At 39.9% G+C, this 72,089-nt stretch overlaps 1 protein-coding gene across 4 annotated transcripts; it reads right to left on the reverse strand.

Annotated features, from left to right (window-relative positions):
- Positions 1 to 26,880: 26,880 nt before the first annotated feature.
- GPAM (glycerol-3-phosphate acyltransferase, mitochondrial) lies at positions 26,881 to 56,759 on the reverse strand. Of its 4 annotated transcripts, none has more exons than XM_079313229.1 (22): positions 56,595 to 56,759; positions 55,708 to 55,861; positions 54,172 to 54,302; positions 52,115 to 52,237; positions 49,494 to 49,567; positions 46,576 to 46,689; positions 45,202 to 45,351; positions 44,393 to 44,489; positions 43,248 to 43,384; positions 41,894 to 41,993; positions 40,973 to 41,185; positions 40,538 to 40,651; positions 38,512 to 38,597; positions 37,466 to 37,581; positions 36,685 to 36,755; positions 35,318 to 35,582; positions 34,680 to 34,822; positions 33,295 to 33,372; positions 32,376 to 32,516; positions 31,487 to 31,676; positions 31,331 to 31,389; positions 26,881 to 30,174 (listed from the first exon to the last, which is right to left on the reverse strand). In XM_079313229.1, exons 3-22 carry the CDS (start codon positions 54,271 to 54,273, stop codon positions 30,058 to 30,060), a joined length of 2,490 nt encoding a protein of 829 aa, XP_079169355.1. In that variant the 5' UTR covers positions 54,274 to 54,302; positions 55,708 to 55,861; positions 56,595 to 56,759; the 3' UTR covers positions 26,881 to 30,057. The 4 variants fall into 4 exon arrangements, with proteins under 4 accessions (XP_079169355.1, XP_079169354.1, XP_079169357.1 ...); XM_079313228.1 differs by having other exon boundaries at positions 55,708 to 55,864; XM_079313231.1 differs by having other exon boundaries at positions 32,376 to 32,513; positions 55,708 to 55,864; positions 56,595 to 56,757.
- Positions 56,760 to 72,089: the final 15,330 nt, after the last annotated feature.

Below are 72,089 nucleotides of genomic sequence, written 5' to 3' on the forward strand. Positions count from 1 at the left end.
ACTAACTCAAGCATGTTCTGCTTATTCCTCCTGGAGAAGGCAAGTGTGCTTGCCCACCTTGTGAGGTGATGCTGAAGAACTTGGCAGACTTCTGCTGCTTTCACAGAAGGGAGAAAAAAAGCAGGGAGAGCTCAGTGGTGCAGGACACTCATGTGGCTCCCTCTGGGCTGGGGCAGGAGCCCAGCAGCACCTCAAGGGGCAGGAAACAGGGTGAACAACAGCATCAAAACAAGGGAGAAATAGATGGAGGTCTTGGAAGCTGCATACAAAATATGCAAAGTAGAAATCATGGACTCAGGACAGGAACAAGAATGCCTGCAGCAGCAGGGCCACATGCAGGTCCTTCAGTGTGCTGAGAGAGCAGTGCCAGTCATCACAGAAACAGGCAAAGAGCAAGATACAGATGTCACAGGAGTGTTATTGCACTGCACAGCACTGACTTGGCACAATAACTTTTTGTCAACTCACACAAGATAAACTTCTTGCTCTTGTTTTAAGAGAATCTGCTGTACCAGACCGTACTCAATTTCCCCCCAGACATTTTTCTTTACCTTCAAAACTGACATGTCTTAATCAAAAAACATCTTGTATCAGTTTTGGCTTTTGCAGTGCTCAGTGCAAACTTTTGTCAGTTCCCTTTGCCTCCTGCCTGGGCAATGGGGATGTGCCTTCCCAAGCCTGGCCCAAGGCCTGGCCACAACTTTATCTTTCTGCATCTGACAGTTCCAGTTAAATAGTATTTTATGTCAGAAAAAATGGAAGCACCTGGGCAGAAACTCAGCCTGTAATGACCTCTGCTCTACAGACTCCCAGGATATTCCACAATGAAAAGAAATACTCTTCTACCACAGTTTTACTCAATACCCAGGTTACTACCTTTGCAGAAATAATGGCCTCAGGACTTGGATGCTCTGTCTGGCTTTCAGCTCTGTAGTTTTTGTTGTAACAGGATAAGGATAAAAAAAAGAAAAGTTTGTATTTAATGAAAAACTAATTAATTTGACCTAACAAGCTAAAGACTGTTCAGGTTTAGAGTGCAAGGTATTCCTTCTTGGGAAAAGTATGTTGAAGTTACCAAATGTCCCTAGAAATTATGTCAAGAGGATTTTACTATTAATATAGATAGAATTCATTCCCAGCTCAAGAAATCCTCTGGGCTGAAAAACAGAGAGGACAGGGGAACACTAAAGGCAATTCTCTCCTAAGCATTCACTCAGACCTTTGCTAGAGCCAGGATGCAGAGCTGGAGGGACCCTTAAATTGCCATTATTGATCATGGCAGATCCAATGCAGCTCAGAGAAATTAACTTCAGTTTGTCCAACTGAGAACATGGACAAAATAGATGCCACCCTACCAGCTGATAAAAGACTTCTTTACCATGGCATTTTGTGTTAAAAGGTAAGGGGATTCATTAGGGGATTTAAGTGAAGCAAAAAAGGAGCAATGGAGCCAAAAAAAGCAACTGTCCTTTCTCTTCACTGGTCACCTGCAGAGCCCTACTGCCCAAACACTGAAAGGGAGGGATCTGCACAGAGTGGAATTTTACATGCAGACACCACCAGCCCTCCCTCCCTTCCATACATCAGCTCCTTTGGATCCAAGGCTGCCAGGCTGTGGAATTGCAGACCCAGAGTGAAGACAGACTGGCTGGCATCAGAAGCAGCCTGGTAACATCAGTGAGAGCCAGAGCACACCAAGAAGCCCACAGTTTTTCTCAAGATAAAGGAAAATCAGCAGCCCAGTGTTCTCATTTGAAACCCACAAGGATGAGCCGAACAACCCTCCCTAGAAAGTTCTGCAAACTGAAGTTTTTGCCTTAAAAAGGGCAGGAGACTTAACAGTGCACCTTAGGGTTGTAAAAAACTTGCTATGGAGCATTCAGGTGAAGGATTCCAAAATTAACCCAGAAGAAAGAGGATACAAGCAAGTGAGCTGTGAAAAACCTTCAGGAGGGAAGTTTATGTCTTATTTGATATCAGAGAGCCATAGACAAGAACCTCAGGATGCTCTGGGATCAGCAGAGCTTACCTTAGGTTCTATCAGTAGGAAAATTCTAGCAGAAAAATGTAGTCTAAAATTTTACCTGGAAAGTGGTCAAATTAGAGAGAGTATATAACAGCATCAAGAGTCACAGCCTGGCCTAAAACACTGCAGGTATGAAAATATTTGTTTTGTAGAACTATTACACACTGTTGCCAAGATTTTTCAGAGTTATTTACCTCAAATGTCTTCCTTACATGTAGACAAGTAATAATTAAATCTCAGTAATGGGTGAAAAAATGCAGGTGCCTTACAGTGTGATGTGTACATAATCACAATTATTTCTAGACAAAAATGGTAGCTGTGGATATGAATGCAATGTTTCAGCATTAAGTTTAATATCAGCAGGCAAGAGAATAATTAGTTAATGGGCATGCAGAGTTTTACTAAAAGGATGAAAGCATTAATTATTATTTCTTATATTTTAAATTGCTCTAATAGGCAGAGTCCTCCCAGAGTACATCTAAAGATTTATTATTCAGGTATTGTTTTATACATTGAAATTCAGGCTTGAAATTAGATGTTGCCCAGGGAATTGGTAATGACTATTATTCCTAATTTTTTTCTTTGAGAAGTAAATCCCATACTCTTAAGAAATAACTCACAAAAGGCATTAATGATTCTGCATTACAATTGTCAGCAAATGCACAAATTTGCCTAATTTAGCAGTGATTTCCAAGGCAAGTCTTTATTAAAATGTCCCTGACCACCACATAAGTATAAACATTGCATTTATTACAAACAACAGGAATTTTCTTTTGGTGCCAGCAATTTATAGGGTTGACCAAAATCAGAGGAAGGTTATTCAAAAACTCAGTTTCATGCAGGGTCAGAGCACACAGATTGGCAGCATGGATTCAGACACATCACAGAGTGGCGATAAGGGGTTGTGTCCTTCTCAGTGTCAGAAGGCATTTTCTGTTTGGGAAGCTTTCATTAGCACCACACAAGCAGCAGGAATTAAATGGTGACAATCCAGGGCCAGCAGGAAGTGGTCTTGCAGAGAAAAAGAGCAGGAAACTCTCCCATGACGGCTTCCCATCAGTTAAGGTGGAAGCAGAGCTGCTGGCACTCAGGTTTTGGAGTCATTCCAAATGTCATCATGTCCAGCCTGTTGGACATGTTGTTAGCAGCTTACAGCTCACAGACACAGCTCACCCCAAGCTCTGAAGCTTCCACACCCCCAGGCTGAGCCCAGCACCCAGCAGGAGCTCTGCTGCTGGCACAGCAGAGTTGGTGCCCAGAATAAACTGGAGCCCAAGCCAAAGCTCTGCCCTCACCAGAGCCACTGCTACCACCAGGCACTTCCCAGAGAGGAGCCTGAGCTGCACCACCCCCTGCCAGGCAAAGAGACCTTTCTGGGAACAGCCCAGGTGACCCCTGACAGGAAATTCAAGTTCCCACTCTGGCCCCAGCTGACCACCTTCAATGAAAACAATGCTGCTTTCCAGAACCATAGCTGCATTTGGAGGACAAGCTGTTTTCCATGGCATAGCTGCAGCATTCAACAGCAATGCTCATCATCCAGCTGCCAGAAAAAAGTATTCCCACCAGCAGAGCAAGAAAGAAGTTGTTCAAGACAAGGTAGTGCATCTATTATTTACATTTTACATTACAAACAGTCCTATCAGTACATGTATACAAACTGAAGGTTTTTGTAATCCTCTTTCAGAGATTATAAAGTATTTCCTACGCTATTTCCCATGTCAATCTAGTAAGGCATATAAACAGATACTGATTCACACATGCTGAAGACTTTACCATTGTCACCTAATTATTGTTTATACTAATTAAAATACTGTATGCAGATAACGTCAGCACTAAATGACAGTAGATTGAAAGCATCTAAGCAACTAATCATGTCACTAAAATATGCAGGCATGTTTCTCAGCACTAGAATGTATCCTTTCTAATTTAGAGGTGAATTAGGCATTGCTGCAAGTTTGTGACTCAAAGATAATTGCAAGACACTTTTCCTGGCTTCTTGTGTTTTCAATTTGTGATTACTGCAAGAAGTTTAATAGCAGCTGTAATTCTCTGTGCCGCCCCAGAAGTCCCCAAGGGGCAGGCCACAATGACAGTTTCTCAGAAGTAACCCATTACACTTGCTTGCTATAAAGATCAGAATGTAAAATAAATTTGAAATAGAATGTAATTAAGAACTCTTTTGCCAAGAACCATTTCCCTTCAGGACATTATTCAGAAAGTCTGAGTGTTTTGATGAAAACAAGTAGAGACCAATCCGCTGGCCAAGTAGCAAGGGCTACCTCTCATGACAATTACTTTCTTAAAAATTAAGAAGCCCCATCAATTGCCTACTCACTGTGGACTAGGCTGAAACACGATGTTTTCTAAGTTGCTTAGTGTTGAGTCACATTGCTTAGCTCACAAGAGACAAGTACCAAATTCCCCATGAGGTAGGTTAAAATAAGGAAAGACAAATAGGCTTTTCAGAACCCAGTCCATTGGCCAATTTCTCATATTGAAGGCTAGGAAAAAATAAAAGGGTTTGTTGTTCTGCAGGTTTGTTTTTTTCCCCAAGTTCTACCTGTAGTGCTAAGTAGACTTGAAAAAGTTTCCGTTTTTCAGGAGGAAAAATGGAAAAAAATCCTCTATTCAGTGATGTGATTGAGACCAATTGGAGAACAGCAGAAGCAAGACTGCAAACAAGATACTGGTTAAACATCTGTAACAAACCCATACAACAGGGATCAAAGCATAGATGACATCATGTCATTCTATTGCAATTAAATCCAACAAGCAACTTCATTAAAACCAAGACAGTCAGTGTGAGGAAATTCTAACAGGATTCCCTCAGCCCAGACTCAGAAGTTGCTATTGCAACTTTGTACTGAACATCCAGACCACGAGTCTTAATGTCAATTAAACGTGAGGAGCACACCCACACAACCCCTGAATATGCCCCATAGTGAATCCCTTCACTTGGAAGCAATCCAGCACAAAAAGTGTTGGAAGTACCTGGGAAGGAATCTATCCCCTCTGCCTGCACACCTACTGAGACCAGCTGGGCTCAGGGCTGCATCCAGACAATCCAGACTGTTCCATGGTGATCATCTCTCTCAGACACAGAGCTGCATTGTCAGGAAGAGTCCAAGAACTTTAAACACCATCCCTGACCTTAACAGCAGAACTCCATGCACCCAATGCTGCCAAGTATTAGGAGAGAATTCCTGATCATCTTCCAACAAGCACTTCAGCAACTCTTCATCTTATTCCTTCCCACAGAGACACAACACTAGCCTGAAATTCTTTAATTTCTTTAAAGTACATAACTCCTTTAAACACACAGTAAGGTTTTGTCATACATTAAAACCACATGCCCCAGGGCCCTGCCACCAGAGTATTTCAGTAACAACAGACCACTTGTGAATCAGATAAAAGAGACTAAAAAATGAACAAGTAAAAGCTGCTCTCGAAGTCAAGGCAAACACATTTTTAGGGCATGAAAACAAGAAAAAGAATAGAGTCCCCAGCAGAGGACTACAACAGAATTATGCATCAAACACCATCAGTGCAGGCAGACCATGAACATCACTGCCAGCACCACACACTGCCTCAGCTCTCATCAAACCCCCTAAAGCATACTTGTATTCAAGCAGATTTTGCATCTCCTCAAAACACAATCAGCTGCAAGAAAGCTTAAGGATTCCAAAGATACATAAATCTGAAGTGTGATGTTGTATAAGAGTAATTCCAGATGAGAAAGAGAATAACACAGACTCAAAAAACAAGGAAAGAAAATCTATGGAGGAGGCTGATTTAAAATAAAATAAAAAACATTATAGAGCACAATGATTTATTTTCATGTTTCTTCAGCCCAGCCATCCCATCAGCTCAGCAGGTCAGAGCAGAACTCTCATGAGTCACTTCATAGTCTTTGTTTGACAATGGTACATGATGCATCCTTAACACAGTACCTTTTACAAGGGGAAAAAATCCATAATAGTTCACTTGCAAAGGGCTCCAACAGCTTGCAGGCAACTGTCACATTTGCTTTCAGTATGGGCAGGACCATCTCCCACAATGAAAATGACTGTTCAAGATAAAAATATCCTATACAACAATGCTGCACCTTGGAGTGCACAGAGAACAGAGGGAACTGACATTTCTCATCACCAAAGCAATGAAGTCAATGTGGGTGTTTGTACTCTCCCAGTCAGACTTGTAAGGCTTTACTCATCCTTGGAATGGTCTGAATGCCTGCAGGAACACACATCACCCTAAGGAGATGTTTTTTGTGAGCACTAAGGACAATTTAGAAGTACTGGAGCTTAACAGTGGATATTGGGCATGCCTGAGCAGAATTTGTGCCCAGAATTCCACAGACACTTTGGGGGCACTCAGCTGAGCCTAGCAGCCACAAGAAGCACATGCTGGGTGGATACCAGCAAGTCATCATTATTTGGGGCTAGAGTTGCCTGAGTGCATTGGAACAGAGACTCACTGTTGAGCCAAGAGCCAACACTGCATTTGGAATTTGCAGATTATATCTTCTCCCTGTTCAGCCAGGCCTCATGGGTCACCACCACTAAGTTTTTCATAATCCAGTTGGTGCCTTACAATCCTTTAAGGAGAATCATTAAAATACTTCAGAATGCTTTAACCTATATTTTAACAGTAAAATATAGAGTATTCCACCAGAAAGAAAAGTCTTTAGTTCCTCCCTCTTGGTGAAAGAGCCTGAAGATGATCAGATGGAAGCAGCTACACAGATGTCATGTAGATAAACCAGAATAGGTACAGACCCCCAGCATGGGAGAAGTGGGGAGAGCTCCACTGTGATCTTTGCAGAGATCTGGGAGGACACATCCCCCAGCAGCTCTGCCAGACCCCTCCTGATCACATCTCAGTATCTGCCAAGCTTCCTGTGCAGGTCCAACACCCACTCACATTTACTTCATGCAGCACACTTGCTTATAGGTATTGCTGAGCATTTGCCTGTTTGCTCAACTTTCCAAAGCCGGGTTGCTGAATAAGGTCTTCATCCAGTGAAAGACCATTATTCACACAGCAGTGTTTGTTGGATACCAGAACAATACATTATTCATACAGTTATTCCATTCAGTCAACCTCACCCTTCCAATACCTCATTTTTCCTACTTAGTATAGCACAGCATTTTCCTGAAATTGGGTATAAGGCTGAGATTTTTGATTTATTTTTTGAGGCCACTTGATATGTACCAGAATAAAAGAAGCTGTACTACATACACACAAGAAAAGCTTTTTTTCCCTCCACTCTCACTGCATTATCCTTCAACTCGTTGAGAAAGACCCACTCCCTGCTGAGTAATGCACTCCATTTATCATCACCTGCAGAGAACCCTGCATCAGGATTTGGCTCTGTGCTGCAGCAACCCATTGTCTGCTCAGAAGGTTACAGGGGAGTGCAAACACGTGTTGTACCCACTGTTTAACATATCACCTTTCATCTGCAAATTGTCTGAAAATTCAAACTGAACTGATATGAAAGATGTCTATTACATTTCCCTAAACTAAAATGTGGGCACAAATCTTGGCTCCTCATATTTCATTTAAACAAAAACTTCAGGATGCTACTATAACCAGCTTGCCAACAAAACAAACTGTTTAGTTGCTTATGAATTCTTGATTCACAAACAAATTGACAGGAAAGCAAAGTGTCATTTAACATGCAAGAGGGAAAAACAATTAGTAGCACAAAATACAAAATTTGTACCTCTATTACACGACAGACTTTCTATCACTAATTAAGCAATCTGCAAATGAATTCTACCTTCTCTTTTTGAAAAGAAGTTTGATGCATCATTTGTTCACCATGTCTTATAAAGCTTAACTTCATCTGTTTTACAGTCCTTGCTCTGAAACTAGAATAAATTTCAGCCAAGGTCAGGGGACAGCATACGATGCAAGGAACTGTGTTAATCTCCAGGTCAGAACTCATCCTGTATCTTCCAGCATCTTTTGTCTTCCAAGCAAAGGTTTCAATCAAAAGTGAAGTACAAATCCAGGTATAGCAAAAGTAAGGCTTACATCTCTGGATAGAGCAACTTCTGCAGTTTTTGTCACCAACCCCAGGCAGAGACAATAAAAGAATGTGAGAGAGCAAGAAGTTCCTTTGGCATTCCTGCCATGTGCTTTGCAGATAAACAATTTTGTTAATTTTAATTAACAATCCAAGATTTTATTCCAGAAATGATGCACCCTCCTCAGAGGAGGAGTCAAAACATCTAGTCCTGGATGCCAACCCACATAGTTTTGGGTGAAGCTCATGATCTTCTCCATAGTTGTACTTTACTAGGACTCAGGACTATTTCAGCAAACCTTGGTATAAACAGTCATATTAGAATTAGATGGTTTTTCTTCCAGAGAAAAGCCTTGAATCACTGCAGGTTTTAATCACTATTTTGGAACTGAGAGCAGAGAGGCAGGCAGTAATGTAAAAAGAAAATGCTGACATTAAATAGACCATGAAGAGCACCTGGAGACAAATATATTTTAGTTACAGAATCTCTTCTACATTAAGAAACAAACAAAATGCAATTCTCTAAATCTCTGCCACATTTGCCTAGAGCCCTGTTGCAGGCATCAACATCTCCTGCAAGAGGATTAGCTTCCAGTAAATGTGATCTAAAGTACCACACCTGCTGCAGAAGTTACTGTCTAGGGAAAGAAGAAGTGAACTACATCTCCTCTCTTCAGAAGGGTAGGAAGCCAAAATCCCTGTCTGGAGTATCCCTGGTCACTATTTTGACACTGTTTTGATTAATTAGCTGCAGTTCACCACTGTCATCTAGCAATGCACAGTATTTATATGTATACCATTCAACCAAACAGCTCCAGAATTTTCAGAAATCAATAGGTGGGGCTCTTTCCTGGTGGGCGTGGCTTCTACCTAAGGGGACGGGCCTTTCTTTTCCTGGTAGGCGTGGCTTCTTCACAAGGGGCGTGGCTCTTTTAGCGGTGGGCGTGGGCTCCTTCCCTGTGGGCGTGGTCACATCCCTGGGGCGGAGCCTCCTTCCCAGTGGGCGGGGTGTTACCCTGAGTGAACTGGCTAATTAATCCAGCACTGCAGCTTCACTTGAGGAAATGCAGCAGGTCTCATATGTCAGGTGTGAGCAGTGAGTCACACAATTCATGTAACATTGGTAAAATGTGAATCTTTTTGCAGAACTAAGGATAAAGGGCATTGGAAGGCAATCACAGTGTTAAAGGACTGGGTCAGCCATTGTCAATATCTGTAGCACTGAGGATGCATGAGCTGGGTATGGATGTGCCCTTACTAAGAGGTATAGGATTAACTGAGTTTTACTAAAGGGAAAAAATGTTCCCAGAGCAGATGATCACTCAAAAACTGGTATAAGAAATCTTTTTATGCTTTTTTGTCTGCAGGGAAGATGTTCTTTTAATGAAGTTAGCAGCTAAAACAGACCAATGTGACAAAACTGATTGATCAGATGGAATTTACAATCTCAATAAGAATAGCTGGATGACGGAGCTCAGGTTAGGCGGTCTGATGATATTTTTGATATTGAGGCCCAAGCATAAAAGACAGGAGACTGGCAGTGGGTAGGCTGTGATTCACCCCTGTAAGTCCTTATTATCCAGGTTGACTTCCAACAACTGTCTGTTCACAGTTAGCTGCTTGTTTTCTTTTTATGTGCCATGAACAGAAAAATATTTTGGATATTCTTCTGAATCCACTACAGAAAACTCAAACATTTTCATACACTTTCCTAGTCTTTAGTCCAGAATAAACCAGGAGGATTTCTGAGCTAACTGTCCTTGAAACCCTTTGAAAACAATCCAGTTTTTCTGGGACCCTGCAAGCTCCCTAAACTCACGCCCTGTCTGCTGCATGTGGGATCTCAGGGCAAGGCTCAGGTTCTCCACCTGTGAAAGTGGCAGTGGGTCTTTTCCTCTCATCTCCTATCAAGATATTTTCTTTCTTCATTGCAAGTTTATTTATACAGTCAAGAGCAGCTCATGAATTCTCATGTCAGACTGAACTTGGTTTTGGTTAGGGCTGTCCCCACTCTTCCCAAACTATAGTTACCAATTTTGCTCCTCTACAGTCAGCCCACACAACTTTTACAGCTAACTTCCACTTTAAGTTTTTCCTGTGCTTACAGAGAAGCTTTCCCCAGCTTCTTTCACTCAGCTTCAAGTGCCTTTTGGTTGAGGTTATCTGATGGGATAATTAAATGTTTCATCTTTGTACCTTAGCCAGAATTAGTTCTGTTCCACCCAGAGTCTTCTTTGATTAATTAAAAAGAAATAGGAAGCTAAACAGTAACTTTATTGCTGTTTTCTACTGAATAGCATTATGTGTTCTGGACATTATCTGACAAATGTACAGAATAAAAAAAATTGAATTGATAATAAATATAAGCTTGTTAGTATTGTAGCAGTACTAACACCAGTGCTATTAGTTAGGAAAATCATGACACACTATGCATTATTCAAATAATTTTTCTTTTTTGTTGTTTTGTTGTTACTGCTGCTGAATTAAAACAGAGTGCACTGTTTTGATGACATAGCAGAAATGAATAAGGCTGTTCACATGATGCTTTAATATCATGGACAAATCTCCACTCACCATTCCTGCCCACACTATTTTCTAAAGGTAACTAAAAAAAATTTCTTTTTATTTTCCCAGTAAAGTGTGAAACTATTTTCAAAACTAATTAGCACATTGTAAAGCAAGTAGGAATTAGTACAACAATTGACATCACAAAACCCCTACAAGTCCACAAGAGGATGGATTTTGGAACAAATCACCTAAATCTTTATAACATCTCAAGCCCAAAGAGACAAAGAAAATTACCACAAGATTTAGTGTGAGCTCCCATTAAAGTATTGTCATAAGTGGGAATATCCTGTAATTAAATTGAAAGTAAACACTATCTTTCTTTGCTTTGCAATGATAATAAATAGCCTGTGGTCACAAAGCTGCACAGTCTAAATCTCCTGCACCTGTAGTTTTCTCCTTCTTAGAAAATAAGAGAAGCTCAGAGATGCTTCCAACAGCTGCAGGCAAGCAACAAAAACTTGTATTTCTCCACCCTGCTAACACAGATATTGTCTGAGTTTGGACCAAAGTGAAGCTCTCCAACTTCCCAAGAAATCTATGGAAACAGCTGGGCAGGGAGATTCATTGTTAAATGTACTTTGCCATAGAAGAAAAAGCTGTGTTTTTTATGTGTGATCTTTCACTAAATATTAAATTGATTTTTAGTGTGAAAACAAATAAACAAAAATCCCAAATACATTTCCCTTCCTCTCAGTCTCTTGCCCAGATTTTTGTTTGCAATGTGTGGAACTGTCACTTTATAATTAGCTTGCTATTCTTCTGGTTCATTAGTTAAATGCTTATTTAATTATTTCCTTTTCCTTTCCTAAGATACTTTAGAAACTTTGTATTTCTCCCAGGTGCTGGAGGTATCTCCAGTAAAGAAGCATATGCTTGACTGTCCAGCCACTGTAAATGAAGAGTGCTCCACTGACAAACCAGCTTCCCAGAGCCCAGCTAAAAATTCAAATGCTGTCAAACATTTGGTAAGGTCCCATCCAGAAGTGGCTTCATCAAATCATTTCACCTCAAAGGAAGAACAGGAAAACACAAACTACTTGGTCAAGGCAGCTCCCTGCATTGGGGTATCAGGATTTCCTCTGAGGAGTGCAGGATCAGGTGGGTGCTTCTTTGGCTAAGAACTGTTCAGCAGTTCTGATTTATTTCCCCAGAGTTTGGAAAACTGTAGAATGTCTCTTTCTTTAATCCTGATTCCCAGCTGATCCCACTGCTAGGATTAGGCTTTTCTGGGTTTGTTTTTTTTAAAAAATATTGCTAGGCAATTATCTTTGGTACCAGATCAGGTGTTCCAGCTATCAGTTCTCAAATGCTGCAAGTCTTCCTTGCTCATCATTAGCACTCAGTTCACCAGCTGACCGAATTATTGCTTATTAGTGCTTTTGGATGAATTACCTCTTGTGGGGGATTTTGAGCTGTTTGAATCATTGTACATTAATTTCTTGATCTTAAATTGTAAAACACGAGAATTGGACCCACAGAAATGCTTTATTCACCCTATTTTATAGTATTTACATGGCTTCCTACGACCCCTACATTGCCTGAAATGCATATTCCAAAGTAACTGTGTCCCATTATACAGTAATCAAGTCACAATTAGATCCCTGACACCTTTAAAGTTTTCTCTCAAAACTGGAAGGTCAATCCAAACTGTGCTGACTTTCTTTTTCCCTCTTCTGCATCAGGGTTCTTAGTCAAAAACTTCTTTAAGATTTACAGAGATTTCCTGAGAGCTGGCAGACCTGTATGAGCCAGGGGTTAGAAGCTGGGTTTCATTCTTTCCCTCTGACTTTCCAGGCATCCTCAGACCTCTCTCAATCACTGACTTCATTTACCAGTCACTCAGGGTGCCATTTCCCATTCATCTCCCATCACATGGGAAAAATATATTCAACATTTTGCAAGGATATGACAATTCTGTAGAACATTTTTCAAACGTAACATGAGATATAGAAATGAAAGGGAAAATATTTTTATTCAGTTCTAATTGTCCTATTCTTCTGCAGAGCACAAAGTTGTCACCTACAGGGATAATTTTGTACAGTTCATCATGGTCTGTTTGCTTTTTTCAAACTGTTCATCAGTGGATGGAGAAAATTCCTGTCTATCACTGTGATATTAATACTGTAAGATTTCCTAAAAGAGAGCTGCACCAAAGAAAATGCTCTCTGGTATGGGCAAATCAATTTAATGCATCTAAACAACTCACTTTTTAAAATGTCCTATTTTGAGACATTGGTGGCATGATACATTCTAGGGCTGTTGAATTTTTCTGCTCCTGGATTTTCTGGAAGTACAAAATCTTTATTTTTTAGAACTAACAAAAAGAAACAATTCTATTTTTAAACCCTCAAATGACAGAAGATCAATATGAAATCTGCAGAAGTACAATCTTTCACGATTTTAAAACAAGCTTTTTTTAAAAAGGAGTTCAAAGTGCACCTCCTGGACCAGCTATTAAAACAAACACGTTTCAGCTTGGAGATTAAACTCCATGATTTTTGCCAAGTTTTCCCAGGATTTATTCTGCAGTTTGCATTGTGTAACGAGTGATTCTGAGCATCACATTTCTCATTGCAGCAGCCTCCAGCAGTGGGAACCAGACAAGACACAATCTGTTCAGTCACATCTTCAAATAGGAGTCACAACAAACACTCAATATTCCCACTGCACGTGGAATGAGCTGGAACATTTCTATTAACCATTATTGCAGGCATTTAAAAGCTGTGAGAGAGTTGCCAATAGATACCTAAATGCCCCCAATATGAGTTCTCATTCCAGAGCTTACATGAAATGTGACCCCAATAATTGCCCCACTGCTTGCCCTGCCCACTGATTCCCCCAGCTGGGGCCAGACCTTGCAGATCACAGTTACTACCACCAACACCACTTTTTGCTGTGTGTAGACACAGCCAGCAGTGCAAGGTGGTCTTGTGCTGGAGGAGATCTCTGAGCACTGCTGAAGTTAGGAATAGAATGTTTGGTCCTTGGATAAAATCACGTAGCAGCCATCAAAGGAATGTGTGTAGTCAGAGCAGCAGAAAAGAGCTATTAAAAGATAATTGCCTCGTTAATTAATTGAAGACTTCTGGAACATATGAAGACATGAAATTGAAGACTTGAAGGTGGCATTGAAGATCTGTAACTGCTGTGGCTTCTCAGCTATGAAAGCAGAGCCTTTCATACCCACATGAAGGAGCTCATCTCCTCCCTGCTGGAATTCTCTGCTCCCGGGAGGCTCTGCCAGGGCTCCCCCCCGGGAGCTTTATTCAGCTCTGGCAGCTTCAATATTAGTCAAGCAGGATGTTCAAAGCCACATTTACAGGCCCAAATTCCACTAACTGTAGAAGGAACTGAATGCTCCAAAACCTTAGGGACCATCAAGTATTTTACTCTCATTTTCATGTCTAAGATTTCCTTTAAAGGAAAGTTTTTGGTATGAGATGCTGTGGGGAAAGCACTGGTTTGCAGCTCTTGCTGAGCTGATTGCAATGAGTTGAGTTTTCTCTGTGGCTTCTCAGTATAGCCCTGTTTGTAGAGGTGATTTTTTATCACTTCTAAACTCTCTGTTGGACATGACAGCTGCAAGGTGGGGTGAAGAAAGACGATCTGTGCGAAATGTGCTGGCAGTAGCCAACCAGAGAAGTTTTAAATCACTTGCTTATGACAAGCAGAAGGACTCTGTGGCTAAGGTTTGCTGACTCTCTGACACAGCAGTTTATCACTCCTGGCCATTCTGACTCTCTGCTTGCTTCTACCAGGTAAAGTACTACTAGAAATGAAACAAATGACAGCACAAGCTCACACACATATTTTATTAGTGATGGACCCAAGGCACTACCACAACCTTCAGATGTTTATCCTGGTGATTCAAACAACACAAGCATTCAAGCCTCAGATTTTATTTCAGTTTGTTCTAAAGGTGAGGATTAGCCAGGTAAGCATCATTTGCCAGGTCAGTCATAGCAGATTTCACAGGACTTTACTCAGACTGTGAAATTTTTGTCAGTCCCTCTGCAGATGCAGAGAGATGGCTCCTACATAAAGTAGATCTTTCTGAATTGCTGTGTAGCCTGGCAAACTACAGAGACTCTCTGGAGTGCTCCTGCACTAGAGCTCTGCACAAATAAGTCTGCAGTACAAAGCCCTGCTCAGCAGTGCTGTGCCTCCTCTCCAGCCCTGTGGTCCCTCTCCAGGGCAATCTTCCCTCTGCCTGCAGGGAGAGAGCACATTTTTGGTGCCAGCAATCACAGGAGCTTGCTAAAGAACACAGCTTCCACAGGATTTAGTTAAGTGATTTTTAATATTCTGCATGAGACCAAACTTGGGATGTGGTTTGAAGCATTTGTTAACCTTAGCAGACAGGTATGGAACCTCCTCCTGTCACCTTCCTTATTCAGGTAACAAGAAATCTGCTCCCAGGGTCATTTCCCTTGCTGCTTTCAGACAGTTTCATACATAAGCAATATTGAAAAAAGTGTATAACTCCTTTCTTAAAACATCCAAACAGGGATTTACCACAGAACAAAGTAACAAGGGAACTCCATCTTTCTGCCACAAAAGCTCTTTCTCAGGAAAAAGAGTTCAAGGTACCTTCAGTGTCCTGGATGCTTTTCAGAGTTCTCTACATGAAAAATTACAGTCATTGAACATGCCAGTTCAGTGGTCAAGACATGAAGTAACCCAAGAGCCTAATTCCTGAATGAGCAGAGAGAAAAATCTCTTCTAGGCTTTTAGGACAGTATTAAGATCAGCAGGAGGGATGCACTCATAGATCTGGCCTGGCACCAGGCAGAGATGGGACCCTGCAACACTGACAATCCTCCTTAGGAAGGAGGAGAGGCTCTTCTGCAGCCTGTTAGGACAGAGGGGAATAAAAGGATGAAGCAACAACCTGTTTCTGAATTTTAACTTTAATGTTTGAAAGAAAATCCTAATGTTGAAAGTCCTAATTTCTTCCCCGAATCTGGCAGCAGCTTTATGAAAGCAAAAGTGTAACATAGCCCAAGTTCATTCATGAGGTCAGAGCACAGCCTGCCAAGGAAGGATTAGGAGGGACTCTCTGTTCCTGCACACACACAGATCCCACACACAGGGCACCCACACTACCCAAATCTCACCATGGAGCAGGAGCTGGTTCCTGTCATGTTTTCTGAGTCTCACTGCCTACCACTACTTATATCCTTCTCTGCTGTAGAAGTGAGAAATAATACTGGCATTTGCTTAAAAATTATCCCACAGCAGGAAAACTTCTTCTGACACAGAGTGTGATGCAGTGCCCCTCAACTAAAAGGCAGCCTATGAGCAGAACTGACCATCAGAAAAAATAAACTGCAATGTTTTGTATCAGAAACAATAAACAGTAAATTTCACATCCATACAGATTACCAAAAGGCATGTTCCATACTAAATATCTCTTTCATATACACTGATGGACACCCCACATCTAATCCAAATGATCAGCTGCAGAGCAGGAATAGCAGTTAAAAGAGAAGAGGGGGAGATACACTTGTAAAATATCAAGTGGGATATAGAAATAGAACTCTCCTGCACGTATCCTTATGAAAGGAAAGAGAGAATCTAGTTAATGTGAATTGGAAACCTTTGCAAGCTGGTCAGAGGAAATGCCTCTCCCTGTGCAGGAGCAATTAATGCAAGCACTAATGAGCCTTTGAAACTCATTGATGCTGCACCACTGAGGGATACAGGAGATCACACAATAAAAGCTATCCTGCATTTCAGCCTGAAATTTCCAAGTTCATGAGGCATGAACTTGGAAATCTTTAAATAAATTTTTAAGATAAGTTATTTAACTGTGAGAGGTTTTTTTTATTTACATCTTATCCCATGCCCCAAGCTGCTGTCAGGGGCAGGATGATACAGACATGGTTTCCTCACAGCAAGACAAATCCTGCATTTTGACACTCCACAGAAGCTAAAGAGTCATGCTAGGGGTTGTGTTTATTAACTCTACAATATCATGGATAATTCGCTTTATTTCAGCTCTGCAGAGCAAATGAAAATCCTTGGTTCTTCCCTTCTGGAAACCTAATTCCCTCAACCACTTTGGAGAGGTACTCAGCTGAAATAAACTCCTCCCCAGGGAGATTTTGTAAGTACAGTAACACTGTTTAAAGATCACTGCCAGGCTGCCCATTCCATCCAAAATCCTTCTGGAACTATTTAAAACAAGCAGAGTGGAGAGGCTGAAGTGAGGGAAATGTGAGAGCTGTGCAAGTGCAAGTATGTGATAACTCTTCTGAGACAAAAAAAATCTGGTGATTACCTGAGTCAAGAATCAATTTCTAACAGGAAACTCTGATCACAATTTTATAATAGGTTCTATAAGAAATTCACTAATATAAGTGTATTGAAAACACGTTATTTAGGTTTTGTGGTAGAGATTCAAGAGACTGAATCCAAAAGCTGGAGCAAAATCTAACACATTTTTATGAATTCATAAAATGTTTTACAGGATCTCATGAGCAAGACCCTGCAAATTTGGAGCCTGAGGCAAATTTTTTTACAGTTCACATATATAAAAACAGAACCAGAAGTTTTTAATAGCAGAGTTGACACATTGTTAACTATACATGATGCTCAAAATATGAAAAAAACAAAAAGGGGAGAGAAATTATAGAATTTTATATAGGGGTACTCTGAGTATGTCTATGCTTTCTGTTATTTTACTTGGGAGCCAAACCATTAATTGAAACAAAGACAAATGGTAACTCATTGCTGAAATCCTCTTTCATGCCACTGGAAATTTATAGTGCTTTTCACAATCTCCTTTGGATGAGGAAAAGTTATAACCTGACTGAGCTGCTCCCAGCACTCTGTTGTTACCATTTGTTTCTTTGCAATGTACTGACACATTCCTTTTTTTCCTGAATGGAATGGCAAGAGATTGGTGTTTATTAGATGTTATTTATGTAGCATTTCTTTAAAATGTAAAAGTTAAAAAAAAAAATTAAAAAAAAAAAAAAAGGCATACAGATTGTGTAGAAGAGGAAGATATAGCAATCTACTTAGTAATTAACTTTATTTTCATTTACTTAGTCAAGTTTTGTTAGTTTTCCTTTATAAATATTATGTGTAGGATAACAACTGCTGTAAAATGAAATAAATTGAAGTGGTGGCAATCCTTTTGTTTCACAGAGACAATCATGACTGGGTTATTGTGCAGAGAAGACTGAGAATTGGGACCATTTAAATTTTTAAAAATCCACTTTCACCTCCTCTCTCCTGCATCAGTCTTCATGTATTGTACCTTGCATGATCTAATGACAGATTCATTGCAGCCATGCTGTAACTGATTGCTGAAACTTTGCATATTTTCCTGATGTGTATGAAGAAGCAGCACTGGGGCTCTCAGGATTAACAGATCTATGCCTTGAATTACTTCTCATTTCCATTCACAGTCCGTGCAATTCTTTACAAGGGCTCTTCTAAAGAAGTTCTGCAGGAAACAAAGCCAGAAAATTCACAATAGATTAAAACTCAGCAGGGGTGAATTCATGTGCGCTGAAGAAAGGAAATACAATAAGAAAACTGGTTCCACTTTTACATTTTTAAAAACACAGAGCAATCATGACCTTACAGTGATCATAATTCTCACAGCAACACAAAATTAAGTCTCAAAGGCTGCCTGTGTCTCTTAATTTGTCTAAGGATGGCCTGGGGATCTAAAACAGAGATTCCACAGGTCTGTTCCAGTATAATGGAATCATTTAGGTTGAGAGGGACCACTGGAAGTCAGGGGGTCCAGGCTGCTCAGACCTTGTCCAGTCTGGAGTTTGACCCCTCCACAGGCAGAGATCCATCAGCCTCTCTGTGACCTTGCTGCAGGATTTCATTGCCCTCACTGGAGATGTTTCCCCTGGTATCTGATAGGAATTTCCCTTGTTGCAGCTTGTGTCTGTTGTCTCTGTACTCACTGAAATTTTAGAACATTTCAAAATTGCCTTGGTGTATCTGGTATACTACAAAAAAAAAAAAAAAAAAAAAAAAAGAAAATCCCTGGATTTTCCAGTACAATATTTTACTCTGTACTTTATTTTTATCCTGGTCTGTTGTCTTCTGAGAAACCATTTATCCAGAGTGGATTTAGAAGACAAAGCTGGAAAAGTACAGCTGAGGAAATAATCCAGTACCTTTCTCAAGCATTTGAGAAAGAAAGTGAGAATAATTGCAGTAGGATATGAGAAATTTGAGTAAATATCTGATGGCTCTCTGAATGCATTAAAAGCCAGTCTGTACTATGAGTTAACTGTTTTAATTACCCAGAGTTCAAGCCCAAGTTCTTCAGCTGGCTGTGGTAAGTGATTTATCTAACTCATGGAATGTAATTGGCCTGCAGTTTGCTCTTAGCTCATCTCTTTGGTGAGCCTCTGTGATTCTGAGGAATAATCTCGAAATTCCTCCCCAAAGAAGCAGCATGCCCTGCATACTGATATCACAATGCTGGCAGTGCTTTAAGCCCCTCTGTTCTGCTGTCTGAGGAGGTTCACATTTCATGCCTGGCTCACCATCCTGCCCCAGCTCTGCACTGCCCCATGGAGCTCCCTGAACTCCTGCACTGCCCCAGCATCTCCACCCTCCTGGACCAGCCCTCTCTTCCTGCAGCTCCTGGTGTCAGCCATCAATAAATCTTAGGAGAGAGAGAAGGGATGAGGATTTTACAAGCATTTTCCCTTTGGTTTCCTTCCTTTCTGAAACCCTACTCTTACAAGAAGTTTACCCAGGGAGATGAGGTTTTCCCACAAAACAAGAGGAGAAACAGAAGTGGAGAAAGAGAGGTCTTTATGTAGCCCTTCATGACCCAACACTACTTTTTTGCAAGAGTGGAAAAATATAGTCCAGTTGCCTCATTTTTTCTCCTAGTCAGAAATCTCAAGTGCATGTTAGGTTCTTATTCACCGAACTGGTGTCATTTAATAGTGTCTCAAGTTGTTAAGTTGTTTGAATCCTCTCTTCTGATGGATGAGGCAATTCTGTCTTTACGTAATTCAGAGGAGCCACATGAGACTTAATTAATATTTATAAAGCATTCAGGATGCTCAGTTGAAAAGGGTGATGATATAAAAGCTCTGTAAAAACACTCACAATTTTTCGAATTCTCTGATGTTGCAGGTCAAATTAAAGACTCGTTTTTTCCCCTTCATTTTCCAGCAGCAATTGTGTCCCCTATGGGTTGTGTGGAAACAGTCAATGCCCAGAAGCCTGTAACACAGGGAATTTAAAAAGAGTGGATAACCTATTTATACTTGTAAGGATGGCAGGGCACCAACAGCAAACCCAGTGAAATGTTGTTTCCTGTGAATCTGTGTGCTGTCTCCTCTAAACACCACCTCACCAGGCATCTCCCCACAGCCTCTGACATCTGCCAGAGGCACAGGGGGGCTGGGGCAGGAGCTGATCCAAGGGCACTGGGACTGGTCAGCGTGGGCAGCTCTGCCCTGGCTGCTCATCCAGAGCTGAACTGTGTTGGGATGGCAGGAGAGCTCCTTGGAACATCTGCAATCACCCTGCCTTCTGCAAGCTGGATGGAAATTGTTTGGAAAAGAAGACAGACATTCCAGCTGTCTGAAGAACCTCATTTCTTAAAATTGCCAAGCACAGCCACAACCAGATCAGACCAGACTGAGGCTCTTGAGGCCTCTCAATGATGTCAAGCTTCTACCTCTGCCTCACTTGCAAACAGCTCCTGGTGCCAGCAGAGAAATAAAGCACTGTTCAACTGAGGCTGGAGCAGAGTGGAAACAGTCCCACCCTGCTGCAGGGCACTACCAAAGAGATGCAGTGGGGATCACAGTGACAACAGCAAAGGCACTGGACTGGAAGGGATTTGTTACAGCTGCCAAACACAAGCACCAGTCAGAGAAACATCACAGCCCACAGGGAAACGTGTTTGTTTTCCAGGTCACATCTACCATGCAGAGGAAAATTATAGAGAAAGAGAGAGTGTTGTGTGTGTTTGCATCTCCACTCAGCTGTGCTGGAAAAGGGAAATCATCAAGCCCATGGATTTGTCTAATGTGGGATGATTCAGTGGCATGTGGCATAATTCAAAAAGTAACCTGAGGCTATTTGCCCCCTTAGGCAGCTGTGCTGACATCCTCCAGCCCCTCAGGAAAGGCTCCTCAGGGCTCCTTGGGATGTGGCTGCCTGTCCCCACAGGCACCTGCCTGCTTGATCCAAGTGCTGCTCCCACCCCTCGTGAGGAGAGGAGGGGTGGCATGAGCTGCTTCTAAGACAGAAAGGTGGAAGTTGTTGATTTATTTCTTGATGCCTACAGCTGCTTCTTGCAGACATTTGGATGATCTTGTCTCTGCTCTGTATCAAGTCAAGGGATCACTGGACCAAGCTCCCAAACCACAGTGCCTTGGCAACACACTCTGAAGTGTGGGACACAGGTGGGCCCTTCTTGCCTTCACTTTCCTGCCCTGGTGCCAGCTCCAGCATGTTTCTTGTCCAGAAAAATGCTGACAGTGACCAGTGGTGCTTTGCAGGAAGCTGAGCTGGGACTTTGAGGTGTCTGGAAAATAATCCATAAGAAAAAAGGGTGGAGTGAGTGAAGGTGCAGAATTTCATTCAGCTGTGCTCCCATCAAAGCCTCAAGCCTAGGAAGAGGGGACACAGGACTGGGGAGGAGCTAAGGAGGGAGAGGATAGTGGAAAGAGCAGGATTTGTTGGGATGAACAGTCTTGTCAAGACTCATGCACACGAGTCACATTTCCTGAGATGCACAAAGCCACCTGGACACTGGGACACAGATGCTCAGCAGGGCCCCAGCCATCTCCCTGTGCAGCCCCACACCCATGAGCTGTGCATCAGTGAACAGCACTGTCCCCCCCAGCTGAAAGACTTCTTAAACTCAGCAGATTCCTCACTTTCTATTGAGGGCAGGTTCAAATCTGCTTTGCACTGCAGAGACCATCAGGAGGTTTTTAAGTAAAAAACCTCTGTGTGCTGATGAATTAGCATGCTCACTGGTGTTTTAATGACTTCTTTCTGGGACACTTGAGATCAAGAAGGTTATCTTCACAAGGAAAAGCCTGCAGAATACTTTAAAATTAAATTAGGACTTGTAATGCTTTGCAGAATATTTATGAAGATGATGTGATAGTGTGATAACACCTTATACCCATGCTCAGACAAAGTCTTGGAGTTGCCCTGCTGCACCAGAGGAAGGTTTATATCTAAAGAGGGATAAGCTGAGCTGGCAGCACTTTCCAGTCCCTCTCCTTTCCACCCACCTTGCAGAAGACCCAGTTCTCTGCCTCCCACAGCTGTTGGTTTACACAGTGATAGTGGCAAGGGTCTTATATAGATCTTTAACCCATTTGGCATCCTTCCAAACTTGAGCCATGCTCAGCTCTGGTCTTGGAGTGATGGTTTAATTTCTTTAAAATGCCTGCCTGCACCAGAGAGTGCAGGAAGATGGATGAAGAGCTTCTGTCCTAATGCACATTTTCACTTAAAGAGCAGTAAAACTCCACATGGTCTTTCAAGGTGGTGTTTGTGTCAGGTGCTGAATACAGCCCAACTCCTGAAACTGCAAAAATCAGTCACAGCAAAGATCAAACCAACTCCAAATGAAGTGCTTCCTATGTCTAGCAAATTCTGCAGCTGGCTGCCAAGGAAACGAGGGTTTTTTTTTCTAAGGGACAGTCCGGGGAGTGGGGCTGGGCAATGTGGTGCCCGGTCTGAGAGGGAACTGCAGCTTGGATGGAACTCCACCACCATCTGCTGGACACACCGGGGAGGGAGCTGGGCTCCTGGGTTTTGCTGGGAGCAAAATTACAATATTTCTCTAAAGGAAAAAAAAAAAAAAAAAGTTTAAAATGCAAAGTCCTTAATCCAGTTTTACAGCTATCAGGAATTTTTTCTACCCATGGACATAAGTGGTAACTACATATCTCCTTTGGAAAGTGTGGCTTTATTTAATTGTATGGTGGCTGTGATAGATCTGAGACACAATTTGCAAAACTATAGCCTGAATGTTAAAGCAGTCAAACAGTGGGGAAGGAGTGTTTTCTTCATCAATTTAAAGAGAATCCCCTTATGTTTAGACAGCAGTGAGCAACCAGACTCTGGGTTAACCCCTTGTGTGAGAATGAGTTGGGAGAAAAACATCAGTGTCCCAGGGAGGACAGAGGACATTGCTGTAGTCACACAGCAACCACAGGGAGAACTGAAGAAACAGAGACTGTATTGAGGAAAATCACCCTGAGCTAGTTGGACCAGGAGCCTCACTGTGTGCCAGCTGGCCCCAGGAGGTCCTGCATGCCCAAAATTTCCTGGACAAACCCACCTTCCAGTTCAGCTGAATCTGCAGCCTGGCACCACGCACCAGGCTAAAGCAGCAGCAATGTCTCAGGCCTGCTGCATCATTTAGATCTGATTCTTTAATAGGTGAAGGATTGAGGCTTTAATAAGAGATAAGGGAGCTTTGGATTGCAGCGCTCAGACTAATCTTTTAATGGTTGAAAGTGATACAAAAGCGGTTCCAATTTCTTATCTAGCATTTTCCTTTGAATTATTAATAACCAATTTGTGCTTAATTTACTTAGTTCAGAGAATTAACTACATGTGTCACTGATTCCAACATTTTTCATTTTTACTGCCTTCAGCATCGACAAAGGGATAATTTCATATATACCAATTAAAAGACAAAAACACATCCACCCAGCCTTCTGCCCTGGTTTGCTCTCCCAGCTCTTGGGAGCATATCCAGAAATACCAGCTTCTAATATTTCTATGCTTCTTTGCTTCAGACTTCTGTAAACTACAACTTGGGTTAATGATTACAGCTGGTAAAGGGATGGAATTCTCCAAATATCTAAACCAGTTTTTCTAGATTCTTGGACAAGCAGAAATATTTTGGGGTAAAAGGGACAGAATCTGCAGATTTGCTGGAAGAATGCAGGAGGTTTTAAAGCCCAGTACCAGAATTAACTCACATTATATCTAACTACTACAAAATTGTAAACACAAAATATGTTTAAACTTCCTCATCTCCTAGACAAGGGAACATTCATTTTATTACATGCAATGATTTTTTGGGGGGAATTAAAAAACATTTTTTCAAGTATTAACTAAGGAAACTGGAGGCTATAAATGGCCAGCCAGGCAGTGAGACAAAGGGAGAGATTTGCAAGCAAAGGTGCTGAACTACGGTAATTAAGTTTAATGAAGGGGAAATACAAACACAAAAAAAGGCTTTTACTGCCTTCCGACAGGTAATAGTTTAATTGGCCTTCTCCATCCTGCAGAGACAAGAGGAAGTCTGATTTAAAAAGAGCTGAACACTATGGTTAAAATTAGGCTCAGCTAAATTTGAAAAAAAGTACATTAACAGGGCCATAAGGTGAAATGAAACTTTCCACACATATGCAAAATGTTTAACTGGGAAAAAAACCTCAGCCCTTCCTCAGCCTCATCTGAAGAGGGACACCAAATCAAATCAAAGTGTGACACTGGTTTTACAGACACACCACAGTGAACAGTTAACAAATCATCCCAGGTACCAGTTACACACAGCCCTCACAGCACAGAGCTCTGAAAGAGGCTGCTGAAGCACTTTGGGAGGGATCCTGGAAGCTCTTCCAGTGAAAATGCATTAAAAGAGTGCCACTGTCAATTCTCTGGCATTTATAAATGTTATTTTCTTTGTGTAGATATGATCACTGGAGCCTGAACTTCTGAGATAATGCAATAGTCAAGCCAGCAGTGAACCTAAAGCTCAGGAAATACCACTTGGCTTTCAGTATTTCCAAAGCAGTGCCAGAGTTAAACAGTAAGCTGTTAACAGATTACAGGGTTAATTTGTAATTTATTATTGTTATCTGCCAGGAACACTCTGGAAAATGAAATGCCAGGGGCAGGATTCCTCACCCCTTTTCCAATCACCAGGGATTTTACTGGCAGAGGTAGGAGACTCCTACACCTCTCTCTATGAAAAGGCCCACACAACACAGTAAGACAATGTGATATCTGATTTCTTCCCCAGTCCTTTCCTGCTCCCTGCTGGCACTCTATCTGTTTTTTGACCAGCAGAAACACTAAGAAAACATTTTCACAGAACAACCTGAATAACCCTCATATATTTTACTCCTCAATGATTACAGGGACAAGAAGCATAAATCATACTAGAGTTGCTCCTGATCTAAAACACAAAAAATCAACCAAACCTCCAGCCAAAGCAGCCAGACCATTCTGTTTCTGTATAAACCCATTTCTACTTTGCCCAGGAAAGATGCCCAGACCAGGAAGGCAGAGCTTCACCTGTCTGTTCTGCTCACCACCACACAGCAAGGTCCAACCAACAGGGACAGAGACCCAGTGTTTCCCAGGAAAAGGAAACATCAGCCCTCCCAGGCCATCTACCTCAGCACGTCTCTTTACTCACAGTAAAAATTTTGCATAATCTACCCTGGTTCTTTTCAGTGCAACTGAAGACTAAATTGACTACTTTTATCCAATCTGGGTACTCCCATAACCAGGGGATAATCCAGATTCTTCTCCACACAGGGGGCTGAGGGGAAGACTGTTTTTCCCCTTCCATCTTGCCTGCAGCATCCTTCAAACCAAACCTCAAACAGAACACAGTATCCCAGCTGAGACCTTATGGACTGCAAAGTTTTGCCCTGTGTTTGTCATTCATATGGAAAAAATCCACTTCATACCTGTACACATGCTGTTCCTCAAATTACTTCCTAATGAGAACAGAGAACAGCATCAGAAGTGACATGTCTAAGGCCATGCATGGGCTCAGTGAATCTTTGAGCCCAATTCACATCATCTGATCCCCATGTCTGGGTCTCCTCCTCACAGGGACTGCTCTGGAAAACACTCCAGACCAAGACATTGCAAATACTATCAGTTTAACAACCAACACTATTACTGTGCTGGAGACAAACCTTTTCACACAAATTACTAATAGCAATTATGCTATGCATCTTTTACTGAAATTCTGCACTGCATAATTAAATGCACATAGATCTGTATAACTAATAGTTACTCAGCAATTAATTAGTTTTTGTTTCTCTAACTGCTAATGCTTTATGACAGATGAAAGTCAAAAATCTTTTTGGGGTTTATGGTCTCTCAGGCCTGAACTCTGGCACAACACACAGTGATGAACAGTTCCTGCATATTTCTTCAGAAAGTCCTTTATTCTCAAGATAGCACAAATTATGATCATACCTTTTGGATAATTACATTAACAAGTTGGCCAACTTACAGGAGAATAAATAAGGCAAATAATTCTCACCCAGCACTGCAAATAACAAGGAACATCTATAAATAAAGAGTGAAAAGAAAATGTTTCAAGCAGCAACTCAAGATCAATGTGGATCTTACCTTGAAAATAAGGCTACTGAAAACATGATGTACCATAAGAGAACAAAGCAGAGAGCTCAAAGCAATCTTTCTAAATAAGCATGACAAGCTTTTATTGTAGAAAAAGTGAATTAAGAATAAACTAGAGATAAGTGTTTATCTGACATTTGGGATTTCAAAAGACTGAGAAATAGGAAGACATTTAAAATAACATATAAGGTCATCACCAACAAGAATTGGGTTTAATTCAAGCTACTGACAATAATTGAATTCTAAGCTTCCTGCTTCAGCCTAGAGTTGTCAATTAATTGAGCCTTGCTTGCATGTGAACATTGCTAGAGGCCTCTTACAGAATCAGCTGATTAGAACTTTTTTTTCCTGAAGAGTGAAGCAGCATCCCTCCTTCTCAATTTAGGTAATGATCATCTATGCAGGTTTTATTATATTAAAGTCCCATTCCAATTAATTCACATTTGCCAGATGCTGTCACAATTGCTGGCAGGTGTTTATTACGCTCCAGGTCAGCTTGAAATCACCTTAAGAAGACAAGTCTGCAGCATCAGAGCCATCCCAGGCTCCTGAATGACACACAAACATCCACAAGAGGAGAGAGGAACTGCAAAAGAACTCCATGTACAAGAACTTTGTGGGGATGTGGGAACAGAGAGGCAAAATGGCACCTCCACTTTGCAACAAAACTGGCTCAGGAGTTGGGATGTCACCTTGACCTGCTTTTAAAATGTCTCTGCTCCAGCTCACACACTGGTAGAGATACAAAGAAATATTTTAATGGTTTCATTTCAGAAACTACCTGCAGTGGGGCAAAACTATTGAATTAATTAGCTCAGCAAGTTATGAAAAATTAAAAAATAAATAAATAAAAAGAACACCAGAAGAACTTATTAAATGTCATATTAGCAAACAGTTTAATTTATTAAAATGACTCCAGTACACCTCTGTGCTTCTACAACAGACACACATTACAGGTAACAGGTAAAACACAGTAACATTCTCCAGTCAGCAGTTCCTGTCTCATCAGCACAGAAACACAAAAACAACAGTATCTTACATCACTTCCCAGCCCAACCTTCTTCCACGTGGTGCTTGGGGCACTTCTCTGAGGAGCAGGCAGGCAGCTGAATGAAAATGTGTGCCAATGCTTCCTGACCAGAGGTGTGAGTGCAGCCCTCTGCCCAGACTGCAGGCAGTGAACACAGGGAGCTGCAGCTGCACGGGGAGTGAAGCTTCCCTTCCATCACTCTAAACACAGGACATCTCCAGCATGTGTGTGGAGAGGTTTTCTCACAGCATGAAAGACACTGGCCCAAAAAGATTTGCACACCTGAGTATGATGCTCATAAGAATTACGAGACTCGTGTAAGTCTTTATAAAGTTTTAAAATACAGTTGTGGTAATTCAGGGCCAGTCCTTTTGCTTTTACTGGTTAACTTTACTGAAATCAACTCGACCTGGAATTCTAACAGCAAAGCAAACATAAGAAGTTAATAAAATCAGAAGACACTGAAGGTGTAAATACAGTGCAAGTGTTTGTTTTAGTCTTTTTGACTGTTACAGCCTGATAATTTTACATTCTGTGCTTTGATTTCAGGAAAAAGCATAGATGTTGTGTGTCAGAACATACACACTAGCATATATACATGTATACATACACACTTGCTGCAGAATGCAAGGGCTTCCAGTGGCATATGATTCATAGTACCAATCTATCACATGCAGGTCATTTTTTTCATACAAAACCAACGCAGTTTTAGAGGTGCCCCTCCCCCTGCATATATAAGTATCCATTAATGTGTATTCACATGCATTATTACCCACTCATTGATTTATGTTAACCAGATTTATTTTTTAAATTTCTTTTTCATGTAAGCCATAAATTATTTTAGTTGCAACACCTAGCCAGAACACTCCAGTGACCACAGTACTCCTGGGTTTTATGGTAACTAATACCTCCATTGGCAAAACATTCCTAATAAAATGACTCAAGTTTTGTTTGCTTCATATTGCTTCATTTTTAGATTTTTTTTTAATGTACAATCTTTGCTGTTAGTACACTTCAGATTTGCTGAAGTGCCGTAAACTATGACAGCTTGTTATTCAGAAGCACCTAGATTTTATTTATTTTTTAAATATTAAATGGAAGCCATCAGCAACAAACATTGTATGGAGAATTCATCAGGTGGATGAACAGTGCACATGAGTGAGTATGAGATGAAACTGTTTTCTACACAGCTGGTAGCCTTCACAAAACAAATTATGTGTGATGTAGTCAGTCCTGCTGAGACAGCAGAAGGACATAGGAACACAAGCGACTCAAGGGTCAGTGTTTATCCATATTAATGTAGCTTTGGTTCAGAAATTTTTTAAGTGTTGTAGAGCACCTGGTTTAGTGACAAAACACATGCATCTCACAGTGCTAACAGTATAATGCTAATGAACTATAAACTGAAGCTTTCCAATATTAATAGCATTTAATAAAAAAATTTACAGAAATATTCTTGTTGACAAATGTGCAGTACAAATGCAAGCTCCTTGGCCACAAGCTCGAATTGTGTGCATCAGTTTTGTGCTGGCATAACAGTGCAAGTGCTGGGATTCAAGTATGCTTTTCCATGTTTGTGTTAAGCAACAGAGATTACATGATGAAGTTTGGGGGATTTTCTGCTGACAAGGCGAGGATGTGAGAATCAAGCAAAGTAATGCAGCAAAGGAAATGTTTAATTTCCCTCATCTAGAAGGCAGAAAGGAGGGAAAACACATTTCACAAGCAAACCTGCTTCACATACCACCAAGTTATTGCTTCAGCTAAATCAGCTGTACTGAAATACAGGACTACAGGTTGCAATCTAATCTGCCCTCACATGAAGAAAAGATGAAATCTACAGTGCAAGTCCTCCATGAAAAAGGATCAAATTGCAACACCAGAGTCCTGTTCCATAGGACAGAATTTATTCATCGTTCAGTTTTGCCTATCAATTAATTTTTTTTGCAAGTCAGATCACAGTCAAAAGTACATTGCTTATATTTCTGTGTTTCTACAGGTACTACTTCACGCCAATTTAGGTCTGCTCAACATCAGAATACAATATGAACACTTGTTTCCAAAGAACTGATGAAATTATTGCTAAATTTTTAAGGGCCAAAATCAAAACTTAGTTCACCAAATCAAGTCTTTACTCCACTTAAAAAAAATCTGACATCCTATCAATTAAAAAAAAAATCCAAAACAATACCAAAAACACTCCCCCGAACTTATTAGGTTTTTTTTTTTCAATTAAATAATAATCTAAGATTTTACAAGATATTCACATTCAGGCAACTGTCTCCTGACTCATCTGGCTGCATGACAGATGCCATAATAAAAACAACACTACTCTCACATTCTTCCTGACAGCAGTGATTAGTGCAATTTACCACTGCACTACACAATTTTAATAGTGCAAGGTGTGCCTGCTGACATTTCTCATAATCACCTGCTACATAATCGTTATTCTCAGATGTCTGTACCTGTAATTTTCATTAGAATTTTGGCATTTATGTTAACACTTATGAAAAACTATGGCTTTATCCATGAAGTATATAGCCTACCTAAGCAAAATTTTTAAACCATTTATTTAAAACAATAAAACTGAATTGGAATGAAAGTTACTCGGTTAAGCCATAAGCTGTGTTGCCACTAAACTCAAGATCTCAGGGTTAGCTACAGAATACCAATATTGTACTTGTGCATCTGGTACAGTCTTTAAAAGTTCATTTAAAATGTAACACTGATAAAACTTTTTTTTTTTTAATCTAATTCTAATAATTTATCTTATTTTTTGCAACATGTTTAATTACGTGTATCGAAAGTGTCATCTGAGTTTCGCTGTATTACAACAGGACTGGGACTGTAAGAAACCCATAAATGCACACGTAAGAAGGCACTTGTCTTCCAGTAGTTCAAGTCAGAGAAGGCCTTACCCAGACAGTGGCACTTTATACTTTGAAGGATTAGCAAATGTCCCCAGGCTTTGCCACAGTCTCAAAACCTGTCCTCGTGTCCCTGGACAAAGGTGCTGTGTGTGGTCTATAACACCATGAAGCTCATGACGAATTCCAGTAGTTTCTGCCTGTTGCGCTGAGGTAGGAACGTAGTGCCAAGTTCCAAAATGACATCTTTCTTTTGCTGAGTCTGCTTGAAAACCTGAAGCACAGCATGAACACATGTAAGCATCACTATCTTAAAGGAATCTCCTTTCTTCTGAGATTAAAATGTTATGATCCATACTAAGTTTTCCCTCTTTTACAAGACATTTTTCTTTTTACTTCTTGAAGGCTTAGATGGCAATGGCTTAAGGTATTATTAGAATTTACTCAATGTTGAAGCCCTTCAGGGGTTATGGAAGAAAAGAAATTGAGAAATTACTACAGTGCAGGATATACAGCCAAATCTTAATAGTGAAGGACAAAACAGGCAATCAAAGGTACCCAATTGAAAGGGTATACACTTTAAAAACAAGAACTTAGATGCTATGCTGTAATAGATGCCCAGCAAACATTATCTAGTTCCACTTCTCACTCTAGTTTATCCTGCTGTTGGAAAATGGATTCAGCATGTACTTTCCTCACAGGTGTTTAGAGTTGATGAAGATACCTTTACTAGGCCAACTATTGTTGGATCATTCAATATATCAGAATTTAAAGGCAAACACTTCAAAATCCATACCCAGCAACATTTTGCCTAAATGTCAATACTTTCAGAATTATAACACTATATCCCATCTGGCATTCAGGAAGCCATGTCAGTCTGATGAAAGAAAAACACTTCACTTGGAAAATCTAGATGAGTGATTTATAATTTAAAATACTAATGGTAAAGTACAAAATTGAGTATTTATCTTAAAGAACACCTGTATCCTCATGGTGAACCCTGAAGGTGTATAAGGATGGTTCTTCTGGAGTATCAATCACCACTAAGCCAAAATTCAATACCTAATGCTTTTTCAAAGATTTAAGTAGACTTCAAAATTAAATTTAGCTGTTCCTGAGCACAGAACATGCTCTCAGCCTTTCAATATTCAATAGGGACACAGAGTATAACAGAGGAACTTCATTTGCTGTGAATAAAAATGTCTAGTCACCCAGCCATCCAGACAGGCCTTCCCAGGGGCAAGAAGTGCCCTGTTCTGCTACAGCCCTCAGCCTGAAGGAAACCAAAATGCTCCAAACTCACAAAACATTTCCACAGATATATTCACTGATTTCAAACTGACACTGAGCAGATTCCTTGAAATGCCCAAGTTGTGCTCATTATTGAAATGACACTAAACAGTCGCCAGCTCTGAGCACCAAACACTTACTCCAATTTCCTTGAAGACTTTCACTGCATTTTTCACGTGACTGTAGGTAGCACTCTCAGCTGCAAGAGAGAAAACCCAGAGATAAACAAACTGAAGTTCAATTTGGGCTGCCTTGTGGTAGAAAGAACAGAATGAATCAAAACCAGTTTAACATACCATACACAGCAACATTCTTCTCCGTCCTGCTTATTAAGTGCCTGTGTAGCTTCTGAATATATTCAGACTCTAAAACAGGACCACTAAAATTGTGCACAAAGATCACAGCAGAGCTGTATGCCTCCAGTAAAGGTCCCAGTAACCTCTGCAGGAAAGTGATGTACTGCTGGTGCTCTTGAGACTGGCTCACCTAAGAAAAGGCAACACAAGGTTCAGTGACAGAGACCAGTGGAAACCAGAAATGACCTGTAAGGTATAACATGGCAAACAAAATAAAAACAAAAGCACAAAAACAAGTGTGGGGTCACAGAACAATATGGGAGCATAGTAAAAAATGTGTTTTATTACAAAGGACAAAACAGGCATTGATCATCACAGACCAATGCTACCTTTTTCCTCCTCCAGAGTATTACTACTTTCCCAAGATAAAATTAAAGACATCACACTGCTCTGCAGCCAACAGAAGGGCTGCCCTACATTCACAGAGATGGACAGAAGTTTTCATGTGTTAATAAGATATCCTAAAGAGTGTTTGTGTCAGCTCTGAGAAAACTAGCAATATATCTAATATATCAATGTAAGGAATCTATGAAGTGATATATAGGCTGAACATAAATACCAGCTGGATATGCCCCTTTTAGACTGCATGCAAAAAATAAAACTCTAACCATGCTCTTCCACCTCCCTGTAAAGATGGTTTATGTTTCTCCAGCTGTCCTCCTCATGGGAAGGACATAAATGGACTGTACAAAAATACTGCAAAAATACTCCAAACCAACAATTCTCCCCCACCCTCCCAAAAAAATGATCAGTATTTTTCCTGAATAAGCAAAGTAATTTATATCTCTCACAAAAGGGTTCAACATTAGTAGCCTAAGGAAAATATTACCTTCAGATAGCAATCTCTCTGCTCCTCTCCAAAATCACTGTCTTCATCTTCCTCATCACTTCTCCAAGATATTGGCTCAGGGAGTTTTTTATTCCACTGCTGTTCTGTAAGAGTGGGGCTAACATCCTCCTGATCATCCTGCTTAAATTTTTAAAACAAGGTGGTAAAATAGGTAAAACTCCAAATCCAGGCAAGCAATAGGTTTATTATATAATCTCATCTGACTTAATCAATGCATTTATTAACTAGTATTTGATGGAAGCAGGTGAGACTCAATACAGCATTGAGAAAAGGAGAGAGAAGAGATATTTGGTGAAAAAGACTGAGTTTTGTTCTTGCTTTCTCCTGGGTGCCAAGGTTTATTTACTGTGCACAAAAAGAAGTTTATGAAGCAAAGACATGCTGAATCAGCTGCCTCTGCTCCTAAGGTTTTCTTTGCACTGTGCACCTCTGGCAAACCACACCACAGAGCAATTCCCCTACAGCCCTGAAATTGCAAGCTGAGGAGTTTTACAGTAATTCTGGGATCAATGCATAGGAAATTAAAGAATGACAAAAGGTCTGGACTCCTGACTCCAGTAGAGTAGAAAGTAAAAATCCAATAGCTATGGATGTAGCTATGCTACATTTGAAAGGGCTTCAATAATAAAATACATCACAAGTTTCAAGACAGTACAAAAAATATGTGTCTTCCTTAGTAGCCTTACTGGAAAAATGAAGTTACACACAGTCATGAAGCATCACAGGCTGAGTGTTCCCAGCTGTGTGACACTTATGAACAGGAATGAAGCAGTCTCAGTCCTGGGCACGTTGTTACAAGCTTTCAGTAACAACATATACTTAGAACAAGCCTCACAACCAAGCATAAACCACCTACAGAACAGTGTACACTACTCCTACAGTATCTCTGCCACTTTACCTCAGCCACCAGCAGAATGCCATACTGGATCAGCCTTTCCACAGACTCATGGCAAACTTGATAGATCACCTGGCAAGGCTGCACAACATAAAAGGAATGCAATGAAAAAGTCACATCCATTACACCCATTACAGCAACATCAGTCCCTGCTCAGTATGAGTGTTTTAGATACAGCAGTATTATTTCTTTTATGCAAGCTGTTAAACTTTTATCAGCATAATCCCAAAGCACCACTCTTGTGTTTATCCTGGCAGATATTTTAAAAAATTATAGTGAAATAGGATATTTAAAACATGTCCAAAATTTTTCCGAAATACATTACCAGTGGTAGAAAGCCACATTAAATGTTCTCTCTTTTTAATAGCCTCTAACCAAATTTTAGTTTGTTAACAATTCTAGAATAAAATCATCATAAAATTAGAATAATTGAAAGTCATAACAGTGATCTATTTGGAATTTAAAGGAAACTACATTTTCAAGAAATTCTTTTAAATGTTTTGAAACTGAATAAAAAAACCCCAACCTCTTTTACATAATTCATAATAATTTAGGAAATATTTTCTTAGTTAAAAAATAATAATCAAAAAGCAGAAGGATAATATTACTAAAGAACTTCAGTATGAGTTAACATTACCACGTAGACAATATACTAAATTTGACTTATGCTTCCATGCACAAGCACAAATCAAATATGAGTACAAATGTAAGAACTAATTCAAGAATGTCTAGAATTTTAAGTAACTTCTACATATAAGAAAAAAGAACACCTAGCACTTAAAATTGAAAGTATGCAGTGTCTGGAAAGTGAGATAACATTAGCTCTCATCAGTGTTTTGCAACCATTAAAATTGAAGTCAGGCCATGTTTAAAATTGCCACTAAGTACTAGGTGTGGCATGAGTACTGCACTCCTATGCAAATAAGGGATATCTTTAGAATATGGAGCCTTACTTCCCAACATATCACCTGTGCAAACTCCTAAGAGCTGAGTACTCACAAAGACTTTTGTTTCTTTAAGTAAAAATAAGTAAATAAATAGTTTGGGCAGAATGCAAATACAGCTGTGACGATCTAATGACAGGAATGACACAAAATATGTAGAGAATCTGCTCTTTCAGCTTCTCTCTCTCCCACAACTCCAGGTAGGCTTCTTAATGCTGCCTTTCTCAGGAAAGCCCTAAAGCACAGCAGAAATGCCCCAAGCCCAGCCCAGCATCACCCCTTCAGCACTGGCAGGAGCAGCAGGTGGCACTCAGTGTGTCACAGCCACCACCACCACACTGCACTGACAGTGAACAGATCAGAGCTGTGACACTTGTAGAAAGCATCCTGAAATTTTCAAGTAACAAGCAGAACAAAAACTGGACAGTTCATACCAGTACTTACCAAAGATACACTGAATTCATTAGAGAGCAAGTAGCACAAGCTGGCAGCTTTTCGGACCAGGTGTTCCTGACTGATCAAACTGGGAGCAGCTCCACTGGTACCATTCCTGCACCTCCTGCTCTGAATTGCATGAAGACTGCAGGCTGGAGCAGAAGCAAACACAGGCAAAATTTAATTTTCTGAGAGCTTCATGGCAAAGGAAGCATTAAACTTCTGGTTTTTCCACTTCTGGGGCTAAAAGCAGTCAAATATTACACATGCAATTCAAGAATACAGACAGATTCAACCACTATTTCGTGCCCAGTAACATCAGATCAAAACAAAATCTCATTAAATTACTGCTCACCAAAGCACAGGTTTTGCCATGTTGGCTCAGAACTCTGATAGTGCCTTGCCTATGGCACTGACCAATACACAAATACTTCCAAGAAAGATAAAGGAAGAGGGGAAATAAGAATGGAAACGTTGCTCAAACAAAATACAAGTTTTCTTTAAAACTCTTTGTTAAGGTAAACATGGGTTGAAACAGGAAGCAAAAAAATACATTAAATTATGAGAAACTGATGAGGACTTTTGTGCAGATACTTTGACTTCAAGGGTTACAAGAAAGTCTTTCTTTGATAAATCCCAAAACATACCAATAACAGCCTCTTTAATGAATACATGAAGTAGTCCATTGCTGTAGAAGTTGAGTTCAAAGACAGCAGGTATTGTGATGCTGGGAGTGACAAAGAACTCATTGTTTCTGCTCGTGTTTGTGATATTTACACAGTTCCCCAACAAGTGGATGGCATGCATGACAACATCATCAGAGTTCCCTGAAAATCCCAAGTCAAAGTCACGGGCTAGGACCTCCTCCTTCATGGAGAAGAAATCTTCTACCAGTCTGGAAAGATCAGTTCCCTGGAAATAAACAAAGAATCACACAGTTAAATAATTTTTCTGCACAGGAGTCTATCAGTAAACCACATAATATATCAAACACAATATATTAACTGTCAATAATCCAAAGCACAATAGTCATATCAGAAAAACTGATTTCCACTGAGGTTTTGATGAAATAGTTCCATGTTTTGCATTACATGCAATTATATTTTACAGCCATGGAACTATTTGGGAATGCAAGGTTGTTCTTTGCTTCTTGGTTTAGTTCACAGCCTGCAAAGACCTGAATTACCTCAAGACCATGCCAGAGGTATCATATTTCCATTACCTATGCTATAAAGTGAATGATCAATTAGTTGGGAATATTGCACTTAACAGAACTGAACAATTGATTTGGAACATGAGGAAAAGCCTTTCCTCAGGCACCTCCTTTTCTTGTTTTCTGTCAAGATGGAGTCAGATTACATTGTAAAATGCTTCTTTGATTCCACTGTTTTAGGGAAATTGGAAAGACTGGACTGATGAGAACAGTGACACTTCCTCCACAAACAGGATTATACAACTGACCAATGTTTTTCCATTTGTTCTCATTCACATGCAATAAAAGCTTTAGATTTAAAGGAATTTTAGAAAAAATGCAAAATAAACTTGTAGGAGGACAGAAAACTTCTTCCAACTCTCATGCACAAGACTTCAGGTAAACACTGGTATAATTCTGCCATTGTGATATAGTATTTTAGTATTGAGGAACAGAAAAATCTATTTGGCAGTTATTGGAACAGTTTCTAGAGTATTCAATAGTGATTTGAGATCTAAAAAACAACCCTACTACAATAAATGAAACCCATGTAATCTTTAGAAAAAAATATATTTTGAATTATAAAGATTTATTTCTACATGAGCATTTATTATCATCCCATCAATACTGGCTTCAAGCACCCACTGCTAACTGAAATATCAGCACTCAGATAATCTGAAATCCATTTTAATTTAAATGCATCTCCTTTTTTTTTATCAGTATCACACAATAGTAAAATCCATACTTTTTTTTTTTTTTTTTTTAGATAAGTTAACAAGGCCAAAGCAATGTCTGGCTATTTAAGTAGCATAGAAGCCTTACCTGCCTGTGTCTATACAGCAACAAACAGGCAACAATGTGAGTAGACATCACAGCACAGGACTTGTCAGCAGCTAGAGGTGAACAAGATAAACTTGTTAAGCACCTGAGACATTCACAACACTATTACAAGTGAAAGAGTATCCACTATTTAAAAAACAGTAACAGTGATGTGGGCACAGAAATGTACCCACCAAATGAAATACAAAGTGTACTATGTCTGTCTGGAAACAATATTAATCAAAATAACTCGGACTAAGAAGGCCAAATAAAACTTATATATTTACTAAGGTAAGCACTGTTTTCTGTGCATCTCTGGTACCACAAACCACAGATCTATTGATTGAAGCATACACCACATAACCTGTCAAACCTGGCAACACTGGTCCCTGCACTAGATGAGCTCATGTGATAATGCCATTAAGACACTCCAAGAGCTCATTACATGAAGGGAGAAGCAATGAATGTACCAATATGAGAATCAAACACTTCAGAATATAGAAAGTTTAGTCCAATATACAGAAAAAAAAAAAACCCATCTCCTTGATCAGAAAAAGAGTTTAATAAACTTTGAAGAGGAAGGAGGGAGACAACTAGGGAGTGTGACATTACCACACAGAAAATTCTGGCTGTCAGCAAAACCAAACAGGCAGCTGACAGCAACCTGTCCCAGTGGAAGGTGTCCCTGTCCATGGCAGGGGGGTTGAAATGAGATGATCTTTAAGGTCCCTTCCTATCCACACCACTCTATCACTCTGTGGCAGTGAAACTCTTCAGCACTTACTGAACAAAATGTGCTCAGCCAAGTTGGATATCAACTCTCTTCTGAAGGGTTCACTGGTGATATCCCTGGAGTTGGGCAGCGAGGCCTCTGCACTTTCATCCACAGTATCATTAGGTCTAAATACAGAATAACAATTAACATGGTGACATTCACATTCTGATCAAAATGTAAAGTAATATCAACTGATATTTTTTTTTCATATACAGTAACTGAACCTCAGCACAAACTACCATTTACAGTCTGGTAAGGGCAGAAAATGTTGCCAGCAAAAAGCCCTACCAACTTTTCCTGATTATTTCTTTGCACTGTACAACAATCCATGATAAGACTACCAAAAGAAAAATTGCAAGGTTTTTCTATGGCTACTCAGGACTTTGCTGTAACTTCAATTGCTCTTTTTTCTTCAAGGAATATGAACAATAGAAAAAGCTAATTTGCCTAAAAAACAGAGCCTTGTCTCTCTACATACTAGAAATGGTCTTTTGTAAGGACTTACAACTTTCTAAAGGTTCAGGACTGTCTTTGTCCCCACCAGGACCACACACCTTTGCATAACTCCTGGAAAAACCAACTAAAATGGGTATTTAAGTAACAAATGCAGAACTAACCCTTGAGCAGTTGTGACATCCACCTCCTTGAATACAAGGAGTACTCACTCACAGTTCCCATTTGCTTTGGAATTATTCCATAAACCTTGTGAAATGTTTGTGAGGTTTAAAACCAAATCCTTTAGTTTTCACTACCCAAGTAATTTCCCCCCCCCCTAAATTAATCCATAAAATTTATTATCAAACCAACAGAGGCTACTGAAAAAAAAAAAAAAGGAAAAAAGTCTTCTTGAATTTACTTGAACTGAACTCATCAGGAAGAATGTAACACTTATAATAAATTGCAGTTATAATTGCCTAAATTTTGCACTTTCCTATAAACAATTATATCCATGGGGAGTTCAAGCACTGCTTGGAATGCAATGCAGAACACTAAAAACATAAACAAACCACTCCCAATCTGTCCTGCCTTTCAATGACACCCCATAAAATCCCTACCTTGATGGAAGTATAGCTGGTAACAAAGCTTGTTCCAAAGAAAGAGGAGCAGGCACAGGTTTTTGGCTTTGGCTGTTTACATATTCCTGTTAAAAAAAGACTTGTTATTTCTTGTACTTTTTCCACCTTATTCTTGCATTCAACAAAAATGCTATTACAGGAAAAAGGCAATTATTCAAAAATGTAACTGATTAAAAATAGCTCACACTAAAAAAGCATAATAAGGTCAGAGATATTAAAAGTTTTCAACAGATTATTCACTTTTGGCTTTATTTTATGCAAAAAGACTTCCCACAGTAAGGAATCTGTACTTCATAAAAAACCTGCAATGAAAACAACACATAACCTCTGTCAGTGCCCTGCAGTGAACAACTCCTTTGAGATGAGTTCCAGGATTAAATTAATGAGAACTGCCTCATTAACATGAGTGAGAGCAAAGCCTAGCACCCATTCAGAACCAGCATGGAGACTGTAATTATTGCTTACTCCTGCCTTCCTCAAATGCCAAGAGAGAGAACTTCTCCAAGGGAAAACACTGTGTACAAAACTCCAGTTGCAAGACACAAACTAAAGCCCCCAGGAAGCAGGCAGGGTACTGCATGGTTGGAATTCCTGAATCCAAATTTCTCAAAAGCCAAACTCCTCTCCTTATAGGTTAAAATTTACACTATTCTTTTTTCAGGACACTGTGTTCCCTTAGTTTCAGTGCAGAATGGGAAACTAAAGAGCCACTTAACCTGCTGGTCAGGAAAACAGTTCCCTCCCAGGAAAGCTGCTTAAAACCACAGCCTCTTTCACACCCTCTTGTTTCCAAGCCTGTGCTCATAGAACTGCAGATGCCCAAAATTAACCCCAAAAGCTCATCTGCTTTAGAAAAAGCTGCAGTGACACAACTACAGTTACACTTCTGCAGATGTGAGCTAAGGCACAAGTTAATGATTTATGTCATTGATCATCTTCTAGAGCACAATAAGGAACACAGGTATAAATAAGACTTGACAGAAAGCTGCTGGAAAGGTACAGAGTGATTAGCATTTCACTAGATTAAGAGGGCAGATAACCCTCTTTTCCTTACACTGATCCAAGAAGAGTTGTTAATTCCCTACCAAGAATAGCCCAAGCCTTCCCCTATGGAAGTGAATTGGTATCTTTCCTACTACACTCATTATAATGCAGTGCAGCCGGTCACAATAATTTCATGCTGTGGTAACTGAACCCTCCAAAGCTCTCCAACCTCACTGCTTTTTCTGAGGGAAGTAGGGCAGAAAGAAGAACACCCAATTAATTTGAATAATGTTCTAGTAAGTTACTGTTGCAGTGCTTAATCTTATTAAAGTCACACTAAAAATAAGGTATACTGTGACAGAATACAGATTAGTGAAATGTAGATTAGTACCAGCAGATTCTGCAAAGAGATCTGAGAAAATTCAGAGTAAAGGCAGATACTGCCACACTACCCCATTCTCTGAGAAACTACAGAACAGCATATGGTGAAGTACTGTAGGTAACAGTTGGGAACTAATAATGAAAGATGACTTTCAAAGAATATACAGATTTTTATGATATATTACCCATGACACTTTTATAGCAACTAATTTGCTTAGCAATTTTAAAAATCCAATGAGATAAATGCCCTTCCTCAACCATTGCAGATGTCATTAAATCAAACTGGAAAACAGTATTCAGCTTCCTTCAACTTCAAATGTCTCTACAATGTAAAGAATTACTAAATAGTATAAGGATAATTTTAAAGACTGCTTGTTAAACAAAGAACCCCACCAGTAAGAATACTAAGACTGTTTCAAAACCAATGTATCAACTCTGAGACTATTTCAGCTTAAAACAAATGTGTCCAAAGACTCACACTCATCAAAAACAGGGATACTTTTGTCCTGCTAGAATGGACTGACACAGATAATGCTAGTGATGATAACCCACAAAGAGAAAATCAAAATAAATGTGCCCCACTATTGAAACACCAAAAATGCCAAACCTTCAAAAAAGACCTTCAAGATACCAAACTTACTTTTAAGGAAAATGGTTGTGCAAAATCTACTCTGACACATCCATAATTCTTCCGCAGCATTCTGAAGACTCCTCTAGCTATACTCCAGAGACTTTCATTCTTCTTAGGCTTGCCCTAGAAAACATAGGTGGTTATTTTGCTTTTCTTCCACTTTGCAATTAAAAGGTTACCTTCAAAATTAAAATGCATGCGACAGCAGACAAAGCAAGGCCAAAGCTTTTGACACACCTTGTAACTTCAAGTAAATCCAGAGAATTATTTTTCTCTGTAGATATCCCCTTGAACTTGTTACTTGTCATGTCATGAATTTGCATTTAGAAGTGTGTCACTTGTACCTCAGTACACCCCATTTTGTGATTCATGGCTACACAGCACGTTTTTCTGCACATTAGCAGAAAATCCTCTAGGCAAAACAAGCTGTTTGATTGCTCTTACCAGCTGTTCACTGTTATAGTGACCTTCAATGATACGGTCATAGGAGATTCCCACAGGTATAATTAGGACATCAGGAGTAGCATTTGAGAAGAGGGCATCCACCACCACAGACAGGAGACCTGCTCGAGCTCCAGATGTCTTTCCACTTCGAGACCGTGTGCCTTCCAAGAATATTTCCAGAAACTGCTGCTGTCTCAACAATTCTTCTATGTGCTGAATATAAAAAGATTGGAAAAGAGAAAAAATAGGTATCTAATCATAATGGCATATATATGTATAGCAACATACAATTATATTTCAAATATATTGTTGGCAACCGTTTCCTTTTAAAGGCATTGGAAGATCATGACTTGGCATGAGTACTTGTGGAAAAAGCCCACAGTAATTAATTAATGCCTGACACAAGCCCAGACCTATGTGCAACTGAATTTGCATTAATATACGAGGAATACAATGACATTTGTTCAAAAAGCATCTCTAGCAATGGTTGGTAGAGTTGATTCACATTCATCTTTCCTTCTGGTTCCCCAGCACATCCCATCTTCCAAGATGCAAATACAGCTATTACACTGAATAGCACAAAGCATTACATCAACCCATCCTGAACAGAGACTTCTATTGTGTTAAGTGAATCAGGGTAGAGATGCCTCACAACAAACCACATCAGTGAAACAAGCACAAGTTAACCCAGAGAGCATTAATTCCACATTCTTTCATAAGGATTATGCAAGGTGGATATCTGCTCATCCTCAAAGGGGCTGAGCATGCCGTTTTCTTTATACAATAAATTCAAACCTTCATACAAAAATGAATCCCCTTTTTGTAGCATGAAACTAAAGATAAATTCAAAGCAACAAATACATCTACACTTGCCACCCAAGTGAAAAGCTACCTACAGAAAGACAGACAAGAAATACACACCACGTAGAGCAAAGCTCTGTACAGGAAATCCTTACGGCCGTCAGGGCTCTGATCCAACTTGCGACGGATGAAAAATCCTCCCAGCTTGCGGATCAATGTGCTACACACCAAAGAAGGATCACACTCATTGATTTCTGTTTGTAGGAAACTACTACACCTCCAACAAGTAATTCCTTGCACACAACAGGTATTCAAATAACTTGAAATTTTTAAAACTAAACTGTATTACACTACTTGCACAAATATTTCTCTATTTCACTTATGAACAGGAGTCTTTACACCGTCTTGCTCCATTTCACTGCTCTGACAGGCCACCGACCAGGAGATTCTTGCACATTGAGATGCTAGAGACCCATGTAAGAGTTAACCTGAGCTGCCCCAGTCTCTGTTGTGCTGCACATGTGCTGTGCTGCATGCTCATGGTGTGCTGCACACTTCCCTCAGCTGCAGAATCAGCTCAGCCAGCTGATTTTAACAGAGCAATCTGCAGGCAGCTCCCACTTGGCACCAGCAATTACACAACCTGCATGGTCCTGCATTTATCTCATAGTGTAGCAGGAGGTTCTCACAAGGACATCCCTTCTGCTTGTCAGGGCTGTTTTCTTGCAAGAAAATTTTTTACTGGCTCAAAAGACCACCAGGAATAGTCCTTTCTGCAGACAGGGTGCTATGTGTGGATCTTGGGCCTGCTGAATGCTGCAGATCTCAGAGTGCCCAGTGCCTAAAGTAATGTTAGCATTTTCTATGCTAAACTTTCTTAATTCTGCTGGCCCTAAGAACTAGCTAACTAATTGATAATTTATATTAATGCCTTTTTCACTGGAATTATGACAGACCAGCACCTACTGGTGTAAAACACTCACAAAGTCAAGGTATTCCCCTTCTTTCCTCATAATTCCCTATAATATCCAGTGGATTTTTAGGTATCAAATATGCCCAAATTCTATCTCAATGGCAAAATATTATCTAAAATCCCTCAGGCTCTTCAGCCACCAGAAATATCATTTAAACACAGACTCAAGTGGAATACAAAGTATTATTCACCTAGTACTGCTGCTGCTCATTAGCCAGCTCACTGAATTGCATGAAGAGCTGTCCATCCACAACTCTTTCTCCCATTTCCTTTCCTTAATCACCTAACTACTCTGAGACTCAAAAAAAGGAATATCCTTTCTCCTTACCCTACTAAAGTGGTAACAGAGCTTCTCAGAAGGATGCTGTGATGCTCCTCCTCTCTGAACATGCCATAGGAACCAAAGAAGTTCTACATGATGGCCCAATAACAGTCAGATAATTCTACACTTAGACAGATCCCACCACCTCAGTCTTTTTTCAAGCAAGGAGAAGTTATTACCTGAAGATGGGGATGTTGAGATTGTTCCCTGCAGCTATGTAGGGTGCTTTGATGTTATGGCAGAAAAGAATGAATGTAAGAAGCAGGTAGTCAATGTGGGACTTGTGAACAGGCAAAAAGATAAGAGGCAAATTCATCTATGATGGGGAGAGAATGAAAAAAGAAACAAGTCAGTTGGTAAGAAACATGGAATATTACTTCTTTTCTAAAATCCACTGTTGAGATTGCTAGCATCATCTTATCTGAGCTGATGGTATTTTCCAGTTACCATAACTGAGTTTGTTAACTCCTGGTTTTCCGTCAGGTAGGACAATGAGAACACTTTAATCAACTTGTCCTCAGTCTTAGTTTTCAGTGACTGTGGTTTGCAATTGTATCCATTACATTAACAATGATCAATCTTCCAGTTTCTTTAGACTCACAGTGTTGAGATACTACTCAAAGAATTAAAGAAATGTGGAAAAATCCTCACTACACCAAAGTACTGGTATTTCTATTAGATAGCAGCAAAGATTTATTAACAGTAGGTTTCCGAAACACAGTATTAAAAAAAAAAACAAAACTCCAGAAATGAACAGGATCTTTTCTATTTGTTTCATTTCTCTAATCAATATTTCTAAGATAAATCCTGCAAGAAGAGTTAACTCATTTGAGTGTAAAGAAAATGGTGGCATTTTGGAGTTTGACCCATTTCAATAAATACTGAAAATCAGGAAATAGATTGCTAGTAAGAAATAGGAAAAGTTTTTTCTTAAAAGTTTTATGCCAAATCACAGCAAAAGTGAAAAGTCATGACTAGATCTACTTATTAATTTGCTGGCTGCCTCACCTCAGAAAACCGGAAATTGTGTTAGATGCAAGGTTATCTGAGATAAACATTCAGCCTGATAGTTAAAATTTGATCCTGAATCAAAGGTAAGCCCAGAGTTCACATAGTATTTTAGGTTGCACAATTCTAAGAGCATATATTTAATTAAGAACACTGTTTCATAGTGTTCTTATTGTATTTCAGATATGAAACAGTTCTACCTACAATCACACTTCATAGAGACTTAGCAGTACTCTTATAGAAAAAGAAGTACTGCAAACATTATTAGACATTACTTCAGAAATCCACCTTACTGGATTTTCCCACCCTCCCTTACCTCTGTTGCTGCTTTGACCATTTCTATTTGACCTCTATGGATCTGGATATTCCAGAAGAAGCTGTTAAACAACTTCAGTAACACCCAGCCAGTCAACCTAAAGGAAAACAAACACAACTCAAAAAGCTTCATTTATTTCTGCCTCTGTTTTATATTGCTTCTGTATGACTAAAGGCAAAGTCAGTTCATCTGATTACCTATATTCAAACAAAATTACTATAAAATGCAATTGCTAAACAAGTCATAGCCATATTTCAGCCTCCTGTAGTCATGACATTAATCTTTTATCAACCTTAGTGAAGGCAGTGAACTAGGAATATGACAGAGACAAAATCCTCCTTAGTAGTAAATGTGGACAACACAGAAGAAGATTTTATATAAAATAAGACTTTCCCTGAGATATTTATATTTACAAATAATAATATTGAATAGCCTAATGGAAAAATTGTCTTTCAGTCTAAGATGCTGCAGATAGCTGCTCTTGCTCATATGAGCCTGAAGTAAAAAATGATGCCAATACTGGTCTAATCATTAGCATCAAAACTAGTTTTGGGAAAAAAGGAAAAGTTTGTATTTAATACTAACTTAAAATGTATTCCTTGGAATGGCAAAGGATTTCTGCTGCATTTGGAAACAAAGAAGAACTATTATTTTATTAGCTGACATTGAAAAGGGGATTTTTATGACTAATGTATTTTTAGAATAATTGTTATTTCTGCATCATGTGTCACAAGCTCTGTTGGTACTATGCAGAAAGACCTTGTCCATCCTTCCACTCACTGACAATATTGATGACACATTTTTCTTACCTGATTAAAGCAGGTGACACATTTGCTACCATCTCCTGGAGAATTTTCCTAGCTTTTTTCTTCACTTTGTTGATCGCTTTAGGATCCGTCTGAACAAAACTACCTGGAGTACTTGCTTCAGAAGCTTCATCTACAATGGCCTTCTGGACTCTAACATCAAAAAATAAAGTTTATGAGACAGCCCCACAACAGAAGAGTCCAAGACACAGACAACAACAGCTCAGAATGAATTATGCATTACTAAAGGAGTAACTTGCAAACATAAAAAGCATCCACACCAAACTATTCTGTACTCCAAATGCACTAAATTTAATTCAGTTTTATAAGCTCTAATTTCAGAGGCAGGTGATGACTGAATGGGCTCAAAGGTGACTACTTCAAACAGTATGTACACAGTTCACAGGTACTTAAGTGACTGCCAATTTTCTGATGTGCTTAATGAAGTTAACAATTCAGGGGAATGGGTGCAATCTCTTTTTTGTTAACGTTTTCTTTTTTCTGCCACAGCAATTTCACTTACCGCTTTAGACACATTCATGCAGTTGCTATTTTGAACTTCTAGATTATTGTTGCCCTTGAATTTTCATATTTACTAGTCCAACACAATTTTGTAAGGGCTATTTTCCCCCTTTAAACATACCCAAGAGACACTAAGTGGCTTTAAAACACCATGACTGTAGCACAACACAGACTGCTTTACTTTTCAAAAGCAACACTATCAGCTTCACATGGGACTTGAGCTTTAAAAATTCAGGAGAATTAGGAATGTTAATGTAGGCAGTGTGTGCCCTCTGACAAAAGTAGCCTCAAGGAGCAGGCAGACAGCTGAATTTCTTTGTGTCCAAGGAAAACTGATACCTGAACAGGTGATCAGGGGCTCAAGATGCCATTTAAAATGAGGCATATGAAACACAAAACAAGCTCCACAAAGTTAAGGTTGGGTACTCCATTCTACAGCCTTTTTGCATTTTTTGCTGAACTCTCCAGGTGTATACTCAGGCTACTTCAAAATGCTTCTTTCCTATTATTTCTGAAACACTGACAATTTCTGGTGACAGCAGTATGACCTCAGTGGTAATGATTTACATGAATTAGATAAACAGGAGTTTGAAGAGCTCTCATGTAGCAATTTATTTTTCTGTGTACTGTCTGCTCTTCCTGTACTACACACTATTTAGAGACTTGTAATCCTTAAACTCCTCTCTTTTACTATTCCAACAGAAATTGCAAGCTACATTCCTGAAAGGCTGTGTTAAAGATACTGCATCTTCTAGTATTTTAAATAGTCTGACTTTCAAAACTTGCAGTTTCTAAATTAAGGCATATTTTAATGTGCTAGCAATTTAAAAAATAGTTAATTTTGTGTCATCTTACCTGCTGCTATTCAGCACATTTTCTGTCAGATTCTTGGCAAACATACCCTTATGAACATCCCTCTCTTGCACAAAAAGGACATAACAAAAGCGTCTCGCAAGCCACCCTCTGTACCTACAAAATACAAAGGGTATTTCAGTGTGATCCTCAAAGTATTTTGCTGCCAAAAAAATAGCACTAAAAACAACTAAAAATACAATTAAGAAGCAATAGTAAGGAAAATTTTATAAATGGCTGTCTAAAAGCTTCTGCGTCTTCTAGTAAATTGCCAATATCTTCATGTTATAGATCAAACAACTGAGGCATAGGACAAAACACCTGAGCCATAGGGTGACACTGGCCTTAAAACACCCTCAGAATCCCCAGAATGTAGCAAACAAACCAGCATATACATTTCATCTGTCCCATCCCCTGGAATCAACTTGCCAGCTCAGAGAGGCCAAAAGTGTTAATTTCCAATTTGGTGCCCCTTTCCACTGAGGAAAGTAAATGTCCAGCTAAGAGGTTTGTCCACTTCTTCAAGAACACCAAGCCCTCTTGGGAAAGCTCACATAAGCACAGGGTAAACTCTCATAAACACTTTTGAAAATATGTTTGCATTAGTCATCAAAACTAAACCCACTTTCATAGCTTTTCTTCCTTTACAGTATTTTCAAAAACCCAGTCCTATGTATCTTTTCCACACCTTCTCCTAGCAAAGTTTTAGCAAGACTATAACCACAAAGCAATCAGTAAATCTCACTACAAACTCAAGTGTTTAAGGTAAGTTATGAAGACAGTCTCTTCTTTTTAAATTAACCCTGTCATCTACTCTCTCAATCCTACAAGCAGAAATCACCTGAGAAAATGTTATTTGGAATATTAAACATCACAGAAAAATGCATGTGACACAGAAATAGCTTACACCCCATTCCCTATAGTGGATATTCATCACTATTCCTCTCCTCACCTCCCTCATTCACCAGGCCAGCAGTGGACAAGCCATCACCTACATAAGCCAAACACCTGGACCCCCAAACAGCAGAGCTGATGTGATGGAGCAGAATTAACAGCTGCATGAAAAATTAAATTCTGGCAATTCCTAAGCTCAGAGCAGTAAGTACTGTGCAAAACCCCTGTCCTGAGGTCTGCTGGTGCAATGCCTGGCTGCTGCTCCAGTGAGTGTCCCAAACTGACATGTGAGTGACAAAGCTCATGGTGGTTTCCAGGCGGGAATGCTGCCAACATCTCACCCGTTGTCATCACCCGAGCTACTGATCCTGGCTGTTACACCTCCCTACCACATTTCAGTAAACTAATACATGTGTTAAAAACAGCTAGGAAAGATGAGACAGAACTTTTACACTGCAAAAGGCCAAAGCCCTTGAGTGCACTGTAATTAAGATGGGTGCACATGCACGAGCCATGGGCACAGAGTGGCACGGAATGATTACACAAATATTCAGACCAGCTATTCGTGCTGTCAGAGAAGATGACTGGTGACTCTGTTTTAACTGCTTTTTTCCTTTATCCCCCTTTTCTTTGGAGTTTGAGAGCCTTGCTAATTTTTCTAGAAAGTGAAGATTAAGGATATGCTTCTTTCTGTATTTTTTGGTAACTATGAACGTATCAGAACAGCATACAGCTATTGCAGGGATCTGGCAAGGTAGGAAGGCTTCTACACTCATTTTACAGCTTAGACATAAAGTAGCTTAATTAGAAACATCTGTTTTCTGATCATGTAGCAATGAGAGAAGACAAAAACGACCAGTCAAGAGACATTTAAAGGCTGTCAATACAGTTACAGCATACTGGCAGTCAGAGAACCACTCTTGCTTTCTAAGGCCAGGAAACCGTGACTGTGTAGCCCCATGAGACCTCAGAACTTCATTAAAATTGTCCATTTTCACACTATAAAGACACCATATTTCTCACTATTCTGAGCTAGATGTGTTTATTTCAGAATAATTCAATTAATCCATATTTTTTCTCCTTATATTTCCAATTCAAATAACCATTCAAAACCATTCAAGCATTAGATTTTCAAAACTAATTTTAACAAGTTAAATAGTATTTCTGTTATTTTTCTGTGTTCCAAACTACAAGTTCAACTCTTAAAAAACCCATAATTGATTCAAATTTAATAAAGAACAGCCTCTAACATTAGCTTTCTCCCTCTCGAGCACACACAATGCTGCTTTTCTTTCACTAAGACACTTTGGCTCATTTCTTTCAGGCTGCTGGCCTCTCTTTGTTTGCTCTGACTCTACAACAAACACTGCAGGACTTGCTTATGCTAATGATTACTGTAAAAAAAAACCTAGCAAGCATTATTATCTTTCCAAAGAACAGAACATTTTTGCAACATTTCAGTATCCTCATCCCAGAACACAAGATATAACACAATAGCACAAAGACACATCTTCATTTTTTAGGTTTTTTTCATTTACACCAAACTGTTCAGAAGCTGCACTCTGCCACTAAGGCAGAGAAGAGATAGATTCATAAGACATATTCAGGTTTAATTGCCATAAGTAGTAATAGTCAACACCTAAATTGTGAGCCAGACCTGCTCAGTAAATTAAAGTGCAGCCTGAAGTCATTCTACATAAGGGAATAAATCAGGTCCCCTCAATATTATGCTACAGATGCTGCCATTTGCACAAAAGGAGAAAGAATTTATTTTGTAAAAAAATTCTTGGCTTTTTGTGAAACAGGTTTGACCCCTACACTCCTTGTCTATAACCCCAAAGGACTTTGCGCAGTTCCCAAATACACACAGCCAGATTTAACAAGCACATAACTGAAGTCACCATCAAATTTCTGCATTTTAGGACCACAATATATATATCAACTCAGTCCAGACCACAATAGATTGCTCTGTCATAAAATCAGAGCATGCTTCTGAACTTTAAAAGCAAAAGTTAATGCTACATTACCTTGTATGTGTTTCATTGATGTATATGACATTACGAAGACCCAAAGAAGGAATACTAGAATTGAAGAAGTTATCCTGTAAAACAAAAAAAAAAAAAAAAAGATTGATGGACTACTTTATTACATAAAAATAGTTTTGTCTGTTACATTCATCATAACATTTAAGACAATGCAATGTTTTTCATTTCTATTATAAGCAAAGCCAAAACCAGAGAAATGTTGAACCTGCCTATACAGTACACAAACTTCTAAAGTGAAAATGGAATTCAAATCACTATTCCCAAGTCCAATACTTTCAAAGCATTCTCTAGGCTTTACTTTGTGGTTGTACTGGTTACACTCTTCAAGCCACAACATTTCATCAGATCCTGTTGTAATATAAACCAGGAATTGTCTGTATATAATACAGAACTCATCTTTGAGACAGAACTTCATTAAGCCACACTGGGCAGTAGTGTAACCACGAGTATTTGACTGTAGCATCCAGTTTGCCAGCAGAACAAGCATCATGTAACAACAGCCCAAGGGTCAGGATATCAACAGCCCAAGGGTCAGGATATCCATCCATGGCTAGGTGGCAAATCTCCACATTCCTGCTTTGCCTGAACAATAAACTCAGTTCAGCCTTGTAGAGCCTTGTTACAGACTCCACATGCCAAGCTATTAAGTAGGATGAGTTTAGGAGCACTTCCACAACAAATATTCCTTAGCAGGAAGATCTAAATTCTATCATTCCACAGTCCAAGTGAATACCTTGACCAAGAGGCTGATTTATTTCTACCCAAATGATACATAATTATGAAACTGGTACCTTGCCAGCAGTGAACTGCAGCTGAAACTACTGGAACTGCACATGTCAAAGAAAACCAAAAAAAGGACAGCAAAGGAGAAAGATGGTTACCAGCAACAGCAGAGCTGCAAAACAGCCTCACCATCAATTCTGCAATGGGGGTTAGGTAGGAGTCATTTGTTTGTATTTTGTTTAGGACATACCATTTGCCACAAAATTAAAATATATGACTGTCCTACGTTATTTGCAAATCAGGTAGAAATTATGTGCTACAGTGAGAGCAAAGAGTCTTCTGCTCCCTGCTTATGTACAACTGTGCTGTACAATCAACTAATTGTTGTAAAGTCTTAAGAGGAAACTTCAGTGTTAAGTAAATTTCTTTGACTATATACTGCTGAATTTTTGTGGATCTTCTAAGCTGATGACATGTTCTGGCAAAGAGAAGCAGGACAGCACAAAGAAAACAGGAGGGAGAAGCAAGACTACCCACACTCAGCACTGGCAAGTTGTTAGTTTGCTCAGCACACTTAAAGAAATTTGCTTCATTAATTCCTTTTCTTTAAGAAAAATAATGAAAAAGGCAGCTCCAAAAAAACCATTTGGAATCTAATGAGAGGATTTTCTTTGTTACTGTCTGTGCAAGGATGGTATTTTTTTTCCTTACAGAAGTCAACAAATGGGTTAGTAAGTCATGCCCCTTTCCTAAGTGGGATCTCAAAATAGTTAATTAGTCTCTTATTAAAAGGACAAAATACAGAACAAGATTTTTATTTCTAAAGTGTAATTCCCATTTTGAGAGTAACAGCTAAATTACTAGCAAGCTAATTACTAAATGCATAAAGCCCTAAGCCGAGGATTCACAAACACCTTAAGCCAAAACACTTCACTTGTCTGTTTGAAGTAGTCTTAGTTTATCTAATTGCTTGTCTTGTTGCCCATATCACACACAGCCTTCATAGTACATTTGGATTTCTATGCCACGTTTGTATGTCACTGCTGCAATTTTCTGTTCTGGCAGAGGAACAGAGTGAAATAACAACTTCTCTTTGGTCAAAGAGAGAAGCAAATTTTCCCTCTAGCCCTGCCCATGAAGGTGTAACTGAGTGCAATCTAAAGCCTGGGGTGTACACATAGCCAAATTACATGATGAACTGGTTGCAAACTGTACTGTGCCATTTATCAGCATTTTGCATCTTGAGCTTACAGAAAGCCTGCCCAATGCTGTTCAATAAAGTTTACATTTTAAATCAGCTTGTGCAACCTCTCTAGAGCCACCGTCTTGACACTGCTCCCAGCAGACAAATATCCCCATCATCAAACTGGCAGTCCTGGTTTCCAGGCTGGGCAGAGAGGCAAGGAATCAGCCAGGTGTAGAAAATTAACTCGTTCTCTCAAGTACAGGACTGAGCAAGTTGGAAAGGAAGCACACTGCTTAACTTCCAAACTGTATTTATTCTGTGGACAGAGAATTAAAGTGTCCTAAAAGCAAACTTTCACACTTTTATATGCTCCAAATTCCCATTATTAGTCTAACACACAAGAAAACTTTGCTATCCCATTTCCTAGTAATAATTCTGAGGAGCTAGAGAGTTTTGTGCAAGGAATAAGTCCGCACTGAGAGGTGGAAAACTAAGCATCAAAGCAGGTGTGTGCCATCGTGGAATTCCACGACAAACTAAACATAAGCACAAACAACAGTGAAAAACCACAGCATGGTTTTTATGGAGTAAAAACACTGTGACCTTAATTCTGAAAGTAAGGAAACTACTGCAACTTCACTATGCTGCAACTATGCATTATTGTCAAACATAATCCACTCGGTAATCTTCTTACCCGGCTCTGGGGAGTGCATACATAGCAACATCGTCCCACAAACGGCCTTTTCCTGCTCAGCAGAGCCTCCTTCCATCTCAACGTGGCAGATCGGAACAGAGTGGGACGAGAGTTGCACTCTCCCTGCAGAACAAAAGACCACTGTGGAAATATGCAGAAATATGTGCTCTACTCTGTATGAGAAAGCTTTGAGGAAGAGGAGTTGCCAGACACACACAAAAAATTACCCCTCAATTATATAAAGCACAGTTTTTTCCAACGCTTTGCTAGAATTTAAAAATATAAAAGCAAAATCTCAGTGTTGTACTTATGTATGGACTGCTGCATGGGCTGATACACAAAATTTTAAAAATGATAACTGTAATTAAAGAAACTGCCAGCTGAGAAAACTGAAAGAAATTAACAGTACACTGCATTTTCAACCATGTCAAGGTGCTTGCAATATAAGCAATGTATTTTAAGGTTCAACTGAATAGCACCCTGTAAAACTGCAAGAAGACTCAGTGTATCCAAAATATTAACTCCATGGACTCTGTAGGCACTTGCAGCAGTTTCTTGCAGAGTGATATGAAAAAGGAACCCCTGTGCCTTCTCCAAAGTTACACTGTCTATCTAAAAATTACAGAACAAAAAAATCCAGAGTGACTGCATTCATAGAACTCATTCTCTGTGTTAGGACATAATGCAAAAATTGTAGTTAAGTATATTTTCAAAGACCTTGATTTTTTCCATTAAAGTCTACTGAATTATTGCTTGCCTGAGAATGAGAACTGGGTTGCCATTTTTAAACCACATATTTTATTGAGAGGAAAGTTACTTCCACTATTAAAAGAGAAGTTACGGCATCAAACCAAACCCAAAATGTTGTTTAAAATAGAACATTTAAGTGGCAGAGCAGCAGGGTAGAACCAAGATTGGAAGACACAAATACAGACCATCACATACTCAGCCCAGTGAGAAACTCCCAGAAAATCAAAAGCAATGCTGAATATGCTTAAAAACTGAATTGTGCATGTATCACATTTGGCAAGCAGCATGAACTGGCAGATATTCCAAGGCTTACTCTTCCATCTGAAATAAGTATCAAGATGCTAAGCCTGCCATAATCCCTTCTCTATCAGCTAATGCTAACTCCAAAACAAACCAACTTTGTAACAACGCCATCTTCCTTCTGCCTGCCTCTAACCCTTGATGCACAACTCCAGCATTTTCTTACAAAACCTCCTTTTTATCTCTTCTGACTTGCCTGCCCTTATTCCACTTTCTCACAGACCCCTTGGTCTGTGAGCTTGCTATTCCATGGAACTTAGATCTAGCTAGATAGAAATCCCAGCCGTCAAGACATCTGCCCTTTCCCTCAACTCTGACCATGTTTCCAATTCTTCCTCTGTATCAAGTTCAAACTCCTCCTCTCTAGATCCATGTTTAATTCCTCTTGACCTATGCTGTTAAACCAGCTGCCATCACCCCAGTCCCCATGTGGCTCTTTTGGCTCCACCCAGACCACTCTGCTCACTGCCTTCTTTGTCCCCTCCAAATCCCAAGACTCACTCAATGGAGGACACAGACTTTTAATAGGCTCCTTATTTATATGCACCAGTTTTTTTTCTGTCTCCTGGACTGCATGGAAAGCTCCATGGAAAGTTCAATGCCTATATGACTGTGCAACTTCAGCATCAAGCTCCTTCCACCTGCACACTTTAAATTACATCACCCAGAAGAGCAACGAGCTTCCTATACAACTTTCTGTTTGACTTTGGCTACTCCAGAATGGGATTCTGTACATTTACTTATTTACATATAAAATGATTAGCAACAACACACTAGAAGACTGTAAGACTATCAACAGAGTTTGACAGGACTTTTCTAGCAACATTACTATTTGGCACAGAATTGAGCTGTTGGTTCCTCCTTACAAGTTAAATTAAAACCAAACTATACCATGCATGAGAAACAATATTCCTTATCTTCATAACAATAAAAAGTCCACCTTCAACTTGAAGAAATAATAAGATAAATACAGCAAATAACATTCCCAATTTTTAATTTTTACTTACCCACTCTTCACTGGAATGCTTACATCTACTGATGCTGCAGTCTGCTGAGGTGGACAAATAGGAAACATCTATTGTTCCAAGGGACAAAGCAGTTTCATCCATGACACAGAAGTTGAACTGAAGATCACACACTGCATAATAATAACATGTGCATATATGTATAGATACAAGTATGTATTCTTTCAATCTGCATATTCATGTATTTATATGCATGCACAGAAACACACACCTAATTTCAGAGATGGGCATCTAGCAATAAATGAGCAAACTGGTATTTTTTCACCCTTCAGTAAAAATTCAGCTCCAAAGGTGCTTCCTTGCAGCTAGAAATCAGCATGATTTTAATATGCTAAAACCCCGTGCACATTTGACTTCCATAAACACAGCTTCCTGCATGCTTCTCTCCCTGCTCTTCTTTCCATAACAGGTCACTAGAGTGCCTTTGTAATTTTCCACTGTTCTTTACTGGATGGTTTAAAGCCTGCAGCCATAAGGATACGCATGTCAGACACTTTCATAAGTTTACTATTCTCTTGCACTGTGACCTTGCTCTTTCATAATTTGCTTCTCAAGGACACCTATGACCCATAAAAACTGTCATTAATGTTCTCACCTAATCCTATCTCACAGTATATTTTATGTGTCTGGTCTAGCTGTAGTCAAACCAGTTTGCGAATTCCTCAGGAAGAAGAAGTGCTCTGTAAAAAATGCACACCTCTAAACGTGAACACGGCACTGACAAGTGACATTTCAGTCTGGTGGGATTAAAGAGCAGCAAAGATATCTAAACTTCAATTATTATTTTGAAACTGAGGTTTTGTAGATCATATAATGAACACAGTAAATAATTCTCCCTTGGCCAAAGAAAAAAGGAAAGGCGCACACACCAAAACAACTTTGTGCTGTACAGTGTGTTTGCAAAAGACTGCAAATTAAACTGCTTTGCTGTTGAGAGCCACTGAAATAGGAATGCCAGCATTTTCACCAAGAGAAACTGTAAAGAGGCAATACCTCCTCTTCCATGTGTCACTGTAAGCAAACTTCTATCATGGCCCAGCTGGGGCCATCAGGAATGAGACCGTTCCCATCTAGCAATGCTAAGATAACATCTGCAACAGCAAAACCTAAAACTTTAGTCCAATGTTTTTGCCTTTCTCAGTGCCTTCCCCAAGTTGCCACAAGCTCATCCCGTGATACCTGCACGCAGAGAGCTCCCACTACAAACTGGAGTCTGAGCCAGTATAACCATGCAGACCATGCACGTCCTCGCACAGCCTAAGTACCGAAGCCATCCCTTTATCTTTGCTGCCTCTTACATACAATCCGCCTATTATTTAAATTAGTCCTCAGACAAATTACTATCTAACCCTCCCAATAACTACCAAAAAAAAAATGCCTTGAAACATCAAACGCTGGAACCGAAATGCGTCCTCCTCGTGCTCAAGGTGACCTTGGCTGCACCGGTATACACCAAAGATGAACTTTAAAAAATACGCAATTAAGAGCCCGTTGGAGCAGCAGCAGCCGCATACCTACCTGCGAGCCAACCCGCCCCCCGAGCGCCCGCTCCGCTGCGGCGCTGGCGCTGTTCACCTGCCGGCCACCGCCATCCCCAGCAGCGCTCCGGGCTCACACGGCTCACCGGGGCTCCCTCGGCAGCTCCGGGCTCCTGCCCCGCCGCTCACCACACCTGCTATAAATAAAATCGCGCCGCTGAGAGCGGTGGGGGGTGCGCAGCGCCCCGGGCACCGCCGCTGCCAAGGGGCCGCCCCGCGCCACCCCGGCCGCCGCGAGGGGCGGGCGCCGGCCGCGGGCAGGCACCGGCACCGGCCCCCGGAGCTCCGCGGGGGCGGCCGAGGCTCCCCTCGCTCACCTGGCCCCGCGCCCGCCGCCCGGCCCGCGCTGCCCCTCAGCCGGCCCGCGCCCCCGGCACCGCCGCTGCCCCGCGCCGCGCCGCCCCTCCCGCCACGCGGCAGCCGCTGCGCTGCCCCGCCCCGCCGCCGGGGGCAGCACCGCCCCGCCGGCCGCCCCGCTTTGTTCTGTTCCGCCCCGCCCGCACCGCCGGCCTCGCTCCGCGCTCAGCGCGGGCTCCGCTGCTGCCCCGGCCCTCCCGCCGGGGCCGCCGCCGCGGCGCGCCTGACGCGACTTCCTGAGCGCCCGGCCCTGCTCGGCTCGGGGCCCCTCCGCTGCCCTCACACCGCCGCGGTGTCCATGCCCGGCCCAGCCTTGCTCGGCTCCGGGCCCCTCCGCTGCCCTCACAGCCCTCACTCCGCCGCGGGGTCCATGCCCACCCTAGCCCTGCTCGGCTCCGAGCCCCTCGCTGTCCTCACTCGCCGGGGGCCCGCGCCCAGCGCTGCCCGGAGCCACCGCATGGTTCAGCACCGCTCCCACCGCCCCAGCCCAGACAGACAGCAGCGACTCACGGCTGGTAACTCTCAAATTAGAGCTGCCCAGCGGAAAAGGCTGGAAAAGTGATGTGAAATGGTGTTAAAATAGGTTTGCAGCGACTCGGAGTTGCCGCTGAGAACAATTGCAGAAATTTCGGGACAGGTATCGATCTGCCTGCCCGGCCTTGCAGCGGTACCAGTTTGCCTTTTACTGAGCGCAAAAGTAAATGTTGATTGAGATTGCTGCATGTAACCAAACAAGGACGAGAGTGTTTTTTGGCTTGGGCATTCTTGGGCTATTTAAAGACAGTTTCTCTGCGGCTTGAGTTACAACCCAGCAGGAAGGCTCGTGCCTACATTTCTTTTTTGAATGTCCGAATCACAGCAGTGCAATACAGTATTAAAGTGACAAAACAAAAGATACTGCTTATACTAATGCAAATACTCTGCTCAGAGATCTAAACAGCACGAGGAGTTAGTTTTCCCCTTAAGGTCTTCCTTCTAGATGTTGTTTTGAAATTACTGTAAATGAGAATTGTAAAGTAAGAATTACAATTGCCTTTCACACATAAAACAAAAAGGCGTGCGATGTGATAGACAGAAAGCTAACTGCTGCATGCATAGGGGAGCTGCCCTAGTTCCCACAGCTGAGTGCCTCCAGGGAATACCACTGGAGTATTAGTGCTGGTAGTTTACAAAGAGCAGTCTGCAGTCTGTGGGCTAGAAGGGATTCCGAGTACGAATTTTCCCCTTTTAGCAAGGAAAAATATTTTGTTGCAATGTGGATGTTGGAATGAAAGACACCTAATTTTCAAATTTCAAAATAAGCTAGGAGCTAGTAAAATTTACAACTTTTATAAAGTTTGTGTTTCTGTGCAATAGGCAGTGCAGTATTTTGTATATCAAATAGTTTTCTAAAACATCACTTTTTATATAAAGAAAGGACAATCTGTAATTGTATTTCTTAGAGCACATTTACATACTGAAGTTTTTACCCAGTTTTCTCATAATCTAGGCTAGGAATTTCAAATGTGTCAGTTCTGGTGAAGGAGAGCTGGTGGAAGTAGTGCCAAACACCCACTTTCTAGTTCTGGTCTCACCAAGGAACATACCCAGAATCTCTGGCCACTTCTAAAATACAAGCCCTTAGCTGTCCAGCTTTATAACAACGCTTTTAATTTGACATCAACTTTGTCTTGGAGTGATTTATTGAAGGTCAGTTGGGAAAGGGGGCAGATTCTGCTTTCTCTGCTGCAGCTAAGAGCAGATTTGTAGGGGCTTCTCTGATCAGAGCCGAGGCAGGAGTCTGTGTGTCACATCTGTGCTCCCTTTGCTTGCTCAGTGCACATCTCATTGCCTTAGTGGAGGCCAGAGAAGGAAACACCTGTCTTTGCTCTGGTGACCAGCAGCAGGGCCAAATCCCACACTCAGAGTTGTGTGGTGTTTGACCCAGGGGTGTTGAAAGGCTCGAAAGGAGAAGCTCAGAACTCCACTCAGAAAAGTGAAATCCAGTATTACATCCTGTGTTTTTGTAACTCTCTTTGTATAAGGAGCAGATCACAGAAGCAAAGTCCCAATAAAATGCTGCAGCCCACATCCTGGTCATTGCTTCCAGTGTGAGTCTATGTGCAAGGAGGGGAGTCAGAGCTTGAATCATCTCAGAAATCACAATGGAGATGATTCAAGAGCTGGATTACATGAAAACTGAATATAGCAGAGATGGCAATGAATGCTTATATGTAAAGTCTAAGAAAATACAGGAAATATAATGCCATTAGAATGTTTACAAATATCAAATAATTTGTTTCACTGCACTTGTGTTGTTATTTGAGAACTTTCTAGTAGGTTCTTATAAAAGACCCTCAATACTGCTTACACACAACTTAACCTTTTCTAAGTGTGGAATCACATTGATTTTTTCCCTCCTTCCACTCATGAAAATAGGGAATCAAAGACAGCACTTGCATTCAGTGTGCTATGGTGTAACTCAGCCACTGAGTGTAAAGCCAGCTTGTCTGGCTTTGCTTCCCTCTATAAAAGATGAACTGTAATACAATTAAAACCTAACATGGAACTTTTGGCATGTCTTTTCATTGAATGCTTTTACACTAGTATATTTTTATTGGTTGCAAAAGAGTTATTTCTGTGATATAAGTAACACAAAAATCAGAAGAAAAGCTTTTATGGCTTTATAATTTTGTGCAGTCTCTGGAGTCTTGATTTTAGTATAATTTATAAGAAAACTGCTTAGGCTATTCTTTAGACTGTTTTGAAAAGGAAACAGATACAGTGAAAAAGTAAACAGATACAGTGTTTTACTTAAACTGTGATTCTGTGTAATAATGAAAGAATGTTTCTTGTATGAATGTGGAGCAGTTTTCCCATTTTTCTAACTTTAAAAAATTCTTGGCCTATTGTAAAATAAATATAAAGATAATTTTGTCACTCGTTTGAAAAAGATCCTGAATTAGTCTAATGTGAATTGCAGCTTAGCAAGATCTTTTTACACTTGTATAAATCCTCAGGCTTAGTAGTAAAATCTCATTTCAGTATTGAAAGCTTGATGGTGATGTTATGTTGCCATGGAATCAAGCAAATGGGAAAAATTTTGGAATGCCCTGAAGGAACAGACTTTCAGAGCTGCATGTGCTCCAAAAAGCCCAAATACTGCTGGGTTTCCAGAAAAGGGAGATTCTATCCTGCTTCCATTGAAGCCAATGGGAGGCTTGCCACTGATCTCAGTAGGAGCAGGAGCATGCCTGAGTTTTGCAATCCGTCTTTTTAAAGTCCTTAAACTGAAGTGTTTGCCGTGCCAATGAGTGCAGGGAGGTGATTTGCATATATTGGCAAATGAGCAGAGCCCTGGCTTTGTGTGAATAAGCTGCTGACCACATTCGTGCATAGCAGCCTGCAGAGGAGAAAGAGCTGGCAGGACTCTTTTTTTCTAAAATAATGATTAGTCCTTCCTATGTTTAAATTCCTCATGAAGCTTCCAGTGGAGTTCAACAAAGTACCTGTTTGCTGGACAATTCTGTGCAGAGGAGGAGGGAACAGGGACAAGGGGACTTCTTTTTACATCGGCTCTACCCTGGGTCTGCTCTCTGAGCTCATTTCCAGCGATTCCCATGATGTCACTTTTAGTAATGGAGACATGTTTACAAAAGAGTACACAGCATCCTCTTTAAAAAGAAACTTTCAACTTGGGGAGCATTACAAAAGTTAGGAAACCAAAAACTGTGTGAGGAGGGAGTAAAGATCCAGACAAAGGTTCTTTGTTTGCAGTGACCGAACTTGACCTCACATGACTATGAACAATAATGAATATGCAGTTTGGCAGTGGCAGAACTCAGTGTCAGCACTATTGCCTTTGGTATACAATATATTAAGAGCATCTGAGAGTGGCAAGTGGCCACGAAATGGGCTGATAAGATTGTATGTAAAAATGGTTTGGGTATACTTTATATCTCCTTTCAAGACAAATGATTTTTTCTTTTCTATTTCATCTCCCTTATCTTGAGAACAAATACAAAATTCATTCAGAGTGCTGTGGCTCTCTCCTATGTAATATATTATGTTTCTGTAGTTTTGAAAAGATAAGGGCATTTTTTCCCAAGCTGCTCCTAGCTTTTCCCTTGAACTCGTTACTCACATTAGTACAAAAAACAAAAAAAACAAAAAAAACCCAAAAAAAAACCAAAAAAAAAAGCTTTTTTGTTCTAACAGAAAGATCCAGTATAACTAACTGGGTTAAAACCAGTAAAACTAACTTTTATACTTCCAAACTTATCACCATTTTTCTGTCAAGAAATTGCACACATACTTGTGTTTTGTCCAAGTCAGAATCCTAATTATCCAAAGGGATTTGCCACCATTTTAAATTTAGCAATGCAGAATGGCAGAATTTGGAACAAGATTTTCCCATGCTCGTGCCTTGAGCAATTAATTATCTGCTATAACAATGCAGGCTTCCCCCTGCTGCTGTGAGCAAGGGGGATGTATTAGGAGGGTGGTTACACCTTTGCACTTTTGTTTCTTGGGTGTATTTACAAAGCTGACATTCTCTCCAAGTGCTGATTTTATGTGAAAAACAACAGATGAAGCAACTAATTTACTGCATATAGACCCTAAATATTGTTGGGTATTCCAAATTATTATCTATTTATAAATCATTAAAAATTGGTATGTACAGGGGACTCTGGTGTTTAAAGAATACATTGCATTTGCAGGTATTTCAAGTTTCACTGTTAACTTCATTGTCAAGCCAAATAAACTTGTATTTGGTGTTAACTTCTCTGCAAAAAGTGAAGACTTCCTTCTAATCTAGTTCCTTCTCCAGGAATCCAGAACTGCTTTCTACTCTTCCAAAAAAATAAACCAAGGAATATAATAGAAAATGGAGAAATCTAAGAGCTAAGGACAGGATGGATCATTTGGAAAAAGATGGCCTCTCACAGAAAAATCACAAAATAATGATTTTACCGAATTTGCTGCGACTCATCCTTGAGTCACAGAACTGTGAATTGTTCTAGAATAACAAACCCCCTAATTATGATGAGGTTCTAGGTAAGTGTTTCATCAGTATCTCAAAAGGAGGCACTTTTCATGCTCAGGTTTGCTCTATTGTGCAGCTGCTGGCTTTAGAACAACTTGTCACTTCCTGTGAAGTACTGCAGATATTGGAAGTTGGGATCACAGACAGCTCTTTCAACAACAGTGCACAAGAAGCTTTGCAACAGGTAGTGTGACCCAGCCAGGTGTTTAATCCCACCCCTCCCCTCATTTTCAGGTATTTGGGACCATAATCAAGGCCCTGCTGGATGGGACACTGGAAGAGTCTTAATGCCTTTGCCGTGAAAGACAAGGACCTGATGGTTGGGAAATTTTCACAGAATTTTGGAGACATCTTCTGAAACAACTTGGGAGAGTTATGAAAGTTGTTTGGGCATCAGTTCTGCTCTGATGCAATGGTCCTGATGCAGTCTGCCATATATTCCAATGAAGGATTCACACTCCCAATATTATCCAATCCCTTATGTGATTATCTCTTATACAGATGAGCAGAGAGATGCCTCCAAAGGGCAACACTCCCTGCTCCCCCATTTATCCAAGCTAACAAAATGGATTTACTGATTTTTGGCTTTGCAAAAAGCACAAAGAAAATAAAAATCCCCATAGATGTCTTGATATATTTCTTTTTTGTAAGTCAGTCTCACTAAAAAATAGAAAGTCTCTAGGCTTTAGTTTACCATAGATTTTATTTTATGTAACTGAAATGTTATCTATGAGCACAATCAACAAAAAGTAAACTATAAATGATGTCTCAGCATGACAAAATTAACTGAGAACCCTGACAAAAAGCATTTTTTTTGCTTTTGGCCTTCTCTCTGCACTAATCTGGCTACACCAGTTTTTACATTCCAATTCTGACACTTGAATCATGTTGAGCAATTTTCCCACAGTGTATTTCCCAAACAAAGGCATTTTTCTCACTCCCACTTATGTGTCTCTTGCATCTGGGAACTGCAGAAAAATGTCCTGAAGTCCTAAAATCCAGCCAACCATTGAACTTGTATTGCAATGCTAGATTTCAAAAACTGTGGGTGATCATTTGACCAAAATGATACCAATTGACCCAGCAAAAGAATACTTTTTCAGTTACTAAATTACAGATATTCAATTCATATCATGATAAAATCTTATGCTGTTTTTTTTCACTATTTGAAGCATAATCTAATACTTTCTGCTCACCTTATACCTTCATGAGAACAGAAATCTTTTTATTAGTATACCCCAAACTCTTCAATTGCCTAGTTACTGCAGGATATTCACCTGAAGTGGCAGAGGCTTTGAAAAGGGTATAATCTGTTTCTAGAAGATGATGTTTGTGCAGGTCCTGTCTTTCCCCTTTATAAAACAACAGAACATATTACTAACTTGGTATTTCACACGACCAGCATTGCTCCAGGAAAATTACATAGGTCATAGCATGACAGGCTGGAAGCAAAAAGCTGCTTGTGGGTTAAGTCACCCTAAGCTCTTTCAGATTTAGGATAATGAAGGGTCATACATGCCTACCTTATTCTTACTACACTTTCCCCTTTCATTATTTCCACAGGATGAATAAAGCAAGAGTGGTTCGTGGAGGATTCTTGTTTATTTTACCCTTACCTACAAAAAGAGACTAGATATTTCCTGAATCAAAGTACTCCAGGCTGTAGGACAGGGATGTTTTGAGCCAGGTCTTCAGAGGGAGAGAAGTGACTGGCACCTTTGTCATCAACTTAGTGCTATCAACTTAACCTGAGGTACAAGCAAAGATTATGTCAAATTTTGGCTTTAAAAACCCTGTCTTTCAGAGACACAAAGTTACAAAGAAAAAACATTTCTTCCAGCAGAAAAAAAATGAGCAAATTTGAGCACCTGTTTATCAGCATAATTTACTGAAAGCATCAGTAGTCAGGTAAACTAGAATTGGTATTAAAGGCAATGGAACTCAGGTAGAAAGACAAGAAGAGGAGCCTCCTGTAGCCACAGTGTCTTACTTCTCTGAGGAAAAACATTAGCAAGCTGCTGATAACCACCTCTGCATTTTGTGGCTGAACTTTTTAATTAATGGTATGGATTGACTATACTGGTGTAGTTTTATCATAGAATATTAAGGGTTGGGAAGGAACCTTTAGGTTGTCTAGTCCCAAGCCCTCCTGTCATGGGCAGGGCCATGTCCCTGTAGACCAAATTGCTCAAGGCCTTATCCAGCCTGGCCTTGAACACCTCCAGGATTGGTGCATCCACAGCTTCCCTTAGCATCCTGTTCCAGTATCTCAGCACCCTCACATGAAGAACTTTTCCCTAATATCTTGCCAAAGTTTCCTCTTCCAGTTTGTGAATATGATTATGACGATAATAATAAATGATAAATATTATATTTATATTATGAAATACAAAAAAAATAATGAGCAGACCAGTGCACTTTCAATGTGCATTCAGAAAACTGCTTTAGTGGTCAGAATATACTGGGCATGCATCTGCCTCTGGCTCTTCCTTGCAAAAAGTTTTCTTCTCATCCTGAGCTACTGTGGTGTCTTGAGATCAAACTGAACTTCCTCAATCAAGCTCACCTGTGTTTCCCCACCAGCTTTTTTCACAAAAGAACTTTCTGTTCATTTGCACCTATGACATGTCTCAGATACATTTTTATGGATAGTTAGTCTTTAGTATTTCTTCCATGACACGTTTAGGATGTGCTAATTAAATTAATACTTGGGAGGCCAGGTCAGAAACTGGAGAAAGCTCCTGTGCACTTAACAAGCAATTTCTGGAATAATTTTCCAAGAGAATTATGTTGCAAATATCAGCCTCAAGTCTAGCCTACATCATGGCATCATCTGACATTTTTGACCATTCCTCATTCAGTTTCAGCTCCTCTGGTAGATCATTAGTATGTATGGCCAGGAGGTGCCATCAGTAATCCCACCCAGTGTGATGAAACATGAAGTAAAATTTCATAGCTTGTTTACCCAAGCAATACCTGCTACTAAAAATAACTTGGTTACTATATTTTAACTAATACTTCAAGGACTGGCATAGATATCTTATCTGCTTGTGATCAGTCCTCAAAATAAGCACCAATGTATTTTGAAATATTATTTATTTTCTAATCTGGGCATTTTTAAATCTCATAAAAAGACAGATGTGGAGAAAAAGTAATCCATGTTTGTACTTAGAATATTTGGAAGCAGAACAATCAAAGAGTCTGTGTGCCATTTTGCAAATTTGTGGTCAGTAGCATGATACACTCTGTCTTTGCTTCTGTGTTTTTTCTGTTCCTCTGGATACTCTATGTAAGATGTTTCCTGACCATAGATATATGTGATATCCCTGTGGTCAGTTAATGTTCAGAATTTTAAGAGGCTCCATATAAAGTAAGGTGTGCATTTTCAGAGGACCACACTAGAAAACATATCCTGATGGAGCCCTCCAGTGAAGAAGTGCCTTAAAAGTAACTTGTGTTTGCTATGAGAATTCAAATGAATAATTTAGAATGGTGTTAAATGCTAAAACGTTTTAAATTCCAACTGTGTCTACAATCCTTCTGATTTAAACTTTCATTCTTGCTAAACTGTGATTTCTTTTCTCATATCCATTCTCTTAAATTTCTTCCATTTTATGTTACCTTCTGTATTTAGTGCAATGTCCAAGATATCTTTAGACTTTTTCCTCAGTACAAATCCTGACTGAGCCTAATTAAAATTAAATAAAAGGGCTAAAACAGTAAACTTAATATAAAATAAATTAAAAGCCCCTCTTTGGAATGTTGACTATGTCTTCTGATCTCTTCTCTATATACATGTTATTTGTATTTCAGCTCATATTGCCTGAGATCCTTGGGGTAAAATCAACCAGGAAAGCTGCATCACAGTGGTGTATGGTAAAAATATCCCAAAACTTATGTATTCTGTTAGAGGACAACCCCAGGCACTTTCTGAGCCCTGTTGAGTTATACCCCACACTTGTGTATTAACCAAGCACTTAACTTATGCAGGGAGGACTTAATGAATGTAAAATGTATTCAGCCCAGAGTAACCTTTGCAACCAGGCTCACACTATCAGCTGTGATTTGTGCAGGACACCTCAGGAGCTGCAATCTATGCATCCTTACGTAACAGGCATTAAGAAGCAGTTACACAACTTAATGCAAACACCACCAGCAGATGAAAATCCATGGCACAGACAGGATCTTGAGTAATCATCAAAGCAGTGCCAGAAAGCAAATTCTACCCGCAGAAAACTTTTTTTTTTTTTTTTTTTTGGTGTTAAATCCATTTCCTGAGATGCTTTGTAGTTCTGTTGCTGGTAGCCTTAATAGTCTGCCACAAAGTGGATTTTCATTGTGAAGTTTCTATCCTTCAAAATCTGTTAATACAAACATTGATCAACGCTGCCAGAAAATGTGTGTGCAATTCAACTCATATCTTTACTGACTGCAATAATAAACTTTTGGTCTAAAACAAACATGTCATTAGCAAACAGGTACTTTTGTGCACTGAGGTTACTTGGGCCTCTTTCCTCCTGTCATCCCACTTTTCACTCACTGTTCAGACACTGAGAGTTTGATGTCTGCCTATGTCTTCATGATGCCAAGGTACTGCAACTTTCTCAAATTTAGTACAGGGATAGAACATACTCAATTTTTTAGTGCACAAAGTTTATTAGTGTCCTTTAATTAAAACTGTTAGTTCAGGCAGTACTTTCATCTCAGAGGTTAACTTAGGTTGCAGGGTATGCCTAAAGTCAGGCAGTTATGGCTATCCAAACCTCTATTCTAAACTGAAGAAATGGTATCTATCTATCTTTGCAGTACCTTCAGAATATTTGCTAAAGTTGATGTGATTTCTTGGTAAATATGTTTCATTTTTAATGAAAGGAGCATTCCAAGCCCCACTTTAGATACTTCATAGTGCAGAAGTTGAAGTGCTTTACAAAGTATTGAATAGAACAGGCTCTGGTCCCTTTTACATCAGTAGAGATTGGGATGACTCCAGATTTCCACTGGTATAACAAAGTAGATTTTTTCCCTCAGCCAAGAAGAACAGGGATGACAAGATGAATATGTGATCAGAAATTCTATTTGAAAGATGAATAGTTTCTCATAGTTTACTTAGGTGACATCTTTAGAAAACATTCAAGTATTTAGAACATCATCAGGCCTCAGATAAGACCCAAGTGATGTTTTTTACTCTATGGCATCGCTTGCTTCCTTGACTGATGTATTCAAAATGGATAGAGATGATGTCTTTGAATCAAATATATTTAAACAGCAATAAAATAGTAATACTGGATAACTAAGGCAGACAGGGTTGGGATGCATTAAGGGGGATAGAAGTGCTGAAAGAAGTTTGGGGTTTACCTTTTTCACAGCCTGATAAAAATCCATCCATCCACCTTTCCTTCTAACCCACCAGTCTATTTGCTCTGTATCCTGTTTTAGTCTTCCATCTCTCCAAACACAATCACTTGGAAATGTTAAAAGAAATACATTCAGTCCCTGAAAACCCTCCCCAGCAAAGCCTAAAGACTAGGTTTAAGAGTCATCTGAAGACCTGAGCCTTCCTTGTTCACCTTTTCCATTTTATTCCCACCTCTCAACAGAAAGAAAACACACCATTCCTTTGGGATTTTTTGTTTAAAACATGCTACTGGCAAAATACATCCCTCATCAGGGAGGTGTGCAGTGATCTAGAGAGGGGAAATGATCCATCTGATAAAGTTCTCATCAACCATCACACTGGTCCAACTGCAGTGGCAGAGGAAGGGTGTGAGGAATAACTGAGGGAGGGGCAGGAGCTGTGCAGAGTAGCAGAGCCATTAGAAGTGTCTGTGGAGCTGTGCTCAGACAGTCACATCCCATTGCTTGTGAGGAATAGCATTGTTTCCTGATATTGAAGAACAGCATAAACATGGGGGAGGGAGAGCCCCAGAATGAAAACAGAATGAAATTCATGGAGAATGATGTCAAATTGTGGCTTTAAAAAGTATATATTTTACATGATTTTCCAGGTTAGGGCTTAATTTTGTTTTCTGGGAGTAAAAAGAGGAAAATAGCTTAAATATTGATATTTTCTCTCATTTAAATTCCCAGTCAAAAAAAAAAAAAAAAACAAAAAACAAACCAAACCGAAAAACAAATACCAACAGTTTGTTTGCATGCTAACAATTTAATTTACCAGAATATATTTGTACTAATTCCCTAATTAAGATTACATTGCATTTGTCAGAGCCCTTTAGGCCACAGTAATATCAATGGGATTAATCACCAAAGCATTCTTTTCTTGATCAAGGTGTTTTCCTGAAGTATTGCTACAAGGTACCTCCAATCCAGCCATGCTTGAGAACACTGTAATTGTGCTAGACAGGAACATCATTCTTTCCTTAATGAAATAGGCTTCCAAAGTGGTTTCTACCACCTACAGTTTGGAAACCAGTGTGCTGCCATATAGAATGGTTTCTTTCCTTGCTTACTATTGGCAAACTGCCACTTTATCTCTATATGCTCAGTTAAACCTCTACTTACAAACTAAAGGATCTATGGGTACAGAAAAAATCTGGGAAATGTGATGAAGCTTTTATGTATCATCTTCTGACCTTCATATCTTAATTTTTAAAATATTTCTTTGTACTGGTTATTCCAGAAGTGTCTGTCATCAACAACATCCTAATTATATTGTTTTACAAACATCATTCCACAGACTTATTTTTAATCAGGGATTTCTTGTGCTCAATTAAAAAATAGCAAAAAGGGAACACAGAAAAAGATAACTATAAAACAGACAGTGATTCTGAAAGAAATTAAGCTGCTCTTCTTCACATATTGCCCCATTCTAAGACACCTGAGAAACATTTATTATCCAGCCTGCAAATATCCTGAGCACTGTATGGGCACCTCTAATTGTATTTTCTTTTATGCAAAAAATATGGCAAAATAACCTGTTCATTACTATGACCTGCCAGTCCTGCCACATATGTGGTCATGAGAAAGGACACAAATAAAATCTACCTGGATAAAGAATGATTCATACACAGAGAGGTGGTGCCCAGGAGAGGTGCCAGTGATGATCTCTGTCCCCTGCTATTTTATCTGACTTGCTGAGGCATTTTACAGCTCCCATTACTGTGACACCAGAATATATAAGGCCATACAGCTGTTCTTACACCACTCAAATGGGGTGGACAGATTACATGGGTTATCCTGGGTCAGGAGTTTGAAGAAGATCATTACACAAGCTTCACATGCTCCTGATGGGTAGAAGGTGTTTATTGACCATTCCTATATAAATCATCACCTAACCTCATTCCCAAAGCATCCAAATCTTTCTCAAGCATTCATGCTAAAATAGTCAGGAAGTTCCATCTTGGAAATGTTACTGGACATGAACCAATGGCTGAAATGACTTGTAGCAACTTCTTTCAGTGTATAATGACTGCTCTTCCACTATAGTTGTCAAGATAAATACATTCCATAACAAGGCTTCTAAATATCTATTTCAGTCTACCATTTTAATCATAGAGTGCTGAGTCAGACTGTATTTCCCCCATTGTGGTCATCAAATTGGGTTAATTTCTATTAGATGAAGATGTTGTTAAGCTACTCATGCCTCTAGGTTTTCACAGTTTGACTATCAGATGATGCATTAAGGCAACATTATACCTGAAATTGATTTGGAAGAAAAACATCCCTGTTTATATGCATGAAGAAGTCATCCCAAAGCTATAAATATATGAATATGATCTTGTTAATTTACTGAAGCCAGCAGTGATATTTCTGCATGGGAAACAGGCATGTTACCATCTACTCTGAGTAATCTGAGTTTGATGACTGGATGTCACCTGGTAGCTTCTCCTGTAGAGGTACCTGTTACTGCTGGGCTGAGTAATAACACAGTATTCCATAAATCCTATGCATGTGCTTTACCACAAGTGGAGGAATAATGTTCTTTATGCAATTGTTTATGACTCCTAGTCAGAAATTTTTAGTATTTTTATAATTATCTTTATCTGTAAAATGGCAGAATACTTACCAACTTGGTAGGATGTTGGGTAGGATAATTAACTGTTATTTGGAGATGCTCTTAGACTGATGAATATTCAGTCCTGTAAGAGAGAAAAATGTGATCCACTGACACTTGATTAACACACACCTATGTCATCACCTCTGCAGCCTTTACAGCAAGAAACAAGCAAGGCTGGATTGCTCAATTAATAACAGGTTTGGATAACACCTGTCAATGAAAAGTAATGTGTTCCGTATGTTGATTTATTTTCCATTAAAATACCTCATTTTACAGTTTAGTTTAAGCATTTTTCATCCAGTACCATCTTTCTAACACAATGGATTACTAAATTGCCCATCTTTTGGAAGCTGCACTAGATGACCTCTAAATGTCCCTTCCAACCTGAACTACACACTGAGTCAATGATTTTACTGATGCCAATTCAAGGACATGCTCAATAAGCTAAATAGGGAGCAGGAATTTGCCTCAGACTTCATGACAATTTTTTTCAAATAATTTCACTAAGACAGCTTACATTTTTATTCTTGATTCTAAAGTCACAAGGATATGTTGTAGCTACCTAGACAAATCCTCAAGACAGAAAATCTGCAACCAATAAAGGTACCAAGGAAAAAGCCTACAAAAACAAATATCATGAAGTTCCAGAGCACCAAATGTGCCAAAGACACATTCTGCAGCAGCACCATTGCAGCAATGTAATGAAGGATGTTTTCAGCATGTATTTAATACATTTTAACTTTTACTGGTGACAATTCAAGGTGGTTAAAAATTACACGGGTTGGACTGGAACTGATTTCAACAGTGCTAGAGAGTTTCACACAATGCAGTATTCAGGTGACTTTGGAAAGCTATGGGTTCCACCTTTCATATCTTCATGCTGAAATATCTTTGCTATTTCAGCTGTAACCAATATGAGCTTTAAGACTAATTTAATGCATTAAGCTTAAAATGGTGCAGTCAGATTTAAGAGCCAACCAAATCAAAAATGTTTTTAATGTTTTAGTAGTGTCTTGCACTAGAGCTGGTTGGATATTTTTGCATGAAAGAACCGATGGAATTATTACATAATGTAATTTTTATGGTGAATTTTTGTTGTTAATCATCTCTCATTTAATCTAAAAATAAGAGCAATTTTGTCCCAATTGCCTGCTGGAAAATGAAGATGTCAGCTCAGAAATACTGCAACACTTATGGAGAAAGAGGATGAGTTCAGTTTAATAGTCATAGCTTGATATCAACAATGTCATTGTGTTTCAGGAGAGATGCAGTCCAAAGGCAGCTTCCTGCCTTCATTCTCCTCTCCATGCCAGGATCCTTGTCAAGGTTATATGTTCTGCAACATCTGCCCTGGTAAAATGCACCTTGAGAGATTTTTGTCTGAGATAGGAGTACATGCACCTAAATGCATGCCCCCAGGTCTCTGCAGTGGTATTTCTGAATAGAAAGGCTTTTCAGCTTTCTCTCTTTGAAATCTGTGGACAAATCTGTGATCACAGACTAACTTTTCTCTGTTCTGTTTAAATGCACAGCATTGCACACACACGACAATATTTCTGATAAGTTTGGACATGCAGGACAGTTTGAGGCAGAAAAGCACTAATAGATAATATTAATAAAAATTACATTCCTGAGCCTGAAACGCTTGTTGAGCTGAATGGTTCCCTCTCAGGAGGGGAGTTTCAGTGATGGTGAAGAGGCCACATGTATTACTCACAGGAGCCATGGTGCAAGACTGGAAATCCACTTCCAGCTCATTATGCATGTGTGGTTTCAGCTCCTAATGGCAGGCTCACACAGATACACACATTTAGCTATACAGCAGTGGGGGTAACAAAAACCTACAGCCCTTCAGCACTGGTGTAACAGCAATGTACTGCAGCAGACACCTCTCCACAGCAACTGGGATGAGCTGGTGGCTGCTGCTGTGCCACACTTCAAACCAGCACTTCCCGTGGAGAGGAAACAGGCAGAATGAAAGCTATGAGGATTTCTCACATTTTTATATTAGCATGCCTAAGTGTTCATAACACACCTTCAAAATTTCCATTTTAACCCCTGGATATTCATTTTTGGAAAGAATAAGATTGAAGATGCAATGGCAATAAAAGACAAGGGGAAAGTGATAGATACTGCTCACTCCAAATCAAAATGTTCATTATTTAGTCTTAAATGTATTCTTATAAGAAATTAGATTATTATATACTATTACCTAGGAAAATCCAGTTGCTGATATATCTAGTAGATACTCAGATGAATATAACAGATGTGGTTCTGTTTCAGGTGGGAAAGTCTGAAATAGCAACACAGAAAACCATTGTGGGCCCTTAATCTAGAGGAGTTAATCATCCAGGGTAATATTACATACATTGTGCCCACAATTTTATCCCCAGCTCTCACTGAGAGGAGTTGTGATTCTGCCTCCCTGGGCATTGAAGAGACCTACAAGGTCTACAGGGTAGCAGGTGGTGCTCTAGTACAGTCAGAAGGGGTGATAATTTGGAGGCTTTTTAAAAGAAAGCATTATTAGTACAAAACCAGAGTGGATTTACAGGTCTGAACAAGTTATATAAATTATTTGCCTTGCTCTTCCATCTGCTTCGTCTGTGCCTCCTACAACCTAGAAAAATTGTCCTAAGTCCTGCTGAGTCCTGCTAATACTGAGAGATTACTGAGAGGCTAAGGAAAAGATGAACTGGACTGAAGGACCAATGCATGGGGTGAGCTTCACCCACCTAAGCCTATTTATATCTGTCTTTCACCCTAGGAAGAAACATTCATTTGGAGGGCACAGTCCTCCTGATCCCAGAGCACTGCCTCAAGCATCCAGATGCATCACTCATAGCAGCTTTGGAGGACCCAGTTTCTCTGCACTGAATCCAAAATTTGACTATTCCAAATGTAGACAAACCATTGACTTCTAGTCATGCCAAACCCCATCCCAGCTGACAACCTTGAGAGTCTG

The sequence above is a fragment of the Erithacus rubecula genome (assembly GCF_903797595.1).
Source record: "Erithacus rubecula genome assembly, chromosome: 9".
In the NCBI taxonomy this organism is placed as follows: domain Eukaryota; kingdom Metazoa; phylum Chordata; class Aves; order Passeriformes; family Muscicapidae; genus Erithacus; species Erithacus rubecula.

Bases quoted from the DNA above. Each gene is read 5' to 3' on its own strand.
- GPAM (XM_079313229.1), bottom strand. From the start codon at position 54,273: ATGGATGAAACTGCTTTGTCCCTTGGAACAATAGATGTTTCCTATTTG. The intron at 41,186-41,893 runs GTGTGTATTTCT...TTTTATATTCAG, and splicing joins ACAGAGCTTTGCTCTACGTG to CACATAGAAGAATTGTTGAG. The intron at 31,677-32,375 runs GTAATATTTTCC...GCCTTTTCTTAG, and splicing joins AGAGAGATTGCTATCTGAAG to GTGAGCCAGTCTCAAGAGCA.